At 33.5% G+C, this 68,199-nt stretch overlaps 11 protein-coding genes across 11 annotated transcripts; 10 read left to right on the top strand and 1 right to left on the bottom strand.

Annotated features, from left to right (window-relative positions):
- Positions 1 to 1,294: 1,294 nt before the first annotated feature.
- On the top strand, positions 1,295 to 2,076 carry LOC147386139 (17.3 kDa class I heat shock protein-like). Its single transcript, XM_086423425.1, has one exon. The coding sequence runs from the start codon at positions 1,507 to 1,509 to the stop codon at positions 1,978 to 1,980; it is 474 nt and encodes a 157-aa protein (XP_086279551.1). The 5' UTR covers positions 1,295 to 1,506; the 3' UTR covers positions 1,981 to 2,076.
- A 4,556-nt stretch (positions 2,077 to 6,632) lies between these two features.
- LOC147386140 (18.2 kDa class I heat shock protein-like) lies at positions 6,633 to 6,935 on the top strand. Its single transcript, XM_086423301.1, has one exon. It carries the CDS (start codon positions 6,633 to 6,635, stop codon positions 6,933 to 6,935), a length of 303 nt encoding a protein of 100 aa, XP_086279427.1.
- Positions 6,936 to 8,742: 1,807 nt separating this feature from the next.
- Positions 8,743 to 9,045, top strand: LOC147386141 (18.2 kDa class I heat shock protein-like). The gene has a single exon (XM_086423302.1). The coding sequence runs from the start codon at positions 8,743 to 8,745 to the stop codon at positions 9,043 to 9,045; it is 303 nt and encodes a 100-aa protein (XP_086279428.1).
- Positions 9,046 to 10,702: 1,657 nt separating this feature from the next.
- Positions 10,703 to 11,530, top strand: LOC147386142 (17.3 kDa class I heat shock protein-like). Its single transcript, XM_086424029.1, has one exon. The coding sequence runs from the start codon at positions 10,817 to 10,819 to the stop codon at positions 11,291 to 11,293; it is 477 nt and encodes a 158-aa protein (XP_086280155.1). The 5' UTR covers positions 10,703 to 10,816; the 3' UTR covers positions 11,294 to 11,530.
- Positions 11,531 to 14,645: 3,115 nt separating this feature from the next.
- Positions 14,646 to 15,413, top strand: LOC147386143 (17.3 kDa class I heat shock protein-like). The gene has a single exon (XM_086424242.1). It carries the CDS (start codon positions 14,767 to 14,769, stop codon positions 15,253 to 15,255), a length of 489 nt encoding a protein of 162 aa, XP_086280368.1. The 5' UTR covers positions 14,646 to 14,766; the 3' UTR covers positions 15,256 to 15,413.
- A 4,695-nt stretch (positions 15,414 to 20,108) lies between these two features.
- On the top strand, positions 20,109 to 20,865 carry LOC147386144 (17.3 kDa class I heat shock protein-like). Its single transcript, XM_086424067.1, has one exon. The coding sequence runs from the start codon at positions 20,241 to 20,243 to the stop codon at positions 20,715 to 20,717; it is 477 nt and encodes a 158-aa protein (XP_086280193.1). The 5' UTR covers positions 20,109 to 20,240; the 3' UTR covers positions 20,718 to 20,865.
- Positions 20,866 to 25,079: 4,214 nt separating this feature from the next.
- LOC147386145 (inositol oxygenase 1-like) lies at positions 25,080 to 29,149 on the bottom strand. The gene is made up of 11 exons (XM_086424128.1): positions 28,997 to 29,149; positions 28,733 to 28,850; positions 28,543 to 28,624; positions 27,070 to 27,274; positions 26,903 to 26,962; positions 26,720 to 26,772; positions 26,507 to 26,629; positions 26,350 to 26,419; positions 26,162 to 26,240; positions 25,655 to 25,736; positions 25,080 to 25,339 (listed from the first exon to the last, which is right to left on the bottom strand). Exons 1-11 carry the CDS (start codon positions 29,013 to 29,015, stop codon positions 25,313 to 25,315), a joined length of 918 nt encoding a protein of 305 aa, XP_086280254.1. The 5' UTR covers positions 29,016 to 29,149; the 3' UTR covers positions 25,080 to 25,312.
- Positions 29,150 to 33,988: 4,839 nt separating this feature from the next.
- Positions 33,989 to 34,804, top strand: LOC147386146 (17.3 kDa class I heat shock protein-like). Its single transcript, XM_086424183.1, has one exon. The coding sequence runs from the start codon at positions 34,164 to 34,166 to the stop codon at positions 34,638 to 34,640; it is 477 nt and encodes a 158-aa protein (XP_086280309.1). The 5' UTR covers positions 33,989 to 34,163; the 3' UTR covers positions 34,641 to 34,804.
- Positions 34,805 to 42,272: 7,468 nt separating this feature from the next.
- Positions 42,273 to 42,987, top strand: LOC147386147 (17.3 kDa class I heat shock protein-like). Its single transcript, XM_086424027.1, has one exon. The coding sequence runs from the start codon at positions 42,373 to 42,375 to the stop codon at positions 42,847 to 42,849; it is 477 nt and encodes a 158-aa protein (XP_086280153.1). The 5' UTR covers positions 42,273 to 42,372; the 3' UTR covers positions 42,850 to 42,987.
- Positions 42,988 to 46,896: 3,909 nt separating this feature from the next.
- LOC147386148 (17.3 kDa class I heat shock protein-like) lies at positions 46,897 to 47,770 on the top strand. The gene has a single exon (XM_086424094.1). It carries the CDS (start codon positions 47,151 to 47,153, stop codon positions 47,625 to 47,627), a length of 477 nt encoding a protein of 158 aa, XP_086280220.1. The 5' UTR covers positions 46,897 to 47,150; the 3' UTR covers positions 47,628 to 47,770.
- A 12,602-nt stretch (positions 47,771 to 60,372) lies between these two features.
- Positions 60,373 to 61,257, top strand: LOC147386149 (17.3 kDa class I heat shock protein-like). Its single transcript, XM_086424026.1, has one exon. It carries the CDS (start codon positions 60,621 to 60,623, stop codon positions 61,095 to 61,097), a length of 477 nt encoding a protein of 158 aa, XP_086280152.1. The 5' UTR covers positions 60,373 to 60,620; the 3' UTR covers positions 61,098 to 61,257.
- Positions 61,258 to 68,199: the final 6,942 nt, after the last annotated feature.

Consider the following 68,199-nt stretch of genomic DNA (forward strand, 5'->3'; position numbering starts at 1 on the left):
GCTTTGTGGCATCCAAAATGATGGTCCAATGCCACATGATTGTAGAGGAAAAAATTGTATGAATTTTGAAAAGAGCAAAAAAAATTAAATTTTTTTCGTTGAATTTTAATTGTAAATTTAGGCGTTCTGTGGAAGTTTGATAGCCATTTAGTTCCATAACCTCGGATGAAGCTTAAAAGAAAAATTGGATCTGAATTTTTTTCATGAAATCTAAAGGGCTGCAATGGTGGATGTAGTAACTTTGTAAGACTTAGGGGGGTGTTTGTTTAACACTGATTTCAGTACTTAATGCTGAATGCAATTCAGCTTCAGCAATCAACACCTTTTTTCAATCCACATTTTTAGCACTTATTGTTGAAAAATAAGTGAAAAACATTAACTGAAGTTGGATCACTTAATTTTTTTGCTGAAGTGGTAAGCACCGATCTTTTTCAACACGAACAAGTATGTCCTTATACTTGAAATGATATTACCTCTTATGTCCTATGGATAATGATATAAGCACCCCACACCAATTTATCTCTTTCCTATTTTCTCTCTCATCTACGTATTTAAATAATATTATTTCAAATTAAAAAATAATATTAATTCAAATTAAATAATATTAATTTAAATTAAAAAATAATATTAATTCAAATTAAAGAGAGAAAAATTTTCTCTTTCCTTTTTTAATTTTTTTTTGGAATATTTAATATTTAATATTTAATGAAATATTTATATTTAATACTCTCTCTTTAATTTGAATTAATATTATTTTTTAATTTGAATTTAAAAAAATTTAAAATTTACTTTTTAAATAATGTGGATGAGAGAGAATTTGTTCGGCGAGGTTCTCAAAACGAATTTCATTAAATTTAATATTTTTTTAATAAATAATTTTTATTTTTAGATTTTATTAATAATTTTTTCTTAAACATACAACTATTGAAAATGATAATATAGTCAATTTACCAGTTTTCAGCATTAAGTAACAAACAAATTTATGTAATTTCAACGTTTAATTTGAATCAGTTCAGCACAATTCAGATCGATAAACATACAACAATTTCAGCACTTAAATTTAACGCTTATATAATTTCAATAATTATAATCATTCAACATTTATTTATTTAATTTAACAAACAGCACCTTAAAATCTTACTAAATTAGTAAGAAAAGTGTTTTTCATTTAAAAAAATTATTAACCTCTTTTTTTAAATAAATAATAAAAGCACATCGAACTTGCTGGGCCATAAAGGCACACGGCTCAAGGGAATAGATTGAGTCTGCAGAGAGTCGCGGAGGTCGTAGAAGTTTCGTTTATTTGTTAACAGCTAGAACTGAAAAAGCAGGGAAGGATCGAGATAAGTTCTCGAATCCTCTTTCCTTTTCTATAGATAACAGATCCATTCTTGCGTTAGGTACTCGACTACAGATTCAATCTTTCTGAAAAGTTTTGCCAAAAGCAACCAATTTTCGATTTACATCTCTCTCATCTTCAATATCGATTTCAGCAAAAATCCAAATATGTCGATCATTCCAAGCGTCTTTGGCGGAAGGAGAAGCAACGATCCATTCTCTATAGACGTTTGGGATCCATTCCAGGATTTCCCCTTCACCCTCTCTACCTCTAGTCCTCATTCATCCAACGAGACATCACAAATCGCCAACACTCGCATCGATTGGAAGGAGACACCCGAAGCTCATGTGTTTAAGGCAGATCTTCCTGGGATTAAGAAGGAAGAAGTGAAGGTAGAAGTTGAAGAAGGAAGAGTTCTACAGATAAGTGGAGAGAGGAGCAAGGAACATGAAGAGAAAAATGACAAGTGGCATCGTGTGGAACGTAGTAGTGGGAAATTCATCCGACGATTCAGATTACCAGAGAATGCGAAGGTGGATCAAGTGAAGGCATCTATGGAGAATGGAGTTCTCACTGTTACTGTTCCCAAGGAGGAGGTAATGAAGAAACCTGATGTCAAGGCCATTGAGATCTCTGGCTAATTGAATATTATATGAGGAAGTGAATGTGTTAGGATGGTCTCTGTGTAAGGGTCTTACTGCTTTTGTGGTGATTAAATAAATTAAAAGTATTTTCTACTTTTGCTTATCCAGTCTTAAGAGAGAGAGCGAGAGAGAGAGAGAGAGAGAGAGAGATGATGCTTAGCTTAACTTCTTCTTCTTTGCTAAATTTTACCGGATTGGAGCAATTTTGTTTTGGTGTAAGTGCATTATTTCGTAGACCCATTATTAGTGAATCCCTCAAATCACAGCCAATCCCAGAAATTTCTTACAAAAGGTTGCCCCAATCCAATTATTTGGAATTCATGGGTCAATACAAGTTATACAATGAGATCCTTTAAGATACTTCAAATGTTAATAAGAAATTGAATTTCGAATTCCTCATATATTCACCAGAAGGTGTCATGCTCAAACAGGGTCAGCTCAATACAAGTTGAGAACTAAGGCAAAACAATATCTGAAGAGGCCTTTTTAATATTAAAATATATTAATATAAATAATGTTAATTAATTATTTAAAATTAAAATTTATTTAATATTCATTTTTCTCTTTTTTTAATATGCAAATCATTTTCAATAAATGACAAGGTTAATCCACTAAAAAGATATTGAAAAAAAAAAAAATTATATTAAATTCAAAACATAATTAAGAAAATTCTTCATTTGAAGATTAAAAAATAAGCTAAAAAAATTAATTACTAATAAGATTTAATGATGATGAAGAAAGAAAGATCAGTTTAATTTTTTTAATTAATCCAAATATTAAATTTGAATCGTGCTGGGGTGACACAAGATTTACTGTGATTCTCACAATTTTGACGTGGACATGCATACATAACCATAGATGGTTTTTACTCGTATCGCGAGGAAACACATTTATTGTTATGTGCACAATTGGAGTAAATACCCCATGTCATTCCAGCATTTTCCATTAAATTTACCATAATAGAAATGTCCTCCTTATGCCTACATGATCCAAACTAAATAAAACCTTCAGCTAACTTTTAATGTATTTATAAAGAGAGATTGTGTAACTTAGTAAGATTTTAAGCTTGACTAAGAGTTGTTTTGCTCAAGAGGACTATCACATCAGAAATCCAACACCACAACTCTCTAAATTTCATCGAAAATTTTGAAATCAAAAAATAATTTCTTTAGGGCTTGATCCAAGGTTTTGAAAATGGACAACAACCAAACTTCCACCTAACTCCAAAATTTAAAATTAAAATTCAATGGTAATTTTTTTTTTTTTTAAGTTTATAGAATATTTTCCTTTATAACCCTGAGCATCGGATATGTTTTTTGATGTCACAAAGTGAGCCCAAGGACCTTAGTAAATTAAGGTGAAATCCATACTCTTAAGAGATCTATGTGGAAGAAATTACTAAAAGATCAAACTTATGAAGGGTAAGGGAAAAAAAAATTTTGACATCATTTTATTGAAGGGTAAGGGTAAGCGAAAAAAAGTAAGAGATTTAGAAGTTGAATCCACATAGAGAACCGACATGTTTATCATGCTAAGTTTTTCCTAGCCTTATTACACGTTTCCTTTTATTTTTATTTTTTGTAAAAGAAGAGCTAAGAAAAAGTTTAAGTGGTGGTTAACATTCGAACGAAACTAAGATATAATAAGAAAAGTTGAGTTTTACTCTTAGAAACTCTTTTTCTTTTAATTTTTATACCTAATTTGACAATCAGAGACTATTTAGCTTACAATTGATGTCTATAGGCAAAAACAATTGATTGGAGAACAAGACTCATTAGAAATGAAACACTATTGTCAAAAACATGAATCTCAAATGAATACGTGATAAAAAAATCATGGAAGGTACTTCAACAAACTTTTGATGAGACTTGTTTGGTGTAGATTATGATAAAATTATGAACAAAAAATAAATCTTGACAAGTAAGGATCAATCCATAGAAACAACATTAATCCAACAATTCTTTCAATTCAAAACCAATTGAGATTTGAAATGCATGAAGATCACATTTTTGTAGATTTTATTTTTTTATTTTTTATCTTATTAATGAATAATTTCAATTACTTTCAATAGAAAATATTTTCCACCTAACCCCTTTAGAGAATGACTTTGTTCTCTAGAAAGGTAAACTTCTAATATACTACTACTAAAGAGCTAGATAATTGATTACCTTTGCCTCCAAAACTAAATATCAATTGAGAAACACTTTCCTTTACTAACATAATAAAATTTCAAATCTAAGGATTGTTGATATCAAATGGATTATCATATTTGCAATCGAACAACAATTCCCTCTAGATTTTATGGAAAAACTCAGTTCCATATATATATATATATATATACACACAACATTCTAGGCAACATGTTTTGTCCTTTATGAGCTAAAAGTTTCGGAAGGGGATGATTTTTTGTGAGGATGATCTCTATGGTGTGAGGATCATCCCCACTAAAAATCACCCCATTCTGAAATTAGTAGCCTCATTATACAAGTTGAAGAATCATGGATCATTCATTTTTACCGTTAGTTTGTAACCACTTTTCATAGGGTTAGAAGTTTTAGAATTGATTGGTTTTTCGAGAGGATGATCTCCACACCATAGAGATTAGATATATATATACACACAACATTCTAGATAACATGTTTTGTCCTTTATGAGCTAAAAGTTTCGGAAGGGGATGATTTTTTGTGAGGATGATCTCTATGGTGTGGAGATCATCCTCACGAAAAACTAGTCAATTCTAAAACTTCTAACCCTATGAAAAGTGGTTACAAACTAACGGTAAAAATGAATGATCCACGATTCTTCAACTTGTATAATGGGGCTACTAATTTCAGAATGGGATGATTTTTAGTGGGGATGATCCCCACACCATATAGATCATCCTCACAAAAAATATCCCCTTCCGAAACTTTTAGCTCATAAAGGACAAAACATGTTGTCTAGAATGTTGTGTGTATATATATATGTGTGTGTGTGTGTGTGTGTGTGTGTGTGTGTGTGTGTGTGTATTTAAAAAAAAAATCATCTTTCAACTTGATCCAAGGCTTTGAAAATGGACAACTACTGAATTCCCACTAAACTCCTAAATTTAAAATTAAAATTTAACAGTGAAAAATATTTTTTTTAAGTTCTTTTCGAAAGTTCATAGAACTTTGTCCTCTACATTCCTGTGGCATCGGATCTTGTTCTTGCATGCCACAAGGGAAGTGGGACAATCCATAGTAGGATTTACTAAGTTATATATTAAAGATAGATTTACTCATAGTTGGGGCTTAAAAATGGCCAAGTTCGCGTTGGATCTGAATATATTCATATCCAAATTTGAATTTTTTTTTATTCGGATCTTATTAGCCAAACTATATCCAAATCATTTTTTCTTTTTCTAAACTTGTATCCAGATCCGACCCCACCAACTTACTTGATTCGGGTCAAATAATTTTGGATCGTTCAATATTTTTTTTTTCTTTTATATATATATTTTTAATTGCAATATCGTTTAATTTTACCATTATAATTCTTTTATTTTATAAGAATTCATGTTATATTAAAACAGTAGAAGAAAGATACCTTGAAAAATATAAAAATATAATTTTCAAAATAATATATCATTTGAATCTATACGGATATAGGGATGGATTTATATCTGACTTGGGTCAAGGACATCAACCTCTGTTTTTTATTCGGATGTACTTTGAGGAACCAAACTTGTTAAATTCAGATTTGGATCACTTAGATTTCGGATAAAATCTGATCCATTTTATACCCTATTCACTCAAACCAATTTCCTAAAATTAATTTAATAAATATTAAAAAAAATATTATTTGACCATTTTCTTTTCAAATATATTTTGTATTTAATATGTAGCCGCACACATGGAGAGAGAAAGAGTCTACAACCCCTGGCTACAATGAGGAATAACACTTCTCATCTAAGCCGTTCATTTGATAATGACATTAGATTCTAGAATTTAGTTTCCAAAGAGTCCGACTAACCTTATGGTAAGATTTCAAATTTTACTAAGTATCATTGACATCACCTGATGGCATCCAAAAGCATGATCTGATACCACAGGGTTGTAGAGGAAAAAATTGCATGAAGTTTGAAAAGAAAAAATATATAAGTTTTCACTATTGAATTTTATTTTCAAATTTCATGGAAGTTTGGTAGCCATACTTTCCAAAACCTCAGAAGAAGTCCAAAAAAAAGATAAATTTTTTTTATTATTAGATGTAAATTTTTTTCATGAAATTTAGAGGGCTGCGTTGGTGGATTACCAACGTGATAATCCATTTGTGAGAAAACGACCTTAGTACGATTTAAAATCTTACTAACTTAGTAAAGAAAAGTGTTTTTCATTTTAAAAATTATTAGCATTAAAAAAAATAAAAATAGAAACGCAAAAAGCACATCGAACTTTCTAGGCCACAAGTAAAGGCTCCCGGAAGTTGTAGAAGGTTCGCTTGTCCGTTAAAGGGAAGGATCGAGATGAGATCTAGAAGCCTCTTTCCTTTACTATAAATAACGGATCCATCCTTGCGTTGGGTACTCGAGTTTCGATTCAATCATTCTGAATAACTAAGCCAAAAACAACAATTTACGACATACTTCTCTGTCTCATCTTCAATTTCGATTTCAGCAAAATCCAAACATGTCGATCATTCCAAGCATCTTTGGTGGAAGGAGGAGCAACGTTTTCGATCCATTCTCTCTAGACGTTTGGGATCCATTCCAGGATTTCCCCTTCACACTCTCTACCTCTCATCCTCAATCATCGAACGAGACAACACAATTGGCCAGCACTCGCATCGAGTGGAAGGAGACGCCAGAAGCTCATGTGTTTAAGGCAGATCTTCCTGGGATTAAGAAGGAAGAAGTGAAGGTAGAAGTTGAAGAAAGAAGAGTTCTACAGATAAGTGGAGAGAGGAGCAAAGAACATGAAGAGAAGAATTGATTGGTTTTTCGTGAGGATGATCTCCACACCATAGAGATCGTCCTCACAAAAGATCAACCCATTCTGAAATCTTTTTTTCCATATAGGATAAAACGTTGTCTACGGAATACTACTATATATATATATATGTATGTGTGTGTGTGTATGTGTGAATGTATATGTATATTTTAAAAAAAAAATCATCTTTCAACTTGATCCAAGGCTTTGAAAATGGACAACTACTGAATTCCCACTAAACTCCTAAATTTAAAATTAAAATTTAACAGTGAAAAATATTTTTTTTAAGTTCTTTTCGAAAGTTCATAGAACTTTGTCCTCTACATTCCTGTGGCATCGGATCTTGTTCTTGCATGCCACAAGGGAAGTGGGACAATCCATAGTAGGATTTACTAAGTTATATATTAAAGATAGATTTACTCATAGTTGGGGCTTAAAAATGGCCAAGTTCGCGTTGGATCTGAATATATTCATATCCAAATTTGAATTTTTTTTTATTCGGATCTTATTAGCCAAACTATATCCAAATCATTTTTTCTTTTTCTAAACTTGTATCCAGATCCGACCCCACCAACTTACTTGATTCGGGTCAAATAATTTTGGATCGTTCAATATTTTTTTTTTCTTTTATATATATATTTTTAATTGCAATATCGTTTAATTTTACCATTATAATTCTTTTATTTTATAAGAATTCATGTTATATTAAAACAGTAGAAGAAAGATACCTTGAAAAATATAAAAATATAATTTTCAAAATAATATATCATTTGAATCTATACGGATATAGGGATGGATTTATATCTGACTTGGGTCAAGGACATCAACCTCTGTTTTTTATTCGGATGTACTTTGAGGAACCAAACTTGTTAAATTCAGATTTGGATCACTTAGATTTCGGATAAAATCTGATCCATTTTATACCCTATTCACTCAAACCAATTTCCTAAAATTAATTTAATAAATATTAAAAAAAATATTATTTGACCATTTTCTTTTCAAATATATTTTGTATTTAATATGTAGCCGCACACATGGAGAGAGAAAGAGTCTACAACCCCTGGCTACAATGAGGAATAACACTTCTCATCTAAGCCGTTCATTTGATAATGACATTAGATTCTAGAATTTAGTTTCCAAAGAGTCCGACTAACCTTATGGTAAGATTTCAAATTTTACTAAGTATCATTGACATCACCTGATGGCATCCAAAAGCATGATCTGATACCACAGGGTTGTAGAGGAAAAAATTGCATGAAGTTTGAAAAGAAAAAATATATAAGTTTTCACTATTGAATTTTATTTTCAAATTTCATGGAAGTTTGGTAGCCATACTTTCCAAAACCTCAGAAGAAGTCCAAAAAAAAGATAAATTTTTTTTATTATTAGATGTAAATTTTTTTCATGAAATTTAGAGGGCTGCGTTGGTGGATTACCAACGTGATAATCCATTTGTGAGAAAACGACCTTAGTACGATTTAAAATCTTACTAACTTAGTAAAGAAAAGTGTTTTTCATTTTAAAAATTATTAGCATTAAAAAAAATAAAAATAGAAACGCAAAAAGCACATCGAACTTTCTAGGCCACAAGTAAAGGCTCCCGGAAGTTGTAGAAGGTTCGCTTGTCCGTTAAAGGGAAGGATCGAGATGAGATCTAGAAGCCTCTTTCCTTTACTATAAATAACGGATCCATCCTTGCGTTGGGTACTCGAGTTTCGATTCAATCATTCTGAATAACTAAGCCAAAAACAACAATTTACGACATACTTCTCTGTCTCATCTTCAATTTCGATTTCAGCAAAATCCAAACATGTCGATCATTCCAAGCATCTTTGGTGGAAGGAGGAGCAACGTTTTCGATCCATTCTCTCTAGACGTTTGGGATCCATTCCAGGATTTCCCCTTCACACTCTCTACCTCTCATCCTCAATCATCGAACGAGACAACACAATTGGCCAGCACTCGCATCGAGTGGAAGGAGACGCCAGAAGCTCATGTGTTTAAGGCAGATCTTCCTGGGATTAAGAAGGAAGAAGTGAAGGTAGAAGTTGAAGAAAGAAGAGTTCTACAGATAAGTGGAGAGAGGAGCAAAGAACATGAAGAGAAGAATTGATTGGTTTTTCGTGAGGATGATCTCCACACCATAGAGATCGTCCTCACAAAAGATCAACCCATTCTGAAATCTTTTTTTCCATATAGGATAAAACGTTGTCTACGGAATACTACTATATATATATATATGTATGTGTGTGTGTGTATGTGTGAATGTATATGTATATTTTAAAAAAAAATCATCTTTCAAATGGACAACTATTGAACTCCCAAATTTAAAATTAAAATTTAACAATGAAAAATATTTTTTTTAAGTTCTTTTCAAAAGTTTATAAAACTTTGTCCTCTACATTCCTGTGGCGTCAGATCTTGTTCTTGCATGCCACAAGGGAAGTGGGACAACCCATAGTAGGATTTACTAAGTTATATACTAAAGATAGACTTACTCATAGTTGGGGCTTAAAAAGGTCAAAGTTCGCGTTGGATCTGAATATATTCATATTCAAATCTGAATTTTTTTTAATCCGGATCTTATTAGCCAAACTACATCCAAATCATTTTTCTTTTTCTAAACTTGTATCCGGATCCGACCCCACCAACTTACTTGATTCGGGTCAAATAATTTTGGATCGTTCAACATTTTTTTTTCTTGTATATATTTTTTTTAAAATTGCAATATCATTTAATTTTACTCTTATAATTATTTTATTTTATAAGAATTCATATTATATTAAAACAGTAGAAGAAAGATACCTTGAAAAATATAAAAATATAATTTTCAAAATAATATATCATTTGAATCTAGACGGATATAGGGATGGATTTATATCTGACTTGGGTCAAGGACATCAACCTCTGTTTTTTATTCGGATGTACTTTGAGGAACCAAACCTGTTAAATTCAAACTTGGATCACTTAGATTTAGGATAAAATCTGATCCATTTTATGCCCTATTTACTCAAACCAATTTCCTAAAATTAATTTAATAAATATTTAAAAAAAATATTATTTGACCATTTTCTTTACAAATATATTTTGTATTTAATATGTAGCCGCACACATGGAGAGAGGAAGAGTCGACAACCCCTGGCTACAATGAGGAATAACTCTTCTCATCTAAGCCGTTCATTTGATAATGACATTAGATTCTAGAATTTAGTTTTCAAAGAGTCCGACTAACCTTATGGTAAGATTTCAAATTTTACTAAGTATCATTGACATCACCTGATGGCATCCAAAAGCATGATCTGATGCCGCAGGGTTGTAGAGGAAAAAATTGCATGAAGTTTGAAAATAAAAAATATATAAATTTTCACTGTTGAATTTTATTTTCAAATTTCATGGAAGTTTGGTAGCCATACTTTCCAAAACCTCAGATGAAGTCCAAAAAAAGATAAATTTTTTTTATTATTGGATCTAAATTTTTTCATGAAATTTAGAGGGCTGCATTGGTGGATTACCGATGTGGTAATCCATTTGTGAGAAAACGACCTTAATAGATTTAAAATCTTACTAAGTTAGTAAGAAAAGTGTTTTTCATTTTAAAAATTATTAGCATTAAAAAAAATAAAAATAGAAACGCAAAACGCACATCGAACTTTCTAGGCCACAAGTAAAGGCTCCCGGAAGTTGTAGAAGGTTCGCTTATCCGTTAAAGGGAAGGATCGAGATGAGATCTGGAATCCTCTTTCCTTTACTATAAATAACGGATCCATCCTTGCGTTAGGTTCCCAAGTTCGATTCAATCATTCTGAATAGCTAAGCCAAAAACAACCAATTTACGACTTACTTCTCTGTCTCATCTTCAATATCGATTTCAGCAAAATCCAAACATGTCGATCATTCCAAGCATCTTTGGTGGAAGGAGGAGCAACGTTTTCGATCCATTCTCTCTAGACGTTTGGGATCCATTCCAGGATTTCCCCTTCACACTCTCTACCTATCATCCTCAATCATCGAACGAGACAACACAATTGGCCAGCACTCGCATCGATTGGAAGGAGACGCCAGAAGCCCATGTGTTTAAGGCAGATCTTCCTGGGATTAAGAAGGAAGAAGTGAAGGTAGAAGTTGAAGAAGGAAGAGTTTTACAGATAAGTGGAGCGAGGAGCAAAGAACATGAAGAGAAGAATGACAAGTGGCATCGTGTGGAGCGTAGCAGTGGGAAATTCATCCGACGATTCAGATTGCCAGAGAATGCAAAGGTGGATCAAGTGAAGGCATATATAGAAAATGGAGTTTTGACAGTCACTGTTCCAAAGGAGGAGGTGAAGAAGCCCGAGGTCAAGGCGATTGAAATCTCAGGCTGAGAGGCTAAAGTTCAAGAAAGGTTAGATAATTAATAGTCACCAATGGAATAAATAAATAAAATTAAATGAAATGCAATTCCAGTGAATTTGTGAATTTGTGAATTTGTGAATGTGTGAGTGAGCGAGTTGATTATGAATGTGTTGCAGAGGCCCCACTGGGCTTTTTGAGGGTGTTCGTGTGTCAGTGTTGTTGAAGTGCTAAAGCAATAAAAAATTTATATTACTTAAAATTAATAATTAGATTTCTTTTTTTCCTTTTTTATCTCGCCAAGAGAAATTGCATTGTCATATTGATCTACAACGTGATGAATCATCAGCTTCATTGGTAAACCATAGTTTATTGGTAACAAATTATTTTAGCGTTGGCTCTGTTTGTCTTGGAAATCTTTATAAGTAGATAATTTTTGTTATAAAATTATAATGTTCTTGTAAATTTGAATGCCTAATAATTATAATAAAATTATTTGAAACCCTTCCCCTGTCAATCTCAATTAACGCTCTGTTATTTTTATTCAAACTCCCTGTTACCTGGGTGTTCCTGGGTCCTGTTACTTGGGTTCTGTTGGTTTCATTAACAAGCAAATGGCATCTAATCTGAGTTTGTGGGATTTATCCAATTTGAGAAAGAGAAAAAAAAGGCTTCTTTGGAAGAAAAACCCCAAGGCAAATGATGAGAAATGTTTGTACCATCCACGATTTTGATTCAAGCCCCTTTCACCCTAAGGGATTTTTGAGGTCATCCATTTAAGTTTAATGTAGATCATTTTTCATCAAATTTCAATAAATATATATATTGATTTACATGGCAGACTTATCTGTTGCAATTTTATTTATTTATTTATTTTAAAAAAAAAAAAACCTCTCTTACTTTATCAAGTTTGCTATCGAAGAAATCTTACTTTCATGAATCAGGTTAGCATTACCAACTTAGATTTCAAATCTTATTGTTGGACCCACATGGATTATCAAAATTGGCAATTTAATACCATAACTTTCAAGATTTCATGGAAAAACGAGTTTGATTGTAGGTGTTAAAATGAATCATTATTGAATTCCCAAATTTAAAATTAGAATTTCACAAAAAAAAATAATTTCTCTTTTGAAAGAAAAAGTTTAAAGTTCTTGTATAACCTGTGGCATCAAATCATGTTTTTGAATGCCACAAATTAATGCGGTTAGTATCTACTCTAAGGTAGGGTTAGTATCTACTCTAAGGTAGGGATGTCAATGGGTTGGTTTCTAAGGAATTTAGATCCATAATCATTATATTTAGTTTGGTTCTGGTTCTTGTCGGTTTTAGGTTCGATTCTAAAATTAAATGGATCAGAACTGCCAAAAATCACAAGTACACATTGGTTTGATTCTCAAGAATCGAACGAGAATAAAAAAAAAAATTTCAAATCATTATTAAGAAAAAATATTCCTTTCAAAAAATTGACATTATTATCAAAAAAAATTATTAACTTCATTATTATTTGTTATACTAAAAATACAAATTAATGATTTTTTTTTCAAAAAGTAAAAAATTTATCTTAGTTAAAAATAATAATTTTTTAGAAGAGTAACTCAGTTTAAGCTCCAGTCAGATAATTTATATGAAAAATTAATTTTTATTATTATTATATAACATGTATTTATTTTAAAATCGAAGAAATATCTTAAATCATCTATAGTATGGAAAAAATGACAAAATAAGTCAGTTCTGGGTACCAATTGGATAGAACCTAATGATTCTGATTCCTATCGATTCGGTTTCGTTCTAGACCTGGTTCTAATCAGTTCTAATAAAAATGGATCCGGAACTAGGGTTTTCAACTCTGGTTTCGATTCAATTTAGGTAAAATGGGTACCCATTGACATCCCTACTCCAACTTAGTTACATCACTTTGAATTTTATGACGTGAATCTTACTCTAAGGTCTATTGGGTAACAAATTTCATAAAGTGAGGTTCACTTGGAGTTGTCTGAATCATAAGAGAGTTTGTAATAAAAATAGAACAGTTAGGTCTATTGATTAAATTTCTTTTTGTTTTTTGATAAAAAATATTTTTCCACACAACCCCACCTTTTGGCTTGAAAAGGAAAGAGAAGTGCTTGTTGCTTAGTAGATTGCACTCTATCACTTAAAAATTCCCCCCCGCACTCTATGGATATTATTGCACTAAAAAAAGTTATACTTATTTGAAAATTCAAATCAATTTAACATTACTTTAAATTCTTTAGAAGTTTCATACAAATCATTCTCTCTTTTTTCTTTTTTCGGTTGATTGATAATTTGGAGTTGAAGGGATCGCACCTTTTTTATTAAATAAAAATAAGATTTGAAATCTTACTAAGGCTAGTCTTATTGGGCAATGTGAATCTTAACAAAATTAAAAATAAAAGTATTTTTTAAGATTGAAATACTAGTGAAGAGTAGGGAGCATATCCTTTGTAACTCGTCTTTCTTGTAGTTTTCTGTAGTTACAATCAACAGTTAAGAGTGTACCACCTCATCAAGATACACAATGCGAAAAGGACCAAATTTGAAGGTCCTGGGCCATCAAATTTCTTAAAAATCAATAGACAAAGGAATCGGATTGACTTCGAATTTTTTATTGTCAATTTTTTTTTTTTACAGATCAAAACTATGAAATTAATGTGAGAAATTCGATAGTTTTAAGTTGTCAAATCTGGGAATATCTAGAATTTCGATGGTCCTAGACTATCAAAATTCAATTTCTAAATTTTGTAGACCTTGGCTCATCAATTTTTTTTTATCGAATTTTTCAATTTTCACATAGTAATAATTACAAATAGTCGTTTAAATTTAGGAGTTCACTAACCATCCATTTTTAAACACTTGATCTAACAAAAAAAAAAATTTTATATATATAGATTTCAAATCTAATATAAACCTTTGACATATTTTAAACAATGATGACTATTATGAAAGAACTTCAATTCTTTAAAAAAAAAATATTTTGTTTGTAATACTGAAAAAAAAAAAAAAAATTTGTGATAATCTGACTTACCCACATTCTCAATCGACACTATTGATATGACACTTGTACTCCTCGGGATACAACCTATGCTACTGAACATGTCACGTGAGATTAAGTATGACACGTGGGTAAGTAGATTATCACGATTCAAAAAAAAAATATTTTTCTACTTTTTATCGAGGAAGGGTAGTTTCTAGGGAAACATTTTCTGATCGCACGTGCAGGCGCACTAGAAAATATCTTTCAATCTCAGCCGTTCGTAGGACTATTCAAGGGCCGGAAATATCGATAGACACGTTAGAGCCTCGTGGAGGCGGTAGGAGGTCCGTGAAGACAACAGAAGTATCGAGAGAAGCTCTTGAATCTTCTCTTCAATTTTTCTTTCTACATAAATAACGGATTCATCCCATCATTGTTGTGATTAACTAAAATATAATCGATATCTCTGAAATCCTTTGCAGAGTTTGTTTCCATCAAATCCAAATTAACATGTCGATAATCCCCAGATTTTTTGGTGGGAGGTGGAGCAAAAACCCCTACGATCCATTCTCTCTAGACATTTGTGATCCACTGCAAGACTTGTCGTTCCCACTCGAAACCTCTCGTCCTGATTCATCGAAAGAGATAACAGCAGTAGTCATAACTCGCATCGATTGGAAGGAAACCCCAGAAGCACATATATTCAAGGCTGATGTTCCAGGGTTGACGAAGGAAGGAGTGAGGGTTGAAATACATGAAGGGAGAGTGCTTGAGATTAGTGGAGAGAAGAACAAAGAAAAAGAAGAGAAGAATAGCATCTGGCATCGTATCGAGCGTGGTTTTGGGAAATTCATTCGTCGATTCCGTTTGCCAGCGAATGCTAAAACGGATGAAACGAAGGCTTCAATGGAGAATGGAGTTCTGACTGTGACTGTTCCAAAGGAGGAGGTGAAGGCGAAGGAACAAGCAAGCGTGAAGGAGGTTGAGATCTCTGGGTGAGGCAAAATATAAAGGTGGATTTATCATCGATTGACTGTTTGTGTACATGTTATGGTTTCGCTTGCCTGAATTATGTGATCGATTTTGTGTTTTTGTGGGTTAAATATGTGGACGTTAAAAGACTGTGTTATGTATTAATAAAAATAATTTTCTAGTTATCTGTCCTCCAGTTTTTGAAAGGATGCTAGATTTCTTGGCTTTTTCTAAGATGTTTGCACCATTAATTATCTTCTAAGGTGATTCTTGGCGATTATAGTGCAATTTTGTTGTTGTTAAGTTCAGTCGTGAAAATCTGACAATCTGACTACCCACGTGGCATAGTTAATTGACTATCTGATGTGATAAGTTTGAACAGTAGATCTGTGCTCCTCTGTATTCCTTGGGATGCACAGCTCCCTTTTTTGATACACTTTTTTTACAGGGAAGTACAGCCGTGTATCTCAAGGAGTAGGTTGGTTGATTGAGTTTGCCATGCGGGATAGTTAGATTATCACGATTCTCTTAAGTTGTGGATTTTCTTGAGTTTGCCACGCGGGATAGTCAGGTTATCATGATTCTCTTATGTTGTGGATTTTCTTTTTTGAATCGTGATAATCTGACCACCCCATGTAATACATTCAATCGACTCTCCTGATGTGACTAGCTCGAGAATTGTAGATCTGTACATTCAATCGACTCTCTTGATGTGACAAGTTCGAGAGGTGTAGATTTGTACCCATCGAGATACACAATTGCACTTTCCCATAAAAACTTGCATCACAGGGACATACAAATCTACCCGATTGAGCATGCCACATGGGATAGTCAGATTATCACGACACTTTTTTATTTATAAGGTGGTGTACTCAATCAACTCCTTGACGGGAGTTTGCCAAGAACTTAGTCACGTCAAGTTAGTCAATCGTGGGGTAGTAAGATTATCACGATTCTCTTAAGTTATGGATTTTTTTTTTCATTTTTTAATCGTGATAATTTGATTACTCACGTGGTACATTCAACCGACTCTCCTGATGTGACAAGCTCGGGAGTCGTAGATCCATACGCATTGAGATATACAACTACACATCCCCATAAAAATGTGCTTTGCAAGGGAACTGTGTATCCTAAGGCATATAGATTTGCGAGAGTCGATTGAGTGTGCCACATGGGATAGTCAGATTATCACGACTACTTTTTTTAAGAAGACGTAATCGACTCCCTGACGTGACAAGTTTGGAAAACATATATCTATACACCTCAAGACACGTGATTACATATCCCCATAAAAGTGTATCCCAAGGGAGTCGTGCATAAAAAAGTTTACCTCAAGAGTCATGTCTCGAGGCTTATAGATCTAGTGTTCTCGACCTTGTCTATGTCCACATCAGGGAGTCGATTGAGTATGAGAATTGTCAAGTCACATTATTGGGGGACTTTTTTTTTTTAGTTGGGATTATTATGGACTTATTGTGCAATATGGATACCACTAGAGGTTAGCTAGTTTGCCATTAAGCTTAAAGAATTAAGAGTCGTGATAAATGCACGAGGTAGGGTACGTGGTAAGAGCACAAAACCATAGATCTTTTTCATTGGGATACGGAGGAAAAAGATGGTTGACGTGGTAAGGGCATACGGTTGGGTACGCGGCTGACGTGGTAAGAGCATAAAACCATAGATCTTTTTCATCAGGATTCACAAGAAAAAGATATGTGATTCCATGCCCTTGCCACACCAGTTGAGAACCCTTACCATGTCAATCGCATACCTAACCACATGCATTCATCATTATTCTTTGGGTACGCGGCTAATGTGGCAAGGGCACAAAATCACACATCTTTATCTTTGCATCCAGATGAAAAAGGGTTCTGTGCTCTTGCCACGTCAACTGTGTGCATGGAGCTTTAAAATTTTTTGTTCTACACATCCAGTGGCATCGACCATGTTTTTTATGCCAGAAATGAGGAAACTATTTTTAAAAATTAAATATCAAATATCAAAATGCCTAAAAATTAGAGGTCAAATATGCAAATGTTGTTTAGTAGGCCCAGGATAAAAATAAATAAATAAAAAACTTCAAAATTAGCCTAGATTTGTATCACAACCCCTCTTAATGTGTGGGATGAATAAAATGCAACTTTATCAAAACATGTACAACATATCGATTATTTACCAAAATGATGAATTGAATATGTTACTTTGAAAACGATAAATTATCGTTTTTGAAAATATTTTATTTTATCAAAATGGTAAAAATAGTAATTTTCATATTTTTCAATCGAAAATACTCTTTTGTTGGAAGGATCCTTCTCACATGAGATCTGAATATATTCAATATAGTGTCAAAAGGATCTTTCTGAAATTAGAACAAAAAATAATATTTTTTGTAATATAAATTTAAAAATTACTATTTTTACTATTTTGTTAAATTAAAATATTTTCAAAAATGAAAAATTATTGTTTTTGGAAATAAGATGTATAGTGTTCCATTTTGATAAATAAATTTGAAAATGTTCTCCGTTTCGATAAATTTCTCTAAATAAAATGGGGGCATTGAGATATCCCAACCTCTCTTAATGTGAGAGATGAATAAAGTGGTGTTTATATTGTGCGGGATAAATAAAGTGGGGCATATATAGACTATGCCCAACTTTATATAGAGTAGAATTGCCCATTTCTTTCTTTATTGTCATGGGAGTAAAAGAAGAAAGACAATATTTATGTGAATAAAAGAGAAAAGCCAATAGAACTGTATGGATATTATTGAAAAAAAAAAAAAGTAAAAATAAAAGCGTGAAGACAATAAAGTTGAAAGAATATTATTAAAAAAGATAGAAGGGGATAGGCAATAAAGTTAGAGAGAGTGATATTAGAAAAGGGGAAAGAGAATAAAGTTGGAAGGCTATTATTGAGAAATAAGTAGAAGAGAAAAGATAATAAAATTGAAAGGCTATTATACTATTCTTAGAAATAGAGATGAGAAAATGAATAAAATTAAAAATATTCCTTGAGATTTGTGATAGCATAAAATCCCAACCCAAACGAGGGATAAACATTGAAATGAGAATTGTTGTATTTTATTATTTAGATAGTAATCAAAGTTTACCATTTGTTGAGTTGAAATTTTAATAATGTACTTATAAATATTAACTTATGCTATTAGGTGATGTATTTTATTATTTAGATAGTAATCAAAGTTTACCCTTTTATTGTGTTGAAAACTTAGTATTGTAATTATAAATATCAACTTATGCTATCAGATAATAAATCAATTTAGAAATAGGATCACATCTACTATCACAATCACTGACCAAGGTCAGGTGGCACCCCATTTTATGCCATATGGCATTTTTGAAGACCCACTTACCATATAGATATGTCGCCCATCCCTTGGTGAACCTACATACCAAAAATCATAGTGTTTGATAACTTGTATAGACTAGATCTAGTCTTTTGAAAAAGAAAATAAATTCAATGATTCAAAATCATTCTTAAGACAATGTTATAATTATTTGATGCATTTTACCAATCTAACTAATCTTTTATGTGTAGATTCATCAAGAGATGGATCACATATCGATACGATTAGTAGGTTATCAAAAAATGCCACATGTCATAAAATGGAGAGCCACCTGACTTTGGTTAGGAATGGGAACTTGACTAGATCCCTACTCTTAAAAAAGGATCTTGTTAATGAGTGCCCTAATGACATACGTGCAATAACTACACTTTGGAAATAAGCATAAGAGGGTATTTTGGTAAAATATTATTTCTTTTGAGAACCTTTTGATACAAAATTCAATTTCCCATTGTGTAATGCACTTTAACGTGTGCCTTTAGGGTATATGTTAACAATATCCACTAAAAAAAGAGTAGGGATCCAGTCAGCTCTCTTGTTGCTAACTAAGGTTAGTGACAACCCATTTTATGTCATCTGGCATTTTTGGTGACCAACTAACGGTATGGATATGTGATCCATCCATTGGTGAATTACACACAAAAGATCAATTTGATTGGTAACATATCGATTGTTCATGGCATTGTCTTAAAAGAATGATTTCTATTTGTTTTATTTAAATTCTTTTCAAGAGATTAGATCTTCTGGATATGAGATATCAAACATTATGAATCTTGGTATGCTCACTAAAGTATGGACCGCATATCTATACAATCAATGGGTCCCTTAAATTGTTGTGTGGCATAAAATGGAGTGCGACCTGACCTTTGTAAGAATCAGGACACCTGACTAGATCCTTACTCTTAAAAAATGGTAAATTATATTTTGACTCTCTATAATTTAGTATAATTCCATTTCACTTACATCCCTTTTACTAAAGGGGTCAAAATTTAGAAATTATTTAACTATTTTACTTTCTTATTTTATGTTATTTTTATTAAAAAAAATTAAATTTTAAAATAATAATTAAAATACCCACTCATTTTTTCACAAGCATATTTTTGTATATAAAAAGGAATAACATTTTATAAAGAGCAAAATTGTCTTTATGAAAAAGAATTTAACTATTAAGTTGACAGCAATTATATGGAAAGGGTGAGTGAATCCCCTAGATAAATGCTTAGACGGGGGTATTTTAATTTTAATTTTAATTTTAAAACTTATTTTTTAATAAAATATAATATAAAATAAGAGGGTAAAATAGTAAAATAACGCTTGAAAAGATGAGGTAAGTGCAATTATTAAAACATTAGGGGTAAAATTGGAATTATGCCGAACGACAGGGGTCAAAATTTAATTTACCCTTAAAATAAACATCGAACTTTCTAGACTATAACGACACACGGCTGAGTAGAGGACTCAAGCAGGTTGTAGAAGGTTCAGCGAAGGGTCGAGAAGAGCTCTGGAATCGTCTTTCCTTTTCTATAAATAACGGATCCATCCTATATTTGGCAGTCAAGTATCGATTCAATCTTTTTGAAAAACTAACCCAAAAGCAACCAATTTTCGATTTACCGGTAGTTCTCGTTTTCAGTTTTAGCAAAATCGAAACATGTCGATCATTCCCAGTTTCTTAGGTGGAAGGAGGAGCAACGTTTTTGATCCATTCTCTCTAGACGTCTGGGATCCATTCCAGGATTTCCCCTTCACACTCTCTACCTCTCATCCTCAATCATCGAACGAGACAACACAATTGGCCAGCACTCGCATCGATTGGAAGGAAACACCAGAAGCCCATGTGTTTAAGGCAGATCTTCCAGGGATCAAGAAGGAAGAAGTGAAAGTAGAAGTTGAAGAAGGAAGAGTTCTACAGATAAGTGGAGAGAGAAACATAGAAAAGGAGGAGAAGAGCGATACGTGGCACAGAGTCGAACGCAGCAGTGGAAAATTCCTCCGTAGGTTTAGATTGCCAGAGAATGCGAAGGTGGATCAAGTAAAGGCTTCTATGGAAAATGGGGTCCTTACAGTTACTGTTCCAAAGGAGGAGGTGAAGAAACCTGATGTCAAGGCGATTGAGATCTCTGGCTAATTGACTATCATTTGAGAAATTTAATGTGTTAGGATGGTCTGTGTGTAATGGTTTAAGTGGTTTTGATGTGAATGTGATCTTGTGTCTTGTGTTAAAGACCTATTATTATACGTTAGTAATAAAAATAATATTTTCTAATTTTGCAGAATTGCTCTGATTCTGACCTTATCCCTGATTCAATCTCTTTTTCTTTTAATTTTTTCTATCTAATTTGGCAATCAAAGACATTTTAGCTTACTGTTGATGTCTAGAGGCAAAGCAATTCATTGGATAAGACTCGTTAAAAATGAAACACTATTGAACACGAATCTCAGAATAATGCGTGTGAAAAAATCCTTAAAAGGAATTTCATCAAACTTTTTATGAGGCCTCCAAATTGCATGAGAAAATCGGTATAACATTTTTTTTTTTAGAAAAAAAAAAAAAATTTAGATAGTTTGAAGTGCATTTTTTTATTTATTGCTGCTTTGTCTGGCCTCAAGTACCATCCACTTACATGTGTACAACAGTTTCATATATCACTTATGTAGAATTAGATAATTGAGTACCGTCGCCGTTCATCTTTCTTTACTATTTTAGTAAGATTTCAAATATAAGGATGGTTGAGTTCAAATGGATATTATCAAACGAGTGATGCTATATACAGTTTTTGGCTTTGCTCTTGACGCGCTTTTCTCTCTCCTGCCCATATTGAAAGAAAAGCAAACTTTCTTATTTGTTCACCTTGTGACATTAAAAACATGATCCAATGGAGTTTTAGAGGATAAAATTATATGGGTTTTAAAAAAAAATTAAAAAAATTATTATTTTTTACTGTTAAATTTTATTTTTAAATTTGGATGTTCGGTGGTCATTTATTCTAACTACCTTGGATCGACTTAAGAAAATAATATCTTTTTAATTTATTTTTTTGAATATAAATATTTTCATAAAATTTGGAAGGTTGTGTTGATAGATTATCAATGTGGGGTCAATGATCTTTTTTAAGATTTGAAATCTAAAAAAACAAATATATAGATAGCGGGTAAGAGAGAGAAGTTCTCTCTATTTCTGATGTCATTGCACCGCATGTCAAATGTTTGTTGGGCTGTGAGTCAACACGTCATAAGGCGTTGGCCAAAAATGGGATTCATTTGGCATTTTCAACACCACAGCCAATAAATTTTATGAGAAAACTCAATTCCCCAAAACAAAAATAAAATAAATAAAAAGATTTTGGGCTTGATCCGAAGTTTTCAAAAACAACCTCTATTGAATTCCCATTGAAGTCCTAAATTTAAAATTAAAATTTAACAGTGAAAAATAGTCTTTTTAAATTTTTTTTAATCAAAATTCATAAAATTTTATCCTCTACATTCCTGAGGCATCGAATCATGTTCTTGAATACCACAAGATGAGCTCAACGACCCATAGTAAGATTTGAAATCTTACTAAGCTAGTAAGGCTAGACTTACTCAGAGGTTTAAATGGGTTGAGTTCGATCCGGATATGAGTACATCCATATCTAAAATCTATGTTTTTTTTTCTAATTGCTATATTATTCTATTTTATCATTATAATTCTTTTATTTAATAAGTATTCAAGACGATTGAGATCTCTGACTAATTGACTATTAATTGAGAAATTTACTGTGTTAGGATTGTGTGTGTAATGGTTTTAGTGGTTTCGTTGTGAATGTGATTTTGTGTCTTGTGTTGAAGATCTGTTATACTTTAGTAATAAAAATAATATTTTCTAAATTTGCAAAATTGTTCTGATTCTGACATTTTCCCTGATTCAATCTCTTTTTCTTTTAATTTTTTCTATCTAATTTGACAATCAAAGACTATTTAGCTTACTGTTGATGTCTAGAGAAGCAAAGCAATTGATTGGAGAAGACGTTAGAAATGAAACACTATTGTCAAAAACATGAATCTCTGAATAATGTGTGATAAAAAATCATTAAAAGGTACTTCATCAAACTTTTTATGAGGCTTCCAAATTGCATGAGAAAATAGGTGGAAAATAATTTTTTTATTATTAGATGCTGATTTTTGACAGGGGGGCTCAAAACTCACCCATGTGGCATGAGCAAAGAATTGTAGATTCTGTCTCTCGGGATACACAATCATCTTGACCAACCTGTCATATGTAGTTGTGTATCCCGAGCAAAAGAATCTACGATTCCTTTGCACATGACATGTCAGTGAGTTTTTTAGTCTCGTTGTCAACTGAATTCAAAAATTATTAATAAGAAAATATTAGATATTGTGCATAAATATTACATTTTTTTTTTAAATTTTGATATTTGACACCCAACCTTTGAGGCGAATGACTTTGTTTTCTATACAGGTAAACTTCTAATATCGTAGTGCAAGAGAGCAGATCTTCCAGGAATAAAAGAATATGATTTTCTTAGCCTACCTTAAATGTTTGGGACAAGGCTAATGCTGAAGTGACCTCAAGATTGGACGTCACATAGCACATCTTAATGTGAAAGGGAATGATTCCAACTTACTTTGATGTCAAGATGTGCGGTATGAGGTCTAATCTTGAGGTCACTCCAGCACGACTCTTAGGATAAACCTTTTATTATTGTTGTGCAACTATGGAATCTCTATGAATGTAATCAATTGTCATCCCATTTAGATTTCTCTTTCTTATATTATAAGTGTACTTGATCCATCATTTATGTTTAATATTATTTTATTTAAAATATCCTGTAATGCATGCGCAATCAATATGTTACATAATAATAAGGGGAAAAGAAAAGGTACCCACTAAAATAATAAAATAAAATAAAAATTATTCACCATCATTAAATTAGGGCTTTTGTAATCTTTGACAACTTTTGATTCGTGACTAGTTCAGATGTAAATGACAGATTGCCTAGGGATTAAAATATTTTTATATTTCACAATCCATTTTTAGAGAGATTTACCAGTAGATCGACCTATTTATTGTAATTTTATTACAGAAACTCTCTTATTTTATCAAATTTGTTCTAAAAAAAACCTTACTTTATGAATAGGCAAGCACGTTTATAAGATTTCAAATCTTACTAGGTACTACACGGATTATCAAATTAGCAATCCAACATAAAATAAAATAAAAATGTCATTGTTGAGCGAGGAAGGTGTTGAAATAAGATGGCTGAGCTCCAAAATTTAAAACTAAATTTCAACTATGATTATTAACTTTTTTCAAATTTCTTTCTTGAAAGTTCTTAGAGTTTTGGCTTTTACAATTCTATGGCATCCGATCATGTTTTTGGATACGGTTAGAATTCACTCCAAGGTGTGTTTGGTAATCAACTAAAGGCATGAATTAGAATTTATGTCATGGATTGGAGATCCCCACGCCAAGGTTTGGTGGGTAACAAATTTCATAAAGTAAGGTTGCGAAGTTTTTACTAAGAGCTCTAAGGGAATTTTTGTGATAAAAATGCAACAGTTAGGTCTGCCGGTTAAATCTCTCCCATTTTTATGGAGAATCTTAAAGAATATCTTTGCATTTCCACTGAGCATCTGTGTTGAGGTAAAAATTTCCTGTAATTTTATATATTGATGAAATATGAACTTTATCTAATCCAAAGATCACCATTTTCTCAAATGTATCAACCTGTTTTCCAACTGCTGCTATAAATATTATTTTAACAAGGGTTGGGTTGGATCGAATCGGATCATTTTGATCAAGATCTTGAGAAGACCACTTTTAGTGGAGTCTATTAAGCCTGAAAGATGAGCCAATTCAAAGAGAACGTGGAAAACTAAGCAAGCCATGGGCCTGCCCAAAAGGCCCAACTCTGGCTTAACAAATAGGCCATTTTTGACCCAATAATGTTTTGTGTTTTTTTTTTTTCAGGTTGGAAAAGTCATAAAGTCATCTGAAAAAGGGAAAATACAAACCAGGCTTGAGGATGTTTCATTGGAATCCCTTTGAAAATTTCTCAATAATGAAAAATTATCAAACATTACAACTAGAAATAGCAATTAGTTCTAAGGTACAGGTCCGGCAAAAGAACCTTTAGGATTACTGGGCCCAAAAAAAAAGTACAAGACATCGTAGGGATCGACATCAGGTTTGTGATGCTTGCATGTGGGCTGTTAATGATCAAATGAGACATGAAATCCTGATCCAACAACTTTGGATGCAGATCGTGGATTTGGGAGATTCCAAAAATAGTATTTGATCATGTAAGGATTGGATTTGACACAGTTTGGGATCATCCTTTGCAAATTATTTTACCAAAATATATTAAGTTTATTTAGTATGGACAAAGCCCGTGCCACAAGGATCCCTTAATTTTCAAAGCCTTTGATCATGTTAAAAAAAGATCTGTTTCTGATTTTATTTTTAAAATATGATCCAAAACCATAAACATTTGGGTGCCATAATAATATGCACTTCTCTTTCATGATAATTATGAAGATGTCTATGGATAGAAGTACAAGGGAAGCTGATATATTTATTTATATCAAGCTAGTATTCCCATGTCACCTATATTACATATAAAAGACTGCTTAAAGAACTGAAAACGAGCTACATTAATACATAAATACTTCCATCATACATCAGTACTTCTCCCACCATCACACAAAGTACTTCTCTTAGCATCACCATCTCAGCTTAGCTGGGAAATACTGCATCAAAATATAATAATATAAGAGAACAACAAAGTTTTATATATTCATCCATCCATGAATAAATATTTCTAATGATTTTCTACCAAATCATTTATTCAAAAGGAATTTAGTGAAGTCAAGTCAAGTTGTAGTTCCCCATTAACAAATTCTAGCCTAGCAAGAGTAGATTTTGAAGAAGTCATTTTCTATTATCTAATTTTCAATTATATTAATTTTCCCCTTTTACCAAACAATATATATATATATAAAGTGAATTTTCTATGAGAGAAAAATGTGCAATGGAAAACAAAGAAAGGAAGCGAAACAACGCACCTTTTCTATGAGAGAGAGATAATAAGGCTTCACTTCTTCCAGGTTAACCCTAACCTTGCTTTTGCTGTAAAGATCATATTTGCTGATACAAAACAAATATGCAAATATAGAAGGTAAATGGTTGTGACATTACCACACAATATTATTATGATTATAGCCCAAACTATAATATAATTATAATTATAATTATGTGGTTACACATCATTCTATTATAAATCATTTTTAAATCAAGGGCTTTTTGCATTGGGTGGAAGATGAGGGCATTTTGGACATTTTTTCGTTAGGTTCTCGTTGCAAGAAAGAAGTCAAAGGGTATTTCATGGATATGAAACTAAAATCAAATAAAATGATTCCTTTAAAGTTTTGGTTCTAGTCATGTATTATAGAGTATAGTCCATGGTTGTAGTTTTTTTGAATGGTAATATAACCTGGGTTTGGGTTAAATCCAAACCCGGCCCACTACACCAGAAGTATGTGGGGGAGGAGAGGTGGGTGAGTGAGAGATACTTGAACACTTGGAGCCACTTCAGCATCTCCTTGTCTTCCTCATTCATCAGATACGTGTACGCTCCAGATCGGTGCATCGCTGAAGAGCAAAACAAACATAAACCAAAAGAATCAAAATCAACAATCATAAGAGACGGATTCAAGCTCTCACTAGATCAGACAGTCCAGCAAACACTAGATGGGCCTACCATAAAATGAATGGAATCTGATGATGAAGAGTCCAGCTCGAGGGAGTGTCGTATTGTTCCCCTTTGCCACCTGTCAAAATGAAATGACATGTCATCTCATAGTTCTTTCCCGTGAGAATACACTGCTGACGTGGAATTCAATGACGTGTCCTCTTACCATGTACATGTACTGATCGTGGCCCCAAGACATGGTCACATTATCTAGTCCACAGTTCTGTGAGTAGATCCCCAGTTTTGTACTGAAAATTGGGTTACGGGTATCCGTGTTTTCCTTAAAATGCTGCCAAACAGTAAAATCGGATTAAAATTTCCAACATTTCAGAGGCGTTATGTATTTTACACAAATTACAAGGGGTATTTAATGAATTACCTGGTAATGAACGATGGATTCATCAAATGCACACCCAAGAGGAAACGTATCACCTTCAAAAACATATAAAGACTACCTTCATCAATCAATCATAAACTTCTATTCTAAACCAATAAGGGCCCACAGTATTACGTCGGACCCACCAATAAAACATATGCATAGATCCGGATATGAGAAACGTACCCACAACGCACCACTGAGGTTCTCCTCCGAATGATGGGTGCAACAAAACTTTCCCCAGATCTGCATGATATTTTACACATTAATAGTTAATTAGTACTTCTCACATGCATATATACATACATACATACATATATACATACACACGTGTTTTATAGGGAAAATATTACCATGGATCAATGCGGTGAGATGCAACCAATCTTGATCAGGATAGTCCCTTCGGATTGCTTCAGCAGACTGAAGAAGGTGTTCGATCTGAGGTTCATCGAGATCTGGATCACTTTCATCGATGAATTCATTGAGGAGTTCACAACATTCCCATAAGCTCATCTCACGCATTTGGAGTTTCCCATATTGCTCTAGTTTCATTTTTGCCTGATGATGATGAAATGATCATGCATCCATTGAAGTAAAAATACTATTATAATTATGAATAAAATCTCTAAATTTCATAGACTCATCTGTCTTAAAAGTAAACAATTCAACGCATTGCTACATCGACAAAGTGTTGAAGATAGTGTCAAACAAAGTCAATGTAGCACCACTCGAAATTTTGTCATAATCAACGCACAAAATGGAGATTCATAAAAAAAAATGTCAATGGTTGAAGAGAAGTAAAAGTTGGATTGGCAATAGAAACTCCTCTATTTATTTTTTTTTAAGATTTCTATTTGTTAATTTTTTGAATTTTATACTAATAGGGGTAGCAATGGATCGCGTCTTGCTCATGTCGTGTTTAGGCAAAGGTAATATGAAAATTTACCAAACCCAAAACTTAACCCATTTAATAATTGTGTCAAAAACTTAAATCTAACCCATTTATAAATAGGCATATCTAAACCGACCCATAATTAAAACTAAAGTTAACAGAACCATAAACCTATATCTACCAACATAAATTAAGTATCATAAAACATAGAGAAAGTTTTCTTACGACAAATGTGTAATTTAAAAAAATTAAATTAAATAACTGTTGATAAATATAAAATTACAAATTAATGATAGAATAATTAAATGCGTCAAAATGGATTAAGCAGATTGACTTCTTTAACATGGACCCGACCCATCTAATAATCGTATTAAACAGGTTGACACTATTATAACCCAAACTCAAACCCAGTATTTTTTTCGTTTTCAAGTCATGTTAAGATTGACACCACTATATATGAACCTAATCCAAACTATAAACAACAGTTGAATCTTTAATTTGGGTGTAATAAATAATTTAAGAAATTAGGGTGTAATAAGTAAAAGTTGAGGTGTCAATAGCAGCTCTAAAAAGAAAGAACAACGAAGATTCCCAAAGAAACGGTTGAAAATTTTGGACCGATCTGCTGGGTTCCTTCCACTCGGAGAAAGCATCTTGCACTTCAGGGAGTTACTATTGCTAATGAACTACATCTGCATGTACTCTTTGCATGCCACGTAGCAAACTATTCAGCTCTCACTACCAAAGAATTCACCATTTCGTATGTATAGGTTCATTTTATACCAGAAATGTTAGTAGGATGAGATCCAATCGCATGAACGAAGAAACTCTGGATTAAATGGGTGGTCAGATCTTCTTCTTCGTTATCAAGAATATCAAACTCCTTGTACTACTGGATCTAAACTCTCTATGGGTTAAAGAATAAAGAGCTTACGAATTCGTAGGTTTGGCTGATGTGATTGTTTCGGTAGAACTCCTCAACTGAAGCATTTCTTTCGCACTCTTTCTCATAATCCCTAAAAATCCCATCAAATAATAAAGAATCCTCGTTAATCAAAATAAAGAAATCAATTTTTTATTATTTATTTTTTAAAATCCATTTTATTTAAATTAATGTAGGAAACCTGAAGGAGTGACCAAAGGCATTGTTGTCTGGAACTACAAAACCTCCATCAAACTTCAAATCATGATTTTCTTCTTCACCATTGGCAGAGTTGTCCTTGTTAACCGAGAGAACTGGTTCTGTAGTACAAAAAAATATATATATTCAAAGATGTAAAAAACATAAAAATAAGAAAGAAGAAGAAATTAGATATTGAGATATGAGGATTGTTTGGACCACCACTTTGGCCCCCAAAACAACTTTTTTTTTGGCTGAAACAATGTACCTGGGACAATCACCGTCATGGTGCAGACTGCAGAGAGAGAATGTGTGGGGGCATTGTAAAAGGAAGGTCTTATATAAAGGGTTTGAATTTCTAAATAAGGACCTCAGAACGTAACTAATTTGAAATGGTCCTTGGAAAACAGGACCTGAGGTATTGTTCTTAATTACTAATATATCCTAGATGATATAGACAGCATAAATGCCGCATTGAAATGTTTATACTTTGATACAGATCATAGAATGGAGAAAATAAACCAGAATGGCCTTTTCGTTATTTATAGATTATTATAAGGGTATGTTTGTATCTTTACAAGTTAAGAAGGTAAGCAGGCTCCGGAAATTACAGGCTGTCGATGATTTTCCTTATCTTTAAGGAGTAAAAATTATTTTGACGGAGTAACTGCTCAACTGTTTCTGCCACGTTCTAGTTATCGTCTGTTAAGCATATATGGGTATTAAGTTATAAATCAAGAGAAAGCCACCACGTGTCCTTTACAAAATAATTTTTTAAGAGTAAAATGGTCTTATCTAATATTCGAAGACCCGTGATTGAATACGGTGCTCCGTTACTATAAAATAGAAGAGATTTCTCCGTGGCACGTTTTTAATTGGCATTTAAAACACTCGGTACCTAATCAACTGACGAGGAATGTGTACATAACCTTATATTTTTTCCTTATGTATCTTTGAAAAAATTCTCGAGTTCTTGTTTTATGTAGGGCTGCAATGGGTCGGGTGCGGGTCGGATGAAGTTATTTTCATATTCTTATCTCCACCTCTATATCCGATTATCCATATCCAATTTTTTACCCATGTATGCTAAGGATATCCATATCCGACTAGTTATCCACTTTTTTAAACTATATTTGTATCCGAACTATACCCAAATTTCTAACAACCATCCAAGTCATGTGTGTGTGTGTGTATATATATATATATAGAAATTAAGGAGGGGTTAAGCCGACCCTGACCAGAATGGCCCAAAGGCTTACAATCTTTCATTGGCATGCCCATTGGCATCCTTACTAACAACCACTTTGAGCTCACTTAGAAAAACATCATAAGTAAAAATTGTCCTACCATTGGTATTAAGGAAGGAGGTTAGGTAGTCTGCTGCATAGTTACATTTGTTGTGGTTTTTAGAGCCTAATAGTACTGATCAAAAAGAAGATATTGTATATTAAGCCATGCCTTCACACTTTACATAATTTCACTAATATTATGTAAAAACCTAGTTAGGTTTCCTGAGATATTTATGTTTTTCATTTTTTGGTGAAAGAGTGTAATTCGTAATTGCGAGTTTTCTCTTCATAGTGGAATTGGTGTAATTTATGGATGTACCTCAATCTAGAGGGAATCACGTAAAATCTTTGTGTTTCTTTGTTTGATTGCATCTTGTGTTTGTTTTTTCAATTCATTTTCTTATTTCAATTGAACCTGTTTTCTTAACAATATTCTCTATAGCAAAAATTTAGATTTATCTCCTCAAACTTTTCCATAATTTTTTAATTTTTTTGACCAACTTAGTCATCTTCCAAGGGGTGCCACGCTCACCTTTTTTTTTGTAGCTAACAGCCACTTTATAATCGATTCTGACCCACATCTTCTTTATGCTGGCATTGATAGCCAACCTCGGCCATTTTTGCTAAGTTTTTAACTCATGCACCAAAATTGAGTTGGCTTGAGTGTTAACAGCCAATCCGCAACAAAGGACTCCTCCGTGGTCTCTCACTATAGCTCCTTCTACTCCTCTGCTAGCTCTCATCGAACCATCAAAATTCATCATGAAGTATCCTTCAGGTGGTCTCACCTAGTTGTACTAAGTAGGAGCCTTGTTATTGAATTCAACTGCAATGCTCCAAGAGTTCATCAGGTAAACTTCAATGTTCCAAGATATTTTGAAATGCATGAAGGTCACATTTTTGTAGATTTTTATCTCTATGAATAATTTCATTAACTTGCGGTAGAAAATATTTTCCACCTAACTCCTTTAAAGAATGACTTTGATTTCTAGAAAGGTAAACTTCTAATATTATATTGGTAGAGAGCTAGATAATTGATTACCTTTGCCCCCAAAACTGAAAACCAATTAACAAATACTTTACTAACATAATAAAATTTCAAATCGAAGGATTGTTGAGTTCAAATGGATTATCATATTCACAATTGAACACCACAACCCTCTAGATTAAATTAAAAAAAAAAAAAATCATTTTTGGACATCATCCAAGGTTTTGTAAATGGATAACTACTAAATTCCCAGTAAACTCCTAGATTTAAAATTAAAATTTACTAGTGAAAAATATTTAAATTTTTTCTTTTTTTGAAAGTTCATAGAACTTTGTTTTCCACATTCTCGTTACATTGGATCATGTTCTTGGATGCCACAAGGGGAGCACAACCACCTATAATAAGATTTACTAAATTATATCTTAAGGCCAGATTTACTCATAGGGCTTAAAATGGGTCGGATTTGGATTGGATATGAGTATATTCATATCTAAATTTGAAATTTTTTATCTGGATCCAATTAGCCAAATCATACCCAAACCATTTTTCTTTTATTAAGCCTGGATCAAGATTCGACCCCACCAAATTACTTGATTCAAGTCAAATAATTTTGGATCATTAACCATATTTTTTTACTATATTTCTTTTCTAATTGTTATATCAATTTATTTTACCATTATAATTTTTTTATTTTATAAGAATTCATGTTAGATTAAAGCAATAGAAGAAAGACACCTTGAAAAATATAAAAATATAATTTTCAAAGTAATATATCTTTTAGATATAGGCAAACATAGGGATGGATATGTATCCAACTTGGGTTAAGGGACATCAACCAATTTTTTTTATTCATATGTACTTCAAGTAACCAAGCCAATTAAATTCAGATTTGAATCATTCGGATTTCGGATAAAATCTGGCCCATTTTATATCCTATTTATTCAAATCAATTTCCTAAAATTAATTTAATAAATATTTAAAAAAATTATTTGACCATTTTCTTTAAAAATATATATTTGTATTTAATATGTAGCTGCACACATGAAGAGAGAAAGAGTCTACAATCCCTAGTTACGATGAGGAATAAACCTTCCCATTTGAACCGTTCGTTTGATAATGAGGTTAGATGCTAAAATTTAATTTTCAAAGAGTCTGACCAAGCAACCTTTTGGTAAGATTTCAACTCTTAGTAAGGGTCATTGACATCACCTGATAGCATTCAAAAATATGATCTAATGCCATAAGTTGTAGAGGAAACAATTGTATGACCCTTGAAATAAAAAATTTCAAAAGAACATAACTTTTAACTGTTGACGTTTATTTTCAAATTTCAGAGTTCTATCGATGTTTGGTAACTATCCATTTTCAAAAATTAGAATGAAATCCAAAAAAATAATAATAATAATAGTATTTTTTTATCTAAATTTTTTCCATCAAATTTAAAGAGTTAGTTGGATTACATGCGGTAATCTATTTGCGAAAAAACGACCCTTTTAAGACTTAAAATCTTACGAAAGTGTTTTTTTTAACAATTATACTAATGCTGATGTGACACAGGGTATTTACTGCAATTCTCACAATTCTGATGTGGGATATGTACATAATCATAGATGTATTTTCTCGCGATACGAGTAAAAATTATCTATGGTTATGTATACATCTCCACGTGAATTGTGAGAATCGCAGTAAATCCTGTGTCACCCCAGCATGACTCTAAAAATTATTAGCATTTTCGATTTAAAGAAGAAAAAAAACCACAAAAAACACATCGAACTTTCTGGGCCATAAGTAGAGACTCACGGAGGTTGTGGAAGGTTCGCTTATTCTTTTTTTTTTTTTTTGGAAGATTAAGTGGGTTAAGGCCAGACCCAAACCAACTACAACCTAAGGAACCTCCAACCACTACGATCCTTATCAAGGATCAACAAAAGATCAATAGGAGAAGAGTTACAATCCAACACATGGCAGCCAACTACGAGTTGCAGCGACGCAAGGAAGTCAGCAGCCCTGTTAGTTTCTCTGAACACGTGGGAGAAAATAATTTCATGGAAAGATGAAATTAACCATGAAATAGCCAAGTAAAGTTGATGAACATGCCAAGGGGGCTTCCACATGTTGTTTAGGATATTAACAGCAACAAGGGAATCAGATTGAACTTCAATACGAGTGCATTGATGGGCGGCAGCTAAACGGATCCCTTCGAGGATTCCTTGCAATTCATGATGTAGGACTGATTTGGGAGTGTCCATACCAGCAAGAGCACCTATCATACTGCCCTCATTGTCCCTGATAATAGCTCCATAGCCACCTCTCATGGGGGAGAGAGCACCGTCTGTGTTTAGGGTCCACCAACCAATCTGAGGCTTTTTCCAAGAGCAATATGTACCTCGTCTGTGGGTGAAGGATGCTTGTAAGTCCCAAGCATGCATGAAGGCCCTGTTGTGATCCGTGTCCTCAACGTTGTCAATTTCACCTTCGAATTTGATCCAAATATCCTCCAAGATGTTATGGAGTACCAAGGATGGACTCCTAAATTTGTTTTGATAGATACGATTGCACCTCTCTCGCCAAATGTGATAGATGAAGACGCAAAAAGCAACCTGTTTAATCCTATGAATTACAGAATTTCCTTTGAAGTTGTCCGCAACCCAAACCACTTCCTCTTCCCAAGTCCTTTGAGCTCTATTCAAAAGGCACCTCTTGAGGATGTCTGCCCAAATGCATCTCGCAAAAGAACACTCGCTAAAGAGATGAGCATTGTCTTTCACGTGTCCTCTACAAAGTCTGCAAGTAGCATCCACCCTTATCCCCCACTCATTAAGCTTCCTCAAGGTTTTAAGCCTACCTCTCATAGCTAGCCACGCTATGAAGCTATGCCTCGGGATTCGAGATTTGTTCCACACCAAGGAGGTCCAACTTGGTCTAGGAATATCAGAAGGTTCGCTTATTCGTTAACCGTTAAAACCTAAAACCAGGGAAGGATCGCGAGGAGATCTCGAATCCTCTTTCTTTTTCTATAAATAATGGATCCATCCTTGCGTTAGGTAATAAGAGTATCGATTCAATCACTCTGAAAAGCTAATCTAAAAACCACCAATTTTCTTCTTACTTCTCTGTCTCATCTTCAAATTCAATTTCTATTTCAGCAAAATCCAAACATGTCGATCATTCCAAGCATCCTTGGTGGAAGGAGGCGCAACGTTTTCGATCCATTCTCTCTAGACGTTTGGGATCCATTCCAGGATTTCCCCTTCACACTCTCTACCTCTCATCCTCAATCATCGAACGAGACAAGACAATTGGCCAGCACTCGCATCGATTGGAAGGAAACACCAGAAGCCCATGTGTTTGAGGCAGATCTTCCAGGGATCAAGAAGGAAGAAGTGAAGGTGGAAGTTGAAGAAGGAAGAGTTCTACAGATAAGTGGAGAGAGAAAGATGGAAAAGGAGGAGAAGAACGATACGTGGCACAGAGTCGAACGCACCAGTGGGAAATTCCTCCGTAGATTCAGATTACCAGAGAATGCGAAGGTGGATCAAGTGAAGGCTTCTATGGAGAATGGAGTTTTGACTGTCACCGTTCCCAAGGAGGAGGTCAAGAAGCCCAAGGTCAAGGCGATTGAAATCTCTAGCTAATTAAAGATTTTATTCAGAAAGTGAAAATTTTAAGAGTGTGTCGTGTGTAATGGTTTTAGTGGTTTTGTGGTGTATGTAAGGTTAAAAGACCTGTTTTAGTGATAAAAATAAACATATATATATTTAATGTGTTTTCTAATTTTCGTTTAGCTCTTTCTAATAGATATTCCCATCGTAATTTCTTACTAAACTTTCCTCAATCCAACTTTTTGAAAATTGGAATTAATATGTCGATACAAAGGAACATTTACAAAGGGGTCGTGTTGGAGTGACCTCAAGTTGAAACCTCATATTGCACTTCTTGATGTGAAAGTGGATAGGAACAACAATTTTTTTTTATTTGTATCTCGATGAAAAGCATCTACAGTTCTCATACACTTTCACATCAAGAAGTTCGATATGAGAAATCAAATTGAGGTGACTTCAGTGTTATTCTTTAAAAGATATGACAAAATCCTAAACAACATTTTATACAAAGTATTTTGTCTTATATGAGTTAAAAATTTTGAAATTCGTTAATTTTTTGTGAGAATAATCTCTATGATGTCAAAATCATCCTCACAAAAATTAACAAATTCTGAAATTTCTAACCCTAATTTATAAGTTGAAGAATTATGAATCGTCAAATTTTACCATTGGTTTGTAACTACTTTTCACGAGGTTAGAAATTTTAGAATTGGTTGATTTCTTATGAGGATAATTTTCACAAAAAATCAGTCAAGTCTGAAATTTTTTAGTTATATAAGACAAAATTTTGTCTACTAGGATTTTTGTCAAAATAACCCTCTTTCTTTCTCTCTCTCTCTCTCTCTCTCTCTCTCTCTCTATATATATATATATATATATATTATATATATATATATATATATATGGGTCACGTTATTACGACCCCCTTTTGGACCCCCTTTGCGACACACCTTTTTGTCTTATATGGGTAAAAATGTTTGGAATGGGCTGATTTTTTGTGAGGATGATCTCTATGGTGAGGGGATCATCCTGGCAAAAAATCATCCCATTCCAAAACTTCTAGACCGTCCGATTTTTGTTGAAAAATTATAGACCGTCCAATTTTTGTAAATCAATTTTGATGGGGTTAGAAGTTTTGGAATGGGATGATTTTTTGCCAGGATGATCCCCTCACCATAGAGATCATCCTCACAAAAAATCAGCCCATTCCAAACATTTTTGCCCATATAAGACAAAAAGGTGTGTCGCAAAGGGGGTCCAAAAGGGGGTCGTAATAACGCGACCCTATATATATATATATATATATATATATATAGGATCAGGTTCAAACGACAACCATTTCAACACACATATAGACAATGTATTTTGTCTTATATGGGCAAAAATGCTTGGAATGGGCTGATTTTTTGTGAGGATGATCTCTGTGGTGAGGTGATCATCCTTGCCAAAAATCAGCTCATTCCAAACCTTCTAGACCGTCCAATTTTTATTGAAAAATTATAGACCGTCTAATTTTTGTAAATCAATTTTGATGGGGTTACAAGTTTTGGAATGGGATGATTTTTTGCCAGGATGATCCCCTCATCATAGAGATCATCCTCACAAAAAATCAGCTCATTCCAAACATTTTTGCCCATATAAGACAAACACGTTGTCTATATGTGTGTCGCAATGTGTGTTGCAGGAACCCGACCCATATATATATATATATAGAGGGTCAGGTCCAAACGACAACCATTTCAACACACGTATAGACAACGTGTTTTGTCTTATATGGGCAAAAATGTTTGGAATGGGCTGATTTTTTGTGAGGATGATCTCTGTGGTGAGGAGATCATCCTTGCCAAAAATCAGCTCATTATGAAACTTCTAGACCATCCAATTTTTGTTGAAAAATTATAGACCGTCCTATTTTTGTAAATCAATTTTGATGGGGTTAGAAGTTTTGGAATGGGATGATTTTTTGCCATGATGATCCCCTCATCACAGAGATCATCCTCACAAAAAATCAGCCCATTCCAAATATTTTTGGCCATATAAGACAAACACGTTGTCGCAATGTGTGTTGCAGGAACCCAACCCATATATATATATATATATATATATATATAGGGTCACGTTATTACGACCCCCATTGCGACACACCTTTTTGTCTTATAAGGGTAAAAATGTTTGGAATGGGCTGATTTTTTGTAAGGATGATCTCTATGGTGAGGGGATCATCCTGGCAAAAAATCATCCCATTCCAAAACTTCTAGACCGTCCGATTTTTGTTGAAAAATTATAGACCGTCCAATTTTTGTAAATCAATTTTGATGGGGTTAGAAGTTTTGGAATGGGATGATTTTTTGCCAGGATGATCCCCTCACCATAGAGATCATCCTCACAAAAAATCAACCCATTCCAAATATTTTTGCCCATATAAGACAAAAAGGTGTGTCGCAAAGGGGGTCGTAATAACGTGACCCATATATATATATGGGGACGGTTCAGCAGCCCTAAAGTTTGCCAAGTTTTGTGCCAAACATTTTTCAAAATATGGGTTAGAAGTTTTGGAATGAGCTGATTTTTTGTGAGGATGATCTCTATGATGAGGAGATCATCATCACCAAAAATCAGCCTATTCCAAAACTTCTAACCCCATCAAAAGTGATTTATAAAAATTGGATGGTCCACGATTCTTCAACTTGTAATCTAGGGTTAGAAGTTTCAAAATGAGCTAATTTTTTGTGAGTATGATCTCTTAACCGTAGAGATCATCCTCACAAAAAATCAGCCCATTCCAAATATTTTTGGCCATATAAGACAAACACGTTGTCGCAATGTGTGTTGCAGGAACCCAACCCATATATATATATATATATATATATATAGGGTCACGTTATTACGACCCCCATTGCGACACACCTTTTTGTCTTATAAGGGTAAAAATGTTTGGAATGGGCTGATTTTTTGTAAGGATGATCTCTATGGTGAGGGGATCATCCTGGCAAAAAATCATCCCATTCCAAAACTTCTAGACCGTCCGATTTTTGTTGAAAAATTATAGACCGTCCAATTTTTGTAAATCAATTTTGATGGGGTTAGAAGTTTTGGAATGGGATGATTTTTTGCCAGGATGATCCCCTCACCATAGAGATCATCCTCACAAAAAATCAACCCATTCCAATATTTTTGCCCATATAAGACAAAAAGGTGTGTCGCAAAGGGGGTCGTAATAACGTGACCCATATATATATATGGGGACGGTTCAGCAGCCCTAAAGTTTGCCAAGTTTTGTGCCAAACATTTTTCAAAATATGGGTTAGAAGTTTTGGAATGAGCTGATTTTTTGTGAGGATGATCTCTATGATGAGGAGATCATCATCACCAAAAATCAGCCTATTCCAAAACTTCTAACCCCATCAAAAGTGATTTATAAAAATTGGATGGTCCACGATTCTTCAACTTGTAATCTAGGGTTAGAAGTTTCAAAATGAGCTAATTTTTTGTGAGTATGATCTCTTAACCGTAGAGATCATCCTCACAAAAAATCAGCCTATTCCAAAACATCTAACCCCGTCAAAAGTGATTTACAAAAAATGTTTGGCACCAAACTTGGCAAACTTTAGGGCTGCCAAACCGCTCCCTATATATATATATATATATATATACACACACACACACACACTAACGAAATTTATCCTATTTGGATTGAAAGTTTCAGATTAGGCTGATTTTTAGTGAGAATGATCTCCTCACCGAAGAAATCATTCTCGCAAACAATCAGCTCAATCTGAACTTCTAAGTCCATCAAAAGTGATTTACAAATTTTCGATAAAAAAGTTACAATTCAAAAATAATTTTGATGGGGTTGGAAGTTTCAAATTGGGCTGATTTTTTGTGAGGATGAACTCCTCCCCACAGAGATCATCCTCACAAAAAATCAGTTCAATCCGAAAGTTGTAATCCACATAGGACGAAAGTTTTGGTTCCATTTTGTCATCTTAAAATTATCACGATGCCATATGTATTAAAAAAATATCAAAAGTGATTGCTTAGTGGAGAGAGAATTTTGAGAGAAAATTTCATAAGAGTTTTAGTATTTGACTTTACTTACTTTCTCAATAAACCACCATATCATTCCCTTATCAATTTAGCACATAAATTTTAAAATAATAAATCTCTATTATTTTTTTAATGAATTCGAGCATTTCTTGTTGTGGTTTGTGAAGCTTGAATGTATTGGTCAACAAGGAGGTAATATAAATCAAGCCACACCTCCTCAATAATATTTTTATAATTTTACTAATATTATATAAAATTCTAGTTGGAATTCATGGGGTTTTTATATTTCTTATTTTTGATGAAAGGGAGTAATCTGTAATTATGAGTTTTCACTTCATAATGTAATTGGTGTGATCCGTGGACATATCTCAGTCTTCAAGGAATCATGTAAAATATATGTATTTCTTTGGGTGATTACATCTTGTGTCTGTTTTTTAATTTGTTCTCTTGTTTCGATTGCATTTATTTTTTTAACATTTCTTTCATCTAATTTAAGAATTATACCGAATAATGCTACAATTGGGAAGCAAAGCCCACTCTAACATACCTTTGTGGTAGAAATTACTCAAAGATCAAATCTAAGAATGGAAAGAGGCAAAAAAACAAAAAAAAAGAATTCAACATAAGTTTAGAAATGGGAACTTCATATCATCAAATATGAGAGGATTATGAAATCTCATTTTGTACAAAAGTAACACAAAAGGTGTATAAGGTGAATCCACATGGAGAACTGATATGTTTATCATGCCAAGTATTCGATCCCTAGCTTTGTTGCACATTGCCTTCTATAATAGAGGAGTTAAGAAAAAGCTTGAGAGGTGGTTAACATTCGAACGAACCTAAAATATAATAAGAAAAGTTGAGCTTTACTTTGAGCAGCTCATATTCTTTTAATTTTTCTACTAATTTGATTATCAGACACCATTTAGTAGACGGTCGATGTCTAGGCAAAGCAATTCATTGGAGAAGAAGACTCGTTAGAAATGAAACACTCTTGTTAAAACCAAGAATCTAGAAGAAATGTGTAATAGAAAAATCGCCAAAGGTACTTCGGCAAACTTTTGATGAGATCTCCAAATTGCATAAGAAAATCTTTGAAAAACTGTTTTTTAGAAAAAATGAGCATTTTGAAGTGCACGAATGTCACATTTTTGTGGAATTTTTTTTTAATGTTGATAAATAATTTCAGTCACTTGGTATAAAATATTTTCCACACAACCCCTTTACTGAATGACTTTGTTTTCTAGAAAGGTAAACTTCTAATATTGTTCTAGAGAGTTAGACCTATGTTATCCAATTTGTTGCTACTAGTCCGAACCATGACTCGATATTGAATTTGTAAAATTAAGCAAACTGCAAATCCATTGAATTTTGGTTGGGTTTGGTGAACCTATTGAATTTTGATTGGCTTGGACAAACTAAATGATTTTTTAATTGGTTCGGTGAACCAAACCAATTTATGATAGTTTTTCATTTTTTATATTTAAAATTTGGAATATTATATTAATTTGTTTGTATTTAACTTATAAAATTTTAACATTATAATTGTATTTATAACTCGCATGCTTGAATTATGTATATGCACAAGTGAACCAAACTAGTTACTCAATTCAAGAAAAAAAAGAAGCAAATCAAGAAACGAATTATCTCTACCAACTCAGTCAGATTTATTCTAGAGTGACAAACCATGAACCCAAATTAGAGTTGAGTGAACGACGAACTAGATAACGTAGAGCTACACAATTGATTATATATATATATATGGGTCAGGTTCAAACGACAACCATTTCAACACACATATAGACAACGTGTTTTGTCTTATATGAAACTTCTAAACCGTCCAATTTTTGTTGAAAAATTATAGACCGTCCAATTTTTGTAAATCAATTTTGATGGGGTTACAAGTTTTGGAATGGGATGATTTTTTACCAGGATGATCCCCTCATCACAGAGATCATCCTCACAAAAAATCAGCCCATTCCAAATATTCTTGCCCATATAAGAAAAATATATATGTGTGTCGCAATGTGTATTACAGAACCCGACCCTATATATATATATATATATATATATATATATATGGGTCAGGTTCAAAGGACAACCATTTCTACACACATATAGACAACGTATTTTGTCTTATATGGGCAAAAATGTTTGGAATGGACTGATTTTTTGTGAGGATGATCTCTGTGATGAGGGGATCATCCTGGCAAAAAATCATCCCATTCCAAAACTTGTAACCTCATCAAAATTGATTTACAAAAATTGGACGGTCTATAATTTTTCAACAAAAATTGGACGGTCTAGAAGTTTCATAATGAGCTGATTTTTGGCAAGGATGATCTCCTCATCACAGAGATCATCCTCACAAAAAATCAGTCCATTCCAAACATTTTTGCCCATATAAGACAAACACGTTGTCTATATGTGTAGAAATGGTTGTCCTTTGAACCTGACCCTCTCTCTCTCTCTCTCTCTCTCTCTCTATATATATATATATATATATATATATATATATATATATATGGGAAATGTTCAGCACCCTAAGTTTTACCACACACTTTAACAAACGTTTTTTGTCCTACATGGGTTAGAAGTTTTGGAATGAGCTGATTTTTGGTGAGGATGATCTCTATGATTAGAAGATTATCCTCCCAAAAAATCAGCCCATTCCGAAATGTTTAGCCCCATGTTTACACGTTGAAAAATCGTAGACCGTCCATTTTTTGTAAATCAATTTTGATGGGGTTAGAAGTTTTGGAATGACCTGATTTTTGGTGAGGATGATCTCCTCACCATAGAGATCATCCTCATCAAAAATCAGCTCATTCTGAAACTTCTAACCCATGTAAGACAAAACGCGTTTGTTAAAGTGTGTGGTAAAACTTAGGGTGCCGAACGGGACCCTATATATATATATATATATATATAGAGGGTCAGGTTCAAACGATAACCATTTCAACACACATATAGATAACGTGTTTTGTCTTATATGGGCAAAAATGTTTGGAATAGGCTGATTTTTTGTGAGGATGATCTTTGTGGTGAGGAGATCATCCTGGCAAAAAATCAGCTCATTATGAAACTTCTAGACCGTCCAATTTGAAAAATTATAGATCGTCCAATTTTTGTAAATCAATTTTGATGGGGTTACAAGTTTTGGAATGGGATGATTTTTTGCCAGGATGATCCCCTCATTACAGAGATCATCCTCACAAAAAATCAGCCCATTCCAAACATTTTTGCCCATATAAGACAAACACGTTGTCTATATGTGTGTCGCAATGTGTGTTGCAGGAACCCGACCCATATATATATATATATATATATATCCCGAGGCAAATAATTTACTTGATGTGATGGGGGTGTATCTCATAGCGGGCGTCCGATTATAACGACTCATGAGGAATATGTCATCCCATTTCAGCCGTTGTTGGAGCCCTAGAATTTTCCAAAAGATATAAATTACAGCAATTAAATAAGAAAACATCGAACTTTCTAGACAATAGGGACACGTGGGCTCTAGAGAGTGGAGAACTTACGGATCAGAGAAGGATCGAGATAAGTTCTGGAATCCTCTTTCCTTTTCTACAAATAACGGATCCATCTCTTGCTTGGTACTCAGGTAGGAACTCAATCTTTTTGAAAAGCTAATCCAAAAGCAACCAATTTTCTATTTGCTGCTCGTTCTCGTTTTCAATTTCAGCAAAGCCCAAACATGTCGATCATTCCCAGTTTCTTTAGTGGAAGGAGGAGCAACGTTTTCGATCCATTCTCTCTAGACGTTTGGGATCCATTCCAGGATTTCCCCTTAACCCTCTCTACCTCTCGTCCTCACTCATCCAACGAGACATCACAAATCGCCAACACTCGCATCGATTGGAAGGAAACACCAGAAGCCCATGTGTTTAAGGCAGATCTTCCAGGGATCAAGAAGGAAGAAGTGAAAGTAGAAGTTGAAGAAGGAAGAGTTCTACAGATAAGTGGAGAGAGAAACATAGAAAAGGAGGAGAAGAAGGATACGTGGCACAGAGTCGAACGCAGCAGTGGAAAATTCCTCCGTAGATTTAGATTGCCAGAGAATGCGAAGGTGGATCAAGTAAAGGCTTCTATGGAAAATGGGGTTCTTACTGTTACTGTTCCAAAGGAGGAGGTGAAGAAACCTGATGTCAAGGCGATTGAGATCTCTGGTTAATTGACTATTATGTGAGAAATTTAATGTGATAGGATGGTCTGTGTGTAATGGTTTTAGTGGTTTTGTTGTCAATTTGATCTTGTGTCAAAGACCTATTATTATTATATTTTACTAATAAAAATAATATTTTTTTTTTAACTTTGGAGAATTGTTCTGATTCTGACCTTATCCCTGATTCAATCTCTTTTTCTTTTAATTTTTTTCTATCTAATTTGACAATCAAAGACTATTTAGCTTACTGTTGATGTCTAGAGGCAAAGCAATTGATTGGAGAAGACTCGTTTGAAATGAAACACTATCGTCGAAAACATGAATTTCAGAATTATGTGTGATAGAAATTCATTAAAAGGTACTTCATCGAACTTTTTATGAGGCCTCCAAATTGCATTAGAAAATCGGTGGAAAATAATTTTTTAGAAAAAAAAAATTGAGTGCTGATTTTTGAATTCAACCTGACGGGGACTCTAAATTCTCCGACGTGGCATGGGTAAAGAATTGTAGATTCTGTCCGTCGGTAAACACAATCATCTCGACCGACCTGCCAAGAATTAGAGTGCCCCAACAAGAATTTTCAAATGCTATGGATTAATTTGTTATTACGACAAATTTTAGGAAATCTCTCTATTGCCCCGTAAATTTTTTTTTCACTCTTAATTGTCCTCCCCCACCCCCTAAAAAAAAAGAAAAAAAAATTTAAAAACTTCTTTTACTCTTGGTTGCCCCCACATGAGAAAAATCCTGACTACCAAGGGTGGGTTTTTGAGTTTAAAACTCATTAGTTTAAAAAATTAGATTTTTTGAGGTGCATGATGGTCATTTTTTTTTTTTTTTTTTTTTGATATTTGCCACCCAACCTTTTAAGAGAGTTTTTTTTTTTTTCCCATATACGTAAACTTCTAATATTGTACTGTAAGAAAGTTAGATAATTGATTACTTTTGCTCCTCACCTTTCTTTACTGAGTAAGATTTCAAATTGGCAATCCAACACCACAATCAAATAATTTTAATGAACCACCCATTCCACCCCTCCCCCCCATCAAAAAAAAAAAAAAAGAGAAGAAAAGATTTTTGGGATTGATCGAAGATTTTGAAAAAGGATTGTTACTAAACTCTTAAATTTAAAATTAAAGTTTAATAGTGAAAAATAATTTTTTATAAGTTTTTCTTTTCAAAAGTTCATATAATTTTGTCCTCAACACCCCCATGACATTGGATCGTGTTCTTGGATACCACAAGATGAGCTCAACAACTCATAGTAAGATTTAAAATCTTACTAAGTTAGTAAGATTAGACTTACTAATAGGCTTAAATGGGTAGGGTTCTGGTTGGATCTGAGTATGTCCACATCTAAAATCCTAGGATCCGATTAAATCGTATCAAAACTATTTTTCTTTCACTTAATCCGTAATTGGATCTAACCCGACCTAATTGAACTACTTGACTAGGCTCAGATAATTTTGGACCGTTCAATATTTTTTGTTGTTGCTATATTTCTTTCTTAATTGCTATACCATTCTATTTTATCATTATAATTTATTTATTTTATAAGAATTCATGATTTATTAAAGAAGTAAAATATATATATATATATATATATATATATATATATATATATATATATATATATATATATATATATATAATTTTCAAAGTACTATATCATTCAAATCTAGCCGGATATATATGGATGGATCCGTATCCGACTCAGGTTAAGGGACATCAACCCATATTGGACCCATTTTTTTCATTCGGATAAATTTCAAGGAATTAAATCAGTTAAATTCGGATCACTCGAATTTCAATTAAAATTTGACCCATTTTAGACACTAGAATTTTCCCTAAGAGTCCTGGAAGCTGTACAAACTTGATAAGATTTCAACTCTTACCAAAGATCATTGATCTAAGTCGGTGGTAGGGGCAGAACTCTAAAGAATATTAGAGAAACACTTTCCTAACAACATGCAAAGCCCCCACTTGCACTCAAATCAACAAGATGTTAGAGACACTTTCCTTACTAAATTTGTAAGTTTTCAAATCTTACTAAGGGTAGTTGAGATCAAATTGATTACCAAAATGACAATCCAACACCACAACCCTCTTGATTTTAGGAAAAAAGTCAAATCCAAATAATAATAATAATAATAATAAAAATAAAAATAATAATTATTATTATTATTGGGCTTGATCCTAGGTTTTGAAAATGGGTGATTATCGAAATCCCAACGAACTCTCAAATTTAACATTAAAATTTAACAACGAAAAACAAGTTTTTTTTTCGATTTTTTTTAAAGTTCATAGAATTTTTTCCTCAACATCCCTATGACATCGGATCATGTTTTTGGATACCACAAGGTGAGCACAATGACGCTAAGGAAGATTTGAAATTGTACACATTTAGTGAGGCTAGACTTAAAATTAGTAGAGAAACTTCATTGTTGCATTTTTAATACAAAAGGTCCCTTGGAGTTAATACAACTCCAAGGCCCAAAGGACGCTTACAATATCAAGTTTATTACCCAACAAACCTTGGAATTGGATTCATATTCTTTTAAAAGATTAAATGCTTATAATACTCTTATTCTTTAAATCAAATATTTATTATATCCTCTTTCATCTCAACATCAATTATTTATCTCAAAATCCTCATTAGCCCCCCATATCTATTATAACATCGATACCTATTATCTTTATGAGAGTAAAAGATAAAAATGTGACCATATGATGTCACTAATAGATAAATTATTGATTGGTTCATTGATTCACATATTTAATTGACTAATCCTTATTTGGAGAATTTTCAGATTTTTTTTTTTTTTTCTGAAAAATTGAGAGAGTTTTGTGATTTTGTCCAAAACTTATTTTGATCTCCAAAACTAGTAATTTCCAACAAGGTAAACATTTTTATCTGCATTTTCAACTTTGATATCATATCTTTTTCAACCTTCACACTTTAAGAAAAATATTTGACTTCTTGATAATAAAATCAAGGGTTTTTACTAGAAATTGAAGAATATGGTTTTAACCTAACCTCATTTTCAACATCTAGTTAGAAGCCCTTCATTATATCCCAAAAAACAATCATTTTTAACTGTATGATAAGGTAGTTGTACCTTTATTTTTACTATGAATGTTTTTCCTCTACAACCTTCAAACATCAAGAATGAGATAGGATTTCTAGAGAAATTCAAGATTTTTTTTTTGTAAAAAGATCAGGGATTTCTACAAGATATTGAAGATGGCTATATCTAACGTCATCTTCAACCTCTACTCAAAAACCCTTGATTAATTGTAATTCAAAATCAATTATCTTCAACTGTAGTGTAAGGTTTTTACTTTCGCTTTTGGCCTTCAATGTCTTTCCTCTTTAACCTTCAAACATCCAGAACAAGATTAGACTTTTAGAGAAGCACAAGTTATTTTCTTTTTAGGAAGAAATATCAAGGGATTCTATAAGACATTAAAGATGATGGATTTAAAATGATTTTAGTAGGAATCTTCAATTACTCTTATGGAAATTAGTTTGCCAACCATCGTTTGCAATGACAAACCTTACAACAATAGAGAGGAAATCGAGTTTATTAGATGACCATCGTTAGCATTTAGGCCCCATTGACTAAAAATATTGGCTCCGCCCCTACTTTGTGGCATCCAAAATGATGATCCGAAGCCATAGGATTGTAGAGGAAAAAATTGTATTAATTTTGAAAAGAAAAAAAAATTAATTTTTTATTATTAAATTTTAATTTTAAATTTAAGAGTTCCATGGAAGTTTGGTAGACATTCAGTTTCAAAACCTCAGGAAGAAGCTTAAAAAAATAATTGGATCTGAATTTTTTTCATGAAATCTAGAGGGCTGCAATGGTGGATTACGAATGTGGTAATACATTATGTAAAATTGACCCTTATTAAGACTTAAAATCTTACTAAATTAGTAAGAAAATTGTTTTCATTTAAAAAAGTTATTAACCTTTATTTTTTATTTTTTAAATAAATAAAAAAAGCACATCGAACTTTCTAGGCCGTAAGGGCACACGGTTCCAGGGAGTAAGTCTGTGGAGAGTCGCGGAGGTTGTAGAAGTTTCGCTTATTCGTTCATCTAGAACCTAATAGCAGGGAAGGATCGAGATGAGTTCTCGAATCCTCTTTCCTGTTCTATAAATAACGGATCCATTCTGCGTTAGGGACTCGACTACAGATTCAATCTTTCTGAAAAGTTTAGCCAAAAGCAACCAATTTTCGATTTACATCTCTTTATAATCCTCAATTTCAATTTCATAATTCGATTTCAGCAAAATCCAAGCATGTCGATCATTCCAAGCATCTTTGGCGGAAGGAGAAGCAACGTTTTCGATCCATTCTCTCTAGACATTTGGGATCCATTCCAGGATTTCCCCTTCACACTCTCTACCTCTCGTCTTCAATCATCGAATGAGACAGCACAATTGGCCAACACTCGCATCGATTGGAAGGAGACACCCGAAGCTCATGTGTTTAAGGCAGATCTTCCTGGGATTAAGAAGGAAGAAGTGAAGGTAGAAGTCGAAGAAGGAAGAGTTCTACAGATAAGTGGAGAGAGGAGCAAAGAACATGAAGAGAAGAATGACAAGTGGCATCGTGTGGAGCGTAGCAGTGGGAAATTCATCCGACGATTCAGATTGCCAGAGAATGCAAAGGTGGATCAAGTGAAGGCTTCTATGGAGAATGGAGTTTTGACAGTCACTGTTCCAAAGGAGGAGGTGAAGAAACATGATGTCAAGGCGATTGAGATCTCTGGCTAATTGAATATTATTTGAGAAATTTAATGTGTTAGGATGGTCTGTGTAATGGTTTTATTGGTTTCGTTGTGAATGTGATCTTGTGTCCTGTGTTGAAGACCTGTTATACTTTAGTAAAAAAAATAATATTTTCTAAATTTGCAAAATTGTTCTGATTCTAGCCTTTTCCCTGATTCAATCTCTTTTTCTTTTAATTTTTTCCATCTAATTTGACAATCAGAGATTATTTAGCCTACAGTTGATATCTATAGGCAAAGCAATTGATTGGAGAAGTAGTCTCATCAGAAACGTAACACTATTGTCAAAACTGTCGTGATGATATGATTTGCCATGTGGAATACTTAAATGACTCCGTTTGTTTAACATAGATTTGTTTGCCTTGTGATGATTCTATAAATTTCTTCGTAAAAAGTGTATCCGGAAACATACAGATCTACGATTCTTGAACTTATCCACATCAAAGAGTTCATTACGAAGTCATTTGAGTTTGCCACCTGGCAAATCCTATTATTAGGATTCTTGTCAAAGACATGAATGTGAGAATAATGTGTGATAAAAATCATTAAAAGGTATTTCAAAAAACTTTTTGAGTCCTCCAAATTTCATGAGAAAATTGATGAAAAATATTCTTTCAGGAAATTTATAGAATTATCGTAGAGATCATCCTCACTAAAAATCAGCCAATTCCAAAACCTCTAACCTATGTTTTGAAAAATGTTTGTTCCTAAACATTTCCCATATACATATGGGGACGCTTCAACAGCCCTAAAGTTTGTCAAACATCTTACCAAACATTTTTCAAAACATGGGTTAGAAGTTTTGGAATGAGCTGATTTTTTGTGAGGATGATCTCTATGATGGAGAGATCATCCTCACCAAAAATCAGCCTATTCCAAAACTTCTAACCCCATCAAAAGTAATTTACAAAAATTGGACGGTCCATGATTCTTCAACTTGTAAATTAGAGTTATAAGTTTCAAAATAAAATGATTTTTGGTGAGGATGATCACCATAGAGATCATCCTCACAAAAAATCAGCCTATTCCAAAACTTCTAACCCTATCAAAAATGACTTACAAAAATTGTTTGATAAGATGTTTGGCAAACTTTAGGACTGCTGAACCGCTCCCTCTATATATATATATATAGGATGGCGTTATTACGACCCCTATTACGACTCATATTGCGACACACCGTTTGTCTTATATGGGCAAAAATGTTTGGAATGGGCTGATTTTTTGTGAGGATGATCTCTTTGATGAGAGGATCATCCTGGCAAAAAATCATCCCATTCCAAAACTTCTAACCCCATCAAAATTGATTTACAAAAATTGGACGGTCTAAAATTTTTCAACTTGTAAACATGGGGTTATAAGTTTCATAATGAGTTGATTTTTGGCAAGGATGATCTCCTCACCATAGAGATCATCCTCACAAAAAATCAGCCCATTCCAAACATTTTTGCCCATATAAGACAAAACGGTGTGTCACAATGTGAGTCGTAATAGGGGTATATACAATGTGTGTCACAATGTCAGCAACAAACATTTTGGCAAACATTTTGGCAAAACATGGGTTAGAGGTTTTGGAATGGGCTGATTTTTGGTGAGGATGATCTCTACGGTGAGGAGATCATCCTCACCAAAAATCAGCCCATTCCAAAACTTCTAGCCCCATGTTTACAAGTTGAAAAATCGTGGACCGTCCATTTTTTGTAAACAATTTTTGATGAGGTAGAAGTTTTGGAAACATTTAGGGACTGTTGGATGAAAACCAAATGGGCGGTCGAGATTCAAAACTTCAGTCGATCGGTTTAAGTGAGGGATTATGCGATTATTTACAGCGCCATCCCTCAAAAATCTGTAAATTAGTGTGTCCTCCTTGTCTCTTTAAAACTGAAGCAAAAAAACAGTCACTCTCGACAGAACCGTCCTCTCTCTCTCTCTCTCTCTCTCTCTCTCTCGTTCGAGCTCTCGCTCTCCCCTGAAACCCTCTCTCTTGCTTTCGCTCTCGCTCTCGCTCTCGCATTCTCTCTCGCACGAAACATGAACTGCTGACCTCGCTGCTGCAACTTCATCGACGAAACACGACCGACGAAGGTGATCTCCTCTCTGCTTTCCTCTTCAGAGAAAAAAAAGAAAAAAGAAAAAAGAAAAAACCCATTGTAAGAAATCAAATCTGTATTTTCATTTGGGTAAGATTATATTAGAACCACATCAAGAAATCAAAACCCATTACAAGAAATCAAAACCCATCGCAAGAGAGAAAAGAGTGCTTACCTGCCGTTGAGCTTTCCTTAGGGTTCACGGTTGGAAAATCACGAAAGGTCGAGTTGAAAACCATTCGTGCGAGGTAGTTGCAGCGAGGAAATCCGAACAGCAAGAACGTTAGAGATGGAGTTGCGGCGAGGTCGATGGAACCGTCGAGAAAGAGAGGGTTTGAGAGAGTGAGAGAGAGGGGTTCTGTCGAGAGCGAGAGGGTTTGAGAGAGAGAGAGAGAGAGAGAACGAGAGAGTTAAACTCTCTGGTTTTCTATTTTTGTTTTAAAGAGAGAGGGATGATGCACTAATTTTGACAAACAATAAGGATGGCGCTGTAATTATTGTATAACTTATAAGTTATACGTTAAATCGAGTTTGAGCCGTCCGATCTCTCCATATCCGACGGTAAAAAAATGCTTGCCAAAATGTTTGTCAAAATGTTTTGTGTCGACCATTTCCCATATATATATATGGGAAATGTTCAGCAACAAACATTTTGGCAAAACATTGGTTAGAGGTTTTGGAATGGGCTGATTTTTGGTGAGGATGATCTCTACGATGAGGAGATCATCATCACCAAAAATCAGCCAATTCCAAAACTTCTAACCCCATAAAAAATAGTTTACAAAAAATTGACGGTCCACGATTTTTCAACTTGTAAAGATGGGGCTAGAAGTTTTGGAATGGGCTGATTTTTGGTGAGGATGATCTCCTCACCGTAGAGATCATCCTCACCAAAAATCAGCCCATTCCAAAACCTATAACCCATGTTTTGAAAAATGTTTTGCCAATATATATATATATATATAGGGAGCGGTTCAGCAGCCCCTTATGGTGCCACACATGGTGCCATGCATTTTTTGTAAATTACTTTTGATGGGGTTACAAGTTCTGGAATAGGCTGATTTTTTGTAAGGATGATCTCTTTGGTGAAGAGATCATCCTCACCAAAAATCAGCTCATTTTGAAACTTCTAACCCAAGTTTACAAGTTGAAGAATCGTGGACCATCCAATTTTTGTAAATCACTTTTGACGGGGTTAGAAGTTTTGGAATATGCTGATTTTTGGTGAGGATGATCTCCTCATCATAGAGATCATCCTCGCAAAAAATCAGCTCATTCCAAAGCTTGTAACCCATGTTTTGAAAAATGCGTAGCACCATGTGGGGCACCATAATGGGGCTGCTGAACCGCTCCCAAATATATATATATATATATATATATATATATATATATAATATATATATATATATATATATATATATATTATATATATATATATATATATGGGTCAGGTTCAAGGGCCATGTGAGAAAACATGTAAGAAAACTTTCGTTTTTCAAAATAAGGGTTAGAGGTTTTGGATTGAGCTGATTTTTTGCAAGGATGGTCACTATGATGAGAAGATCATCCTCACAAAAAATCAGCTCAATCAGAAACCTCTAAATCCATCAAAAGTGATTTACAAATTAGTGATAAAAATTGAAAAAAAATCGACGGTCCACATTCTAAATCACTTTTAATGGGGTTAGAAGTTTCAGATTGGGCTGATTTTTTTTTTTGGATGATCTTCCCATCATAGAGATCATCCTCACAAAAAATCAGCTCAATCTAAAATTTCTAACACATATTTTAAAATTTTATTTACTGCCGAAAGTTTTCTTACATGTTTTCTCACATGGCCCTTGAACCTGACCCTATATATATATATGGGTCAGGTTCAAAGGACAACCATTTCTACACACATATAGACAACGTGTTTTGTCTTATATGGGCAAAAATGTTTGGAATGGACTGATTTTTTGTGAGGATGATCTCTGTGATGAGGAGATCATCCTTGCCAAAAATCAGCTCATTATGAAACTTCTAGACCGTCCAATTTTTGTTGAAAAATTATAGACCGTCCAATTTTTGTAAATCAATTTTGATGGGGTTACAAGTTTTGGAATGGGATGATTTTTTGCCAGGATGATCCCCTCATCACAGAGATCATCCTCACAAAAAATCAATCCATTCCAAATATTTTTGCCCATATAAGACAAAACACGTTGTCTATATGTGTGTAGAAATGGTTGTCCTTTGAACCTGACCCTATATATATATATATATATATATGGGAAATGTTCAGCACCCTAAGTTTTACCACACACTTTAACAAACGTTTTTTGTCCTACATGGGTTATAAGTTTTGGAATGGGCTGATTTTTGGCGAGGATGGTCTCTATGATTAGAAGATCATCCTCCCCAAAAATCAGCCCATTCCAAAATGTTTAGCCCCATGTTTACACGTTGAAAAATCGTGGACCGTCCATTTTTTGTAAACCATTTTTTATGGGGTTAGAAGTTTTGGAATGAGCTGATTTTTGGTGAGGATGATCTCCTCACCATATTGATCATCCTCACCAAAAATCAGCCCATTCCAAAACTTCTAACCCATGTAAGACAAAACACGTTTGTTAAAGTGTGTGGTAAAGCTTAGGGTGCTGAACGGGACCCTATATATATATATAGGGAGCGGTTTAGCGGCCCTAAACTCTACCCAATTTCGTGTCAAGTTTTAACCGCCGTCAGATATCAACGCATTCAATGGTTGATATCTAATTTTACACTTTTAAGATAAAACATCATGTAATTACGTTCGCCCCCCTATAAAATCTTATTATTCTGTTTTAAATCCCTCCTCTTACATATCCCTCTCTTCTTCGAATTGAAGCCAAGTTACAGAACGTCTGTAACCTAAACTTTCTCCCTCTCTCTCTCTCTCTCTCTCTCTCTCTCTCTCTCTCTCTATTTCTCTCATTTGGAGGTGGCAAGCATGGTTGTCTTGGGGAAACGTTTGCGTATCTACATATCAAGGCTATATGGAGTCATTTGTTGAGGAATTTTGAGTTGGAACTGATCTCTTCCTTTTCCAGAAATTGATTAGAATGCTATGGTTGTTGGAGTGAAGGGGAAAGAGATGGTGCGATACAAGCGGCGCCGGCTTTGTGTCGAGTAAATTAACTTGCTTGAAGGATTCTAGGGAATTAGTGTTTGTGTGCGTGTGTGTCTGTTTTTCTTCACCATTTCTATGCATTTCGTTTTTTGTAATCTTCATTTCCCTTGGAATATGTTCATTGAAGCTTTGTTTGGTTATGGTAGAAATGAGTTTTTATCTACTAAAGATGCCCTTCCTGGCCTGACTATCTACAAAACCCAATTTTGTTTGTTGTGGAGAAAAGTTGAATTTGTTCTTTAAGCAAGAAAATATTTTCTAATTTTAAGAAGAGAGAGAGAGAGAGAGAGAGTTTACGTTACAGACGTTCTGTAACTTAGCTTCAATTGGAAGAAGAGAGGGATATGTAGGAAGAGGGGTTTAAAATAGAATAATAAGATTTTATAGGGGGCCGAACATAATTACATTACATTTTATTTTAAAATCGTAAAATTAGATATCAATCATTGGATGCGTTGATATCTGACGGCGGTTAAAACTAAGCATGAAACTGGGTAGAATTTAGGGCCGCTGAACCTCTCCCATATATATATTAGGGAGCGGTTCGGCAACCCTAAAGTTTGCCAAGTTTGGTGCCAAACATTTTTTGTAAATCACTTTTGATGGGGTTAGAAGTTTTGGAATAGGTTGATTTTTTGTGAGGATGATCTCCACGGTGAAGAGATCATCCTTACAAAAAATCAACTCATTTTAAAACTTCTAACCCTAGTTTACAAGTTGAAGAATTGTGGACCGTCCAATTTTTGTAAATCAGTTTTGATGGGGTTAGAAATTTTGGAATAGGCTGATTTTTTATGTAAGATTTTGAAAAAGGACCGCTATTGAATTCTCATTGAATTTTTAAATTTAAAATTAAAGTTTAACAGTGAATAATAATCGTTTTTTAAGATTTTTTTAAAAAAATTCATATAATTTTGTCCTTTACATCCCCGTGACATTGGATCATGTTCTTGTAGCGATGTCACGTTCTTGTATACCACAAGATGAGCTCAATGACCAATAGTAAGATTTGAAGGTTAGACTGACTCATGGGCTTAAATGGGTCGGATTCGGGCTAGAACGGAGTATATCCATATCCAAAATCCTTGTATCCTATTGGCTAAACCATATTTAAACTATTTTTTTTTTACTAAATCCATAATTGGATTTGACCTGATTTGATCGAATTACTTGATTCAGCTTGAACAATTTTGGCTCGGTCAATAATTTTGTTGTTGCTATATTTCTTTCCTAATTGCCAGAGAATGCAAAGGTGAATCAAGTAAAGGCTTCTATGGAAAATGGGGTTCTCACTGTTACTGTTCCAAAGGAGGAGGTGAAGAAACCTGATGTCAAGGCGATTGAGATCTCTGGGTAATTGAATATTATTTGAGAAATTGAATGTGTTAGGATCGTCTGTAGAATGGTTTTAGTGGTTTTGTGGTGAATGTGATCTTGTGTTTTGTGTCAAAGACCTGTTATACTTTAGTAATAAAAATAATATTTTATAATTTTACAAAATTGTTCTGATTCTAACCTTATCCCTGATGTAATCTCTTTTTTCCTTTAATTTTTTCTATCTAATTTGACAATCAGAGATTATTTAGCTTACAGTTGATATCTATAGGCAAAGCAGTCGATATTTAATTTTAAATTTAGCTTACAGTTGATATCTATAGGCAAAGCAAAGCAATTGATTGTCCTCTGCATCCCTGTGGTATCGGATCATGTTCCTATATGTCACAAGATGATGAGCTCAATGACTCACAGAAAGATTTGAAATCTAACTAAGTTAGTAAGCCTAGACTTACTCATAGGTATAATGGGTTGGATTCGGGCCAGAACTGTGTATATCCATATCCAATATCCTCGGATCATATCAACTAAAACATATCCAAACTATTTTTCTTTCACTAAATCCATAATTGGATTTGACCTAACTTGATCGAATTACTTGATTCGGCTCGGATAATATTGGATTGTTCAATATTTTTGTCATTGCTATATTTCTTTCCTAATTGTTATACTGTTATAATTCTTTTATTTATTAAGTGTGGAATTGGATTTTGACGAAGGCGTTGATGCACTCTGTCCGATTGATTTGAAGTTGCTCTTTCCACTTTCCTGTAAGTACCGGTGTGGTACCTACCAAGAATTCTCCGATACTCAAGTTAGAGATGCAAAAGAATAATGATTATTACTGGTTGGTTTCTACCCTTCCTCAATCAATCCACCCAAAAAAATCCTTTAGCTTTTGTCAATTCCACTACTTATAGATCCTTCCTTTGAATCAAGGTTTTTCCTTCTAACGGAATGCGATCTTGGAGAAGCCCCTGATTACAAGGATCCTAAACAAAATGGAGATCTTTTGGGATTGGGTCCATTATTCCAGGGAGATCCTCTCCAAGATCTTTGGACTTGACGCCAAGTCTTATCTAGTGTTACTCTACCTTTCTAGCCAGGCTAGAAGTTTTCTATCATGATTTGTAGTACTGTTGGGTAGTGCTTGGAATGCTGACTTACATATGGTACTACTTAACCGATTTGGACACATGTACGATTTGGATAATCGTGCAATTATTTCCCTCTACAATAATAATTCATGTTTTATAAAAGAAGTAGAAGAAAGATATCTTAAAAAATACAAATATATAATTTTTAAAGTAATATATAAATCAGATCTAGGCGGATATAGGGATGGATTCATATCCGACTCAGGTCAAGGAACATTAACCCATATTAGACCCATTTTTTTATTCGAATAATTTCAAGCAATCAAACCCGTTAAATTCGGATCACTTGAATTTCAGATAAAATCTGACCCATTTTATGCCTTATTTACTCAAATCAATTTTCTAAAATTAATTTAAGAAATATATATATATTTAAATTATTTGGCCAATTTCTTTAAAAATATATTTTTATTTAATATACTGTCACGCACATAGAGATGGATTGCTATTCGTCTGATAAATACGTTAGACACTAGATTTCAACTCTTATGAAGGATCATTGACCTCACTTGGTGGTAGGGGCGAAACTCTAGAGAATATTAGAGAAACACTTTTTTGACAATATGCATAGCTGCCACTTACACTCAAATCAAACATTTTCTTCACTTAGTAAGATTTTTAATCTTACAAAGTAAAATGACAATCAAACACCACAGCCCTCTTTATTTCATGGGAAAACTGAAATCCAAATAATAATAATAATAAATAAATAAATAAAAATTAGGCTTGATCCAAGATTTTGAAAATGAGTGGTTATTGAACTCCCAAACTTAACATTAAAATTAAACAGTGAAAAATAGTTATTGAATTTTTTCCTCTACATCCATGTCGCATCCATGTGGCCTCAAATCATGTTTTTGAAGCCACAAGGTGAGCTTAACAACCCTAAGCAAGATTTGAAATCGTACAAAGTGAGTGAGGTTAGACTTAAAATTACTAGAGAAACTTCATTGTTGCATTTTTATTTTAAAAATCTCCCTTAGAGTTCAGACAACTCCAAGGGAACCTTACAGTATCAAGTTTATTATCCAATAAACCTTGGAATGGGATCCACATTCTTTTAAAGGATTAAATATTAATAATACCATTATTTTTTAAATTAAATACTTTTGGTAAATTCCCCAATTTGATCGAATAAGTCCGAGAGCTTATTCGAATCCATGCATCGAGAATCAAATCGAGAGAATTTCGATGAAAAAATTGAGACCCACTTCGACTAATCAAAGATGATTATTAAAAATTAAATTTTACTTGGCTATATGGCTTGTATGGCCGAACATAGCTTTGCCTGGTTGTACCAATCATATGGCCAAGCCATATTTTCTAGATCTTATCTTTGTAATGTGTAAGCTTAAAATTGCATTAGCCTTACCTCAATTATGGTTAGGCATAATTCCTTCTGGTTGTTCTTAAGGTACATCCAATTCAGTTAGGCAGTTAGAGAGCCTATGTGTGCACAAGATTCTCTACAGGAAATGAATCTCTAAACCCTCTCTTAGTGATTTATTCTCTAAGAAAATCCTCTATAATCCCCTTTCTACTTATACTTTAAATTTTCAAATCTCTCCCATCAAAGACATTTTGATAATCCTCTTATTCTTCTAAACTTGACCAAAACTCTTGCTTGGTCCTCATTCAAGTATAATTACCTCTTCTAACATTTGTTTGTTGAAACACATTAGGGTCAAAACTTTCTTCTACCTTCTTAACATTTTTCAAATGTCAAAATGATTCCATGGCATTGAAGGTAAATTGACTACTTTTTAAGTTTTATGACCATCTTATCCAACATCAAGAAGTTTCTAAAATTTGTGCCTAGAGACATTTGTATCCCTAATTTGTTAGAGAGCTAACCTAAGGAAGTCACCAAGGGAGACAAAAATCTTTCATCAAATTACATGTCATTTGACCTAGATCTCTCACAATTGATCTAACTCATATAAGGTTTAGGACTATTCTATCCCCACTAAGAATTATTTAAAAATTTATGTGTAAAGATTATCATATCCCTTGATCATCAAGATTAGTGTGACTTTACAAGAGATTAAAGATTGTCAAGGCCAAGGTTAGAAAGTAGAATTGATGCTTTTCATGAAGGTTTTCCTAAAATATTTGAATAATCAAAGTTTTAAGACAAATTTACCCTCAAGGATCTCTCAAAGTCTGATAAATAAGAGACTAATTTAAGGCAAAAGAAGGAAGATGAATTAGAATTTCAAAATTCTATCAAAATCTTTTCTCAGAGCTCCTAAACCTTCCCAAATCCTATCCAAATTATCTCAAGAAGAAAAATCCAAGAAGGAGAAAGAAGAAGAACAACAACAACAAAGTGGGAGAAGTTCTACCACAACCCACCTCTCTAATCCCCCATCCTCACTTCCCCATTATTTACATTAGTTGTTAAATTTTAAGTTTTCATTCATGTTTATTTAATAATGTAGATCTCTAATATTTAGTTTAGAGGCTTGGGAGTAGAGAATAATCCCTCTTAGAAGTGATATCCCCAATAAATCCTCAATAAGCTCATTGAGTGCACTAGAATATGTTGTCTTTAATTTATTTATTTATACAATTTAAATTTATATTGTTGATGCTTTATTTTCTTGTATTCTAAGTTTCTTCGAATAATGATTTTTTACTTTATTTGATTGTAATAGAGCTAGAGAGTAAACCCTCTTAGGAGGTAATCTTCTCTTTCTAAGTCCAATCTCACACATGCACATCCCCACACATAATACATTTACTTTACAAAAAAGTTAAGAATCAAAGGTGACGATTTCTTTAAATCCTCATATAATTTTTTAAACCAATAAAAAATTATCCTAAAAGAGATACAAATCATACATGAAGATCCTTAGTCTTTTCAATGGTGATGTCTAACGTATTTTACAAAAAAGTTAAAAGTCAAAGGTGACGATCTCTTTAAATTCTCATATAATTTTTTAAACCAATAAAAAATTGTCTTAAAAGAGATACAAATCATACATGAAGATCCCTAGTCTTTCCAATGGTGATGTCTAACGTATGGATACCTCATAAAAACTAAACCAATAAAAAGCTACTCCTAAGTAAGTACATAATCTAGTTTTGAAGCTTTGAGACTCAAAATGGTAAAATCCAAGTGGATTCCCACTAAAGTTTTTGGCTTACAAAAAAATCTAGTAAACACCTACTTTTAGTAGGGGCTTGTTCATCATCTTAATTTGCCCATTTTCTAATAGTAAATTGTAACCAAATTTTCCCAAATTTTCTCTATAATCTCCCTTACTTCCAAAACTCAAAAAAATAGTTTTTAAAACTTTATTTATGGTCATATTGGTAATCATCTTAGGATGATAGGGACAAGATGCCTAACACCTTCCTTGTCCCTCAACTAAACTCCCTTTCTTAGAATCTCTAGGTAGGCCTTTACCTATCCATATATATATGATAATCACTACAAGCTAAGAAAAACAAATTTTAAAACCTATTTTATGGTGTACATTCATACCTTAATTGAATGGTGGCGACTCTAAAACCTCAAGTAGATGAGCTCAAACCTCCCAAAGGTTTTGAAGCTCACGTATCTACACCCTATTATATCCTTTCTCATTTCAACATCAATTCTTTCTCCCAAAATCCTCATTGGGCCCACATATATATTATATTCTCTATTGTCTCAATATCAATACTTATTATCTTTATGAGAGTAAAAGATAAAAAAGTAATCATATTTAGTCACTAATTGATAAATTATTAATTAATTCATTGATTGACATATTTAATAGAATAAACCTTATTTGGAGAATTTTAGGAATTTTTTTTTTTTGAAAAATTGAGAGAGTTTTGTGACTTTGTCCAAAACTTATTTTAATCTCCAAAACCAGTCATCTCCAACAGCAAGGTAAATATTTTCATCCGTGTTTTCAACTTTGAGATTGTATCTTCTTCAAACTTCACACTTCAAGAACAATATTTGACTTTTTGGTAGCAAAATCAAGGGTTGAGATTATGGTTTTAACCTAACCTCATTTTCAACATCTAGTCAAAAGCCTTTCATTATATCCCAAAAATCATCATTTTTAACTTTATGGTAAGGTTTTTTTACCTTGAATGTTTTCCTCTTCAACCTTCAAACATCAAGAATGAGATAGGGTTTCTACAGAGATTCATGAACTTTTATTGGTAGAAAGATTAGGGTTTCTACAAGATATTGAAGATGATTATATCTAACGTCATCTTCAACCTCTATTCAAAAACCCTTGATTATATCCCAAAATCTATCATCTTCAACCTTAGTGTAAGTTCTTTACCTTTGTTTTTGGCCTTCAATGTCTTTCATCTTTAACCTTCAAACAATAAGAACAAAGATTAGATTTTTAGTGACACATAAGGTATTTTCTTTTTAGATAGAAATGTCAAGGGATTCTACAAGACATTGAAGATGATGGATTTAAAATGATTTCAATTCAAATACTTTGATGAAAATTATTTGTCAACCATCGTTTGCAATGAAGAAACTAACAATAGAGGATATCAAATTTATCAAAAAACCACCGTTAGCACTTAAACCCTGCTAACCAAAAACCTGGCTCTGCCCCTACTTGGTGGCATCCAAAATCATGATTTGATGTCACAATATTGTAGAGGAAACAATTGTATGAACTTTGAAAAGAAAAAGATTCAATTTTAAAAAAAAATTTATAGTTGACTTTTTATTTTAAATTCAGGAGTTTCGTAGAAGTTTGGTAGCCATTCATTTCAAAAAACCTAAGATGAAGCTAAAAAGAAATTGGATCTGAATTTTTTCATGAAACATAGAGGGATGTGGTGGTGAATTACCAATGTGGTAATCCATTTGTGCAAAAATAACCCTTAGTAAGACTTAAAATCTTACTAATTAGTACGAAAAGTATTTTTCATTTTAAAAAATTATTAAACTTTTTTTACAATAAAATAAAATAAAATAAAAAAGCACATCGAATTTTCGAGGCCACAGGGGCTCAGGGCTCCTGGGCGTAGAGAATCCCGGAGGTTCTAGAAGTTTCGCTTACCTGTCAACAGATGGAACCTAAAAGAAGGGAAGGATCGAGATGAGTTCTCGAATCCGCTTGCCTTTTCTATAAATAACGGATCCATCCTTGCGTTAGGTACTCGAGTATCAATTCAATCTGTCTGGAAAGCTTAGCCAAAACCAACCAATATTCGATTTACATCTCTTTCTCATCTTCAATTTCAATTTCATAATTCGATTTCAACAAAATCCAAACATGTCGATCATTCCAAGCATCTTTGGTGGAAGGAGGAGCAACGTTTTCGATCCATTCTCTCTAGACATTTGGGATCCATTCCAGGATTTCCCCTTAACCCTCTCTACCTCTCGTCCTCATTCATCCAACGAGACATCACAAATCGCCAACACTCGCATCGATTGGAAGGAAACACCAGAAGCCCATGTGTTTAAGGCAGATCTTCCAGGGATCAAGAAGGAAGAAGTGAAGGTAGAAGTTGAAGAAGGAAGAGTTTTACAGATAAGTGGAGAGAGGAGCAAAGAACATGAAGAGAAGAATGACAAGTGGCATCGTGTGGAGCGTAGCAGTGGGAAATTCATCCGACGATTCAGATTGCCAGAGAATGCAAAGGTGGATCAAGTGAAGGCTTCTATGGAGAATGGAGTTTTGACAGTCACTGTTCCAAAGGAGGAGGTGAAGAAACCTGATGTCAAGGCGATTGAAATTTCAGGCTAAGACAGAGATGGAAAAAAACAAGAAGAAATTAATTAGTTAAAGATAAATGTGAGAGTGTCTCAGTCTGTGTGTAATGGCCTTGGCCTAGTGGTGAATATGATCTTGCGTTTTGTGTTGAACGAGTGACATTAATCAATAAAATAACATTTACTAGTTTTAATAGATCTACAAAAATATGTATCAGTACCATGCCTAAATTGCTGGAAGAAAATGGAACTTTAACACAAATTACAGAAACGATTATCATTAAAGGATGATCGAGAACAACCTACCTTGATATCGATCAACATTGAATATTTGTTGAGTTGGGAAAAGAAAAGTATGGAAAGAGACAAGCGCATTGAGGGATGAAGAAGGTCTTGTTCTCTCTATTGGGTGCCACTGCTGCATTACGTGAGACGCTACAAGAAGAAGAGAAAAGAGATGCTATGGCTGCCCTGCAACATAAGGGGTCTAACCAAGGGCAGACCTAACTAGTAAGGAGACATTGGGGCAATTGCCCCCGATCAACTTTTTTGAGCATCTTTGATACCCTTGAATTTATGCTTAAATTTCAGATATCTCTGCATTGGGTTCGATCTATGTAACTCAATTTGTTGCTATTAGTCCAATTGATATTGGGTTGTAAAATCAAGCGAACCCCAAATTCATTGAATTTTGATTGGGTTTGAAGAACCAAATGATTTTTTAATTGGTTCGGTGAGCCAAATCAATTTATAATAGTTTTTAATTTTTTAAATTTAAAATTTGAAATATTATATTAAATTATTTTTATTTAACTTATAAATTTTTTAACATTATAACTTGGATACCTGAATTATGTATATACAAAGTGAACCAATTTAGTGAATTGATCTAGGAAAAAAAAGTGAACCACGAATTATCTCTACCTACTCCTATGAACCAGGTTCATTCTAGAGTGGCAAACCATGAACCCGAATTTGAGCTAAGCGAACGATGAACCAAGTAACACAGAGCTAGATAATTTTCAATGTATAGGTTAGAAGTTTAGGAATAGGTTGAATTTTTGTGAGGATGGCTTCTATGACGAGCTGATTATCCTCATTAAAAATCAGCCCATTCAGAAAGTTAGAACCCCATCAAAAGTGGTTTACAAACTAGGGTTAGAAGTTTCAAGATAAGCTGATTTTTTATGAGGGTGATCTCTTCAACACAGAGATTATCCTCACAAACAATTAGCGCATTTCAAAACTTCTAACCCCTATTTTGAAAAATGTTTGGCTCTCTTTAGAAAAGAAACACTATTGTCGAGAAGATAAATCTCAAAAGAATTTGTGATAAAAAATCATTGAAGATACTTTAGCAAACTTTTGATAAGGCCTCCAAATTGCATGAGGAAATGGTTGAAAATTACTTTTTTTTTTTTTTTTTAATTATATATATTTATATGGAAATTAGGTAGACCCCAGACCAAAAAGACCCAAAGGCTTACAATCTTTCATAGGCATGCCCATTGGCATGCTTACTAACAATCTCTTTGAGTTCACTTGGGAAAACATCGTAAGTCAAAACTATCCTACCATTGTTATTAAGGAAGGAGGCTAGGTAAAATCCGCTGCATAGTTACAGTTGTTGTGGTTTGTGAGGCCTGATAGTATTGGTCAACAAGAAGGTACCATAAATAAAGCCACGCCTTCACACTTTTCGTAATTTCGCTAATCTTATGTAAAATTCTAGTTAGGTTTCTTGGAGTATTTATATTTCTTATTTTTTGGTAAAGGGGTGTAATCCATAACTGCAATTTCCTCTTCATAGTGGAATTGGTGTAATCCATAGACGTACCCCAATCTAGAGGGAACTACGTAAAATCTTGGTGTATCTTTGTTTGATTGCATCTTGTGTTTGTTTTTTCAATTCGTTTTCTTGTTCGATTGAACCTATTTTCTTAACAACATTCTCTGTTGCAAAAATTCAGATTTATCTCCACAAACTTTTCCATAAATCTTTATTCTGTTTGACCAACTTGGTCATTTTCCAAGGGGTGCCACACTCACCTTTGATGCAGCTAGCAGCCCTGTAAGAATCGATTTTGATCTACATCTTCTTTATGTTGGCATTGATAGCCAACCTCAACCATTTCTGCAAAGCTTTTAGCTCATGCGCCAAAACTGATTTGGCTCGAGTGTTAACAACCAATACGCCAAAAAGGATACCTACGTGGTCTCTCGCTATAGCTCCTTCTACCCCTCTGCTAGCTCTCACCGAACCATCAGAATTCATCATGAAGTATCCTTCAGGTCGTCTCACCCAGCTGTAGTAAGTAAGAGCCTTGATACTGAATTCAGCTTCAATGTTTCAAGAGTTCATCAGAGACACTTCAACGTTCCAATATATTTTGAACTGCAAAACGGTCACATTTTTGTAGATTTTTATTATTTCTTATCTCTATGAATAATTTCATTGACTTGCGGTAGAAAATATTTTCCACCTTACCCCTCTAGAGAATGACTTTGTTTTCTAGAAAGGTAAACTTTTACTATTTTACTGCAAGAGAGCTATATGATTGATTACGTTTGCCCCCAAAACTGAAAACCAATTGAGAAACACTTTCCTTCACCAACATGATAAAATTTCAAATCTAAGGATTGTTGAGTTCAAATGGATTATCACATTCGCAATCAAACACCAATTCCCATTGTTATCAATCCACATTGGACCCATTTTTTTTTTTGGGTATACTACAAGGAACCAAACCCGATAAAATTTGACTCTTTTTATGCCGTACATACTCAAATCAATTTCCTAAAATTAATTTAATAAATAAATATATTTTAAATTATTAAAAATATATATTTATTTAATATACTTTCGCATACATAGAGAGACTGCCATTCGTTTGATAGAGATGTTAGACACTTGAATTTTCCAAAGAGTATGACTAGCGTTATAAATTTATTAAGATTTCAACTCTTACTAAGGATCATTGACCTCATTTGGTGGCAAGGGCAAAACTCTGAGGAATATTACAGAAGAGTCCTCGTGGCATACTCAATCAACTATCCTGATGTGATAGATTTGGGAATCGTAGATCTGTTTGCCTCGGGATATGTGTTTCCCCAGGGGATGTACTTTTTTTGGAGAAGTGCAATTTTGTATCCCGAGACGAACAGATTTGCGATTCCCAAACTTTTCACGTTAGGAGTATCGATTGAGTGTGCCACGTGGGGCAGTCAGATTATCATGATTCTATTAGAGAAACACTTTTCTGACAATATGCAAAGCCCCCACTTGCACTCAAATCTACAAAATATTAGAGAAACATGCCCTCTTGATTCATGGAAAAACTCAAATCCAAATAATAATAATTTGGACTTGATCCAAGGTTTTGAAAATGGGTGGCTATCAAAATCCCAATGAACTCCCAAACTTAACATTAAAATTTAATACTAAAAAACAAGTTTTTTTCAACAAAAAAAAAATTCAAAGTTCATTGAATTTTTTACTCTACATCCCTTTGGCATCGGAACATGTTTTTGGATGCCACAAGGTGAGCTCAACATCGCTAAGCAAGATTTGAAATCTTACAAAGTTAGAGAGGCTAGATTTAAAAATTACTAGAGAAATTTCATTGTTGCATTTTTATTACAAAAAGCTCTTTTGGAGTTCGGACAACTGTAAGGTAACCTTACAGTATCAAGTTTGTTACTCAACAAACTGTGGAATGGGATCTACATTATTTTAAAATATTAAATACCTATTGTTGTCTAAATTTACGCACGCAAGTATACGTATCGAAACAAGTAATAAAGTGATAAGAAAGTATCGTTCCCACGGAGACTAAATACCAATCTATTGCTAATTACCAATTTATCTCACTCTAATTTTATCCAAACAAAAGTAAAAATAGGAATTAAAACTAAACAAGAAAACTAATAGAGAAAATAAACTTGCAGATTTAAAATCAATGAATGATAAAATCTAGGTTTATAATTTCCCCCAAACAATCCACTTGATTTAATTCTCCTTCCCTCTATGATAAATTAATCCACTATGGTTGTCATCCAAGAACACTAAATTCTCTACAAGCCTCTTCCGATGGTCATGTAAAAATACCCTTCTAGACTAATTCCCTATATGCCTATGAGAATCAAATCAAGAAGAATTCATTAAGAATAAGTTCTCATAAGGAATGCACATGCAACCTGAGTATATTCCTATCTCAAATTAGCATATGTTAATCTATCTAGGTCATGAACACAAAATAACTCTGCCGATATTATTAGGGTTCACCAAATCAATTCAATTAATGATCAGTTAATCAAATCGCATTAAACATTGGATAGAATAAACAATCACATGTGGGATCATAGAAGAAAGAAAGAAAACTAATCAAATATCATGAATGGGTTCCATTATAACCCTAGAATAGAAATTAGTTCTTCATTGAAAAGAAAAAAAATCACAAAAGTATTTAGCCATTCTTAGATTACAAAATTAAGAGAAGAGTTAAAGTTAAAGAAGATAACTCAAGAGCCGATCTCCAATTCCCGTCCTCCTTCTCAATCTTCTGCCTCCAAGAAAAACCCCAAAACTTTTGTTTTCAAATAAGGGTTAAACTTTCCTATTTATAGATATGGAGTCATTAGGGTTTAAGAGTCCCAAAATCCGTCTCTAATTGGGTCACCACAAATTAACGTGTAAAGCTGAAAACGTAAGCAGGCCATGGCCTCCCAATATATCATGCCGCGGCTTGTACTTTTATATTTCTGTTATGCCATTCTTGAATTCCCGCCGCGGCCTAGTTTTCTATCAAGCTGCGGCTTGAAGACTTTTTAGCTTGTATGCTTAGCTTCCTTCTTCCGAGAGTGAACCAATTTGGAGTCAGAATTTCTCCTAAACGTATGCACCTATCCCAATGTTCCATATTGTTCCTAATCTGTAAAATAAGCATAAAAATCAAATAAAAACATATAATCACATAAAAAGTATAAAACTAGCTAAACTTAAATAAAAACAACTAAAAGACTCTAAAATTAACAAAATATTATATTTAAAAGTGATTAATTCGTAGGTATAAAACCTACTCATCAAATACCCCCAAACTTAACATTTTGCTAGTCCTCGAGCAAAACACAAATAAAGAAAAACCTAACTAAGGGAAAGAAATCTAAAATAAAGAAAACACAAGTGATGATAATAGCTTGATTCTCCACACTTGCCTCAAAGATTTTACAAATTTCACAATTCAAAAGAAAACTTTAGAAATTGAAACAATCTAGATTTTCAACCCAAATGTCATTCAACCTCACCTTGAACCATCCACATATGTGCAAACAACCCCTTTTCACTTAATCAGTTTTCAACTCAAATCAGTTTATGCAATCAAGAGTAAACACAGATGATCTCTAGATATTGAAATTGATGAGCTCCATAGGCTTACTTTTCATGCTATTCTCCACTAATGTAGGTTGTCAGTCAATCAAGAATCAATAGGACTTTTATTCAGCTTGTAATGTGTGGCTGGGTTAAAGGTAAGATAAAAGAAAATTTTGTGGCTCAGATCACCCCTTAGACACATCAATCTCTTAGGATTTTCACAGAGCGCAAACTTACATTTCAACATCAAGTCACTCCGCATTCTCAATCTTGTGTCACTTCATTCTCACTTCATTCCCTTGACAACTTTTTATTCACTATTTTTTTTTTCTTTTTTTTTTTTATAGCCCACTGCACCCCCAAACTTATCTGATTCAATGCATTCTTTTACAAGAAGGGATGTAGTAATAATTTTTTTTTTTTTTTTTTTTTTTTTTAACATAAGTATTTCCGAAACCCTCAACTAAATATTCTTGAAACTTTGCCTTCCACATTCCCGAAACTTCACCTTCAACCCTTATTTGCATAGCTCACAATTATCCAGTATCAATCAATATGCCTAAGAGGTGATGGGTCAAATCTTGGAAAAATTAGACAAAAAGGCTTGGTTAGAGTTGTGGGTGCCAAAGAAAATTGGAAACAAGGCTCAATGGGGAAGACTAGTGATAAAATTAACATAGGTAAGCTTAAAAGGCTCAATCGATCCAAGAATGGCCTAAATCATGTCCCTAATCAAGTGCAACCTAGGATTTCGCCTCGAGTAACAATCAAATAAGTTCTAGAGTTCATTGAGATCATGGATTACTTTCAAAAGCATAAACATTCTCCAAGTGTATCAAACAACCAAGTGTAGCAAGATTATAAACTCAATGTAAAAGAGTTCAAAACAAGGATGAATTTCATCAGAGTTAAGCACACAGACAAGTTCAACCTCCATCATTTTCTAAGAATCATGTATGTACTAAATCAAAATCATTATCATTGGCTGCAGATTATCAGGCAAAAATCATCACAAAACACATTTTTTTTTTTTTTTTTTTAGAATAGAAATTAAAACTAACTTAAACATGCCAAACCTAAACTTAAACACATGAAAGCAAACACAAAAATCAAGGAAAATTTTTTCAGAAAAATACTACTCACACCCCCAAACTTATTTATTGCATTGTCCCCAATGTAATCAAGTATAATCAAAAGTAGGTGAAAGCACTTCCCTGAAAAAAAATTCGATGGTTAAGCTTCATCTGCATCATCATCTGAGCCATCGTCATTGATATTATCATTCAATCCCGACGGTGGAATGAATTTAGGTGATCCAGGATATGGAGGCATCGTTGGAAATCGGTCTACATCCATGCCATTGTTGATAGCGAGTGCTCGGATCATGACATCCAAGTTGTTATGGCATTCATGCTGATGATAGGCTTGTTGCGCCAGCCACGTTGTTTGACGTTGAATGTGATCGACATGCCATTGGCGATATTCATGAAATGTACGCCATTGCTCTACTTGTTGTTTTTCCAAATGGGCAAGACGGTCTGATAATGTGCGAGGAGGTAATTCTGATTGTGGTTGTGGCTGCTTGGACGAACTAGCTCCTGAAGTGTCTTCTGCCTCTTTGAATTGAAGAATTATACGGGCTACAAGCTCTCGAGGCGGGTGGAGCACCTCTTCTTCCTTGCTCCATTGTACCCCCGCTATGCGACATAACTCAGTGATCAATGAAGGTAAAAACAACCCACCACTATTCGATCGAATGCAGTGC

Source organism: Akebia trifoliata, chromosome 14 (assembly GCF_017979445.1).
Source record: "Akebia trifoliata isolate Shusen 1 chromosome 14, ASM1797944v1, whole genome shotgun sequence".
Taxonomy (NCBI): domain Eukaryota; kingdom Viridiplantae; phylum Streptophyta; class Magnoliopsida; order Ranunculales; family Lardizabalaceae; genus Akebia; species Akebia trifoliata.

What these genes read in the sequence shown, in the direction of transcription:
- LOC147386139 (XM_086423425.1), top strand. Translation starts at nt 1,507, where the DNA reads ATGTCGATCATTCCAAGCGTCTTTGGCGGAAGGAGAAGCAACGATCCA.
- LOC147386140 (XM_086423301.1), top strand. Translation starts at nt 6,633, where the DNA reads ATGTCGATCATTCCAAGCATCTTTGGTGGAAGGAGGAGCAACGTTTTC.
- LOC147386141 (XM_086423302.1), top strand. Translation starts at nt 8,743, where the DNA reads ATGTCGATCATTCCAAGCATCTTTGGTGGAAGGAGGAGCAACGTTTTC.
- LOC147386142 (XM_086424029.1), top strand. Translation starts at nt 10,817, where the DNA reads ATGTCGATCATTCCAAGCATCTTTGGTGGAAGGAGGAGCAACGTTTTC.
- LOC147386143 (XM_086424242.1), top strand. Translation starts at nt 14,767, where the DNA reads ATGTCGATAATCCCCAGATTTTTTGGTGGGAGGTGGAGCAAAAACCCC.
- LOC147386144 (XM_086424067.1), top strand. Translation starts at nt 20,241, where the DNA reads ATGTCGATCATTCCCAGTTTCTTAGGTGGAAGGAGGAGCAACGTTTTT.
- LOC147386145 (XM_086424128.1), bottom strand. An exon ending in TCAGCCAAACCTACGAATTC is followed by an intron (nt 27,275 to 28,542) that starts GTAAGCTCTTTA and finishes CATCATCATCAG; the next exon opens with GCAAAAATGAAACTAGAGCA. An exon ending in ACCTCAGTGGTGCGTTGTGG is followed by an intron (nt 26,773 to 26,902) that starts GTACGTTTCTCA and finishes ATGTTTTTGAAG; the next exon opens with GTGATACGTTTCCTCTTGGG.
- LOC147386146 (XM_086424183.1), top strand. Translation starts at nt 34,164, where the DNA reads ATGTCGATCATTCCAAGCATCCTTGGTGGAAGGAGGCGCAACGTTTTC.
- LOC147386147 (XM_086424027.1), top strand. Translation starts at nt 42,373, where the DNA reads ATGTCGATCATTCCCAGTTTCTTTAGTGGAAGGAGGAGCAACGTTTTC.
- LOC147386148 (XM_086424094.1), top strand. Translation starts at nt 47,151, where the DNA reads ATGTCGATCATTCCAAGCATCTTTGGCGGAAGGAGAAGCAACGTTTTC.
- LOC147386149 (XM_086424026.1), top strand. Translation starts at nt 60,621, where the DNA reads ATGTCGATCATTCCAAGCATCTTTGGTGGAAGGAGGAGCAACGTTTTC.